Genomic DNA, 69,442 nt, shown 5'->3' with positions numbered 1-69,442 from the left:
AGGCCCACGTCCGCGTGTGGGACCCGCGCGGGCTGGCCATCGCGCTGCTGCTGCATGTGGGCTTCTCAGAGCCCGTGTTCTACTGGGCCCACAGGGCCCTGCACCGGGCCCCGATCTTCGGCCAGTACCACGCCGCCCACCACTCCACGCCGGTCACGCACCCACTCACAGGTACGTACGGTACGATACGACGGCAGTGTTGCACCCGCAGAGCTCCAACCAAACAGCGATAGCGAAAAAAGAAGAGACAAAGCATGTGTGTGTCCCGTGATTCATGATAGCGCCCCATCTCTATCTCCGATTCGTGAACCGTGACATGTACCAGACACCCGTAGTCCAGTACAAAACAACAACATTGTGCTTCTTTTAATGTCACATGCATGCCATATTGATCTAAGTAGATGTTTACCATGCATGGTAACTTAGTTTTCAGGTATCAAGATTTACTCTGCATCAACTGACAAGGTTTGTTTCTCTTCTTGTTTGATTGCAGCTGCATTTGGCACTCCGCTGGAGGCCCTGCTGCTGACGCTGACGATGGGGGTCCCGCTGGCAGGGGCCTTCCTCATGGGTGCCGGGTCCGTAGGCCTGGTCTACGTGTACCTCATCGCCTTCGACTACCTCCGCAGCATGGGGTACAGCAACGTGGAGGTCATCTCGCACAGGGTCTTTGAGGCCGTCCCGGCTCTCCGATACCTCCTCTACACCCCGACGTGAGTTCAAATTCTTTTCACATGCCTGTTACACATCCATGCTAGTACACACAATTATTTGGCGGTAAAAACAGTACTTCACGTGTGGTGATTCTTCTTGGCTTCCTCTGCCAGTCTGCCGTATGTGGCACTGTCACTGGCAGAACGGTAAAGCTGATGCAGTCACTCATGTGTTCTTTCTTTGTCTCTGCCTCATCAGGTGGTAGTTTATGTGCTAACTAATTAAGGCTATTATTAGTTGTATAATTTTGTTGATTAATTCCCAATCAGGTACCTGAGCCTGCACCACAGAGAGAAGGACTCCAATTTCTGCCTGTTCATGCCTCTCTTTGATCTCCTGGGTGGCACCCTAAACTCGAAATCATGGGAGCTACAGAAGGAGATCTATCAAGGTACCACATCATCCAACCAGCTCAGCTCAGACAATGCAATTAATCGGCTGAGGACCCCTACTAAAATTTTATTCTCAGACAGTATAGTTCTAGTGTACGAACGAACTGGAGTGGTACATTAATGAGGCATGCTCGCATAGTAGTATGTGTTGCCGTGTTGGTCGATCTTGTTTAGAGCAATTCGTTAACAGTACGAATGATCTTGATGGAAACTAATCGATCGAGGAGCATCAATGCCGTGCAGGTAAGAACGACGTGGTGCCGGAGTTCGTGTTCCTGGCGCACGTGGTGGACATCATGTCGTCGATGCACGTCCCCTTCGTGCTCCGCTCCATCTCGTCCGTGCCGTTCGAGAACCACCTGGTGCTCCTCCCCTTCTGGCCCGTGGCCTTCACGGGGATGCTGCTGATGTGGTGCCTCTCCAAGACCTTCGTCGTCAGCTCCTACTGCCTCCGCGGCCGCCTCCACCAGACCTGGACCGTGCCCCGCTACGGCTTCCAGTACTTCATCCCGGCCGCCAAGAAGGGCATCAACCACCAGATCGAGCTCGCCATCGTCCGCGCCGACAGGATCGGGGTCAAGGTCCTCAGCCTCGCCGCGCTCAACAAGGTACCTACTACTAGTATGTGCTAGCTTTCCTTGTGTTCGCCATTAATTTCTTCCAAGCTACAGCTACAGCTACCCCATGCCGGCCGGCCGCCTCTTTCCTGCTCGTGCTTGTACGTCTAGCTAGTTGGCAAGTATTCGGTATCAATAGCAGTGTAGCACAGTGCCCATCCATGAACCATGATCCATCCATCACTGGCCGGAGGCAGGCATGTGAGCGCATTGAAAGAGCGATCAAGCTAGATCGTGAGGTCGGCGTGCACAGACCTCCACATTGCCGTGTCTTTGGCAAGAAAACCACGAGCTAGCCGCTGGTTCTAGCCTAGTGGTAGTGGTAGCATGCAATTCCGCGAAAATGGCCATCTCCATGTGCCGGTGGCAGACGGCACTGTGGCTGCATGTGGGCCGGACGGTGCCAACCGGTGGCCGGCCGACCTGTGCACTGCCGTGGAGCGCTTTGGCACGGCTTTATCATCGTCTTCCCGTGGCCCAATCGCGGCGCGGCAGCTGGTGCATGCATGCCGTGGAGGAGGATGACTGTAGGCTGAGAGCAGATCGAGCTGCCGATCGGCCCCTTCACAGTGGTCGCGCATGTGTTCCTGCCAAATCTCCCGGCCTGGTCCCGGCGTCCCGCGCAATGTTTTGGGCCGTGCTGGGTGAGCAGGGGTAGCAGAAACCAGTACAGCATATGTCTGAATGACTGTATCTAAACAATTTGAAATAGTTCATATAGCCCAGGAATAATACCAAAACAGTACTCCTAATAAAAGATGTGGACATTGACACACTGGTTTATCAGAAGTATAATTTTTTTACCGTTAGAACTCGAATTTTACATGGTTTCTTTCTTGTTTAATTTCGGCCAGAACGAGGCGCTGAATGGAGGCGGCACCCTGTTCGTGGAGAGGCACCCTGACCTGAGGGTGAGGGTGGTGCACGGCAACACCCTCACGGCCGCCGTCATCCTCAACGAGATCCCCAGCAATACCAAGGACGTCTTCCTCACCGGCGCCACCTCCAAGCTTGGCCGTGCCATCGCCCTTTACCTCTGCCGGAAGAAGATCAAAGTCATGGTACATTCATCTCCCAGAATTCACACAGATGGTTAATTAAGAGCCTAGCCAAAATGTCAAGGTTAAATTGACTCTTTCCGATGACAATTTTTTCTTCTTCAGATGCTAACGATGTCGTCGGAGCGGTTCCTGAAGATCCAGAGGGAGGCGCCGGCTGAGTTCCAGCAGTACCTCGTGCAGGTCACCAAGTACCAGCCTGCGCAGAACTGCAAGGTGAGCAGCCATCGTCATGCAGCCTGAACTTGTGCTTGATCTGCTTCTGCAGTATTCCTGATACGATGTTGTGTGATAACTCGTGTGGATATTGGTGCAGACGTGGCTCGTGGGCAAGTGGCTGTCGCCGAGGGAGCAGCGGTGGGCGGCGCCGGGGACGCACTTCCACCAGTTCGTCGTGCCGCCCATCATCGGGTTCCGCCGCGACTGCACCTACGGCAAGCTCGCCGCCATGAGGCTCCCCAAGGACGTGCAGGGTGTTGGATCCTGCGAGGTAAAAACACGCAGCAACTGCAGTCCCTGACGTATCTACTATCTGAATCTGATCCATACATGTCACCTCATACTGACGGCAATTTACGCCTGCTGTGTTCATTTGGTTTCAGTACACGATGGAGCGAGGGGTGGTGCACGCGTGCCACGCCGGCGGCGTGGTGCACTTCCTGGAGGGCTGGGAGCACCACGAGGTGGGCGCGATCGACGTCGACCGGATCGACGTCGTGTGGAAGGCGGCGCTCAAGCACGGCTTTACGCCGTCGTGATCACTCGTCGACCCACCGAGGCGGCGATGTACGCAGGTGAAGCGCAGGTGCAGAATGCAGCTGAGACAAACGTGAACTAATTAAGATCGCTCCCTCCCTCCCTCCATATATGTCCCATATATCGCTACTCGTGTTCTTGTACTCCATTCTTGTCATCAAATGCAATGAAATCGGAAATGACTTTGTACACACAAGCATGGGTATGGATGCTATCTGTACCGTTGGATGCTTTAAGATCCGGAAAAAGTTGCTTTGACAGAATTGCATTGTCTTCATTTTCTGCATTTTTCGGAGGAGACATAAAGTTGTCAGGCCCGGCTTTGACGCCGAGACACCAACTATTCCGCGTCATGGACATACCTATGGGTCAGGTCCATAGGATTCCCCCAAAACGACAGCCATTCATTGCTCCGCATCTCCCACAGTTCTCTTTTCTTCTTTCTCTCGTTTTTCTCCCTCCTCTGTCTAGTACGTTTGCCCCTCCTCTTCAATGGTGATGTCATGCAGCCACCAGTAGCTCACTGCAATACGGATTCCTGTGCAATATCCTTCGATCTAGGCCATGACTATTGATATTAAGAAGACGACATATATGGATTTGAACTCTTGTGCAATATGTAGCCATTTCGCATACATTAAGAAGACAATATGAATTCAAGCCGAGAACTTGATATTATCAAATGCATACAAGCACTTGGATTATATATTACAAAATGTTAAAGATCACGGCGCTGTGAATTATACAAGTTCTGAAACTGTAGTCATGCTCGTTCCACCAATTCTGACTAACAATCTATGTGGCTATTCTTACATACCAATGTGAGAACTGAAAGAGAAAAGAAAATGGTACAGCTGCGCCGTGTTACTCCAGCATGTCACTGAGCAAGCAACAGAAATCTTGTTGTGTTCTACTCTCTGAAAGAAATCTTGTTGCGTTTGGACTTCTTTGAGGTGTTTCTAAATTCCATTGAACAGATCTGGAGTACCTAAAACATGAAAGGTTAGCACTTACCAACAACTCAATTAAACTCTGTACCAACAACTCAATTAAACTCTCAAACGATTCTCCACACAACCTGCAGAATTACAAGAAAAAAAGGACGCCGAGTCAACGAGCCATCATGAAACATTTCGACTAAAACTGGTCAACAGAAATTCCAGCCCAACTTTGTATCATCAGGGCGGTCCATCCGAGCAAAGTCGCGGGAAAAACCGTGTCTGAATTCCGCAAATGTTCCACACCTAGATGACATTTTTTAGAAGGGAGAGAGAGAGGAGCGTGGCTACGCAGCTATGCAACTATCACGAACATGCATGCAAAAGAAACAGGTCTGCGCTGAATAACGGGGGGTCAACCGGTCAAGAAGGCAAACAAAACCGTACTTTTTAAAACTGAACTAACAAAATCACTTGAACAAGATTGAAAAGGAGTGAACTCCAAGTATGCATTTTTACTGTAAATTTTCACAATTATTTTTCCAACGAGGATTTTGGGCCAAGAACAACATATCTATGTTCATTTCAGAACAAGAAACAAGAAATAATGAAGAGATTATGAACAAAATTTCACAATACTCAACGTTTTGCATAAAACAACTAAGCTAAGGTTCAGAAAATCTATAGCTGTGAACCAAAAACATGTTATTGTACAAAAATATCAAATAAGCAAGAACAACCACTTATCATGAAAAAAAATCTTGAAAACTTGAGATCACGAACGAAATTGCAAGAAGTTCAGAAAGCACATGCACACACGCGATGAGGGAGAGAGATGGACGAGAGTCCAAAAAGAGTTAGACGAGAGAGAGGAAGCGAGGGACGCGGCGCTTGGTACTTTGCGAAAGGGTCCCAATGACGGTGTCGGTCGTCTTGCCGGATGCGCTCGCGGACTCCCTCATCGCCAACCTGTTCGTCAAGGCGGCCTACGGGGAGCGCGCAGCTCGTGCGGTTCCCCTACGACGGCGAGGCGATTCGGTCCGCGAACGCCGCCGTGGTCGCGGAGCTCACAAGGCTCTTTGACACCAAGCGGAGGTTGCGAAGGACCTCTCCAGCGCGGCCAGGGACGCGGCGGCCGCGGAAACACCGCCCTCTCCGCGCACACGGAGACGCAGCGGCATCTGCTCAAGATGTACCTGATCATGGTGTGGAAGCTGGTTGCGGAGCCGCGGAGGACGCTGAGCTCGACCGCGCCAAGTGCTCCCTGGCTGCGGAGCTCCGGTACGAGCGGGGCATGGAGGCGCGCCTCCACCCTGGCCGCACCCGAAGAGCGGCTCTTCTCAAGAGCCCCATGTATCCGGCCTCAACCCGATCCACTTCCTCATCGCCCCGCGACACGCGTGAGGTCGATCTGCTCCTTCTCCAAGTCAACGGTCGGGCCGATGCTGGAATCGGGGTGGGATCTCGCCGCGGAAGAACTTGGAGAGAAAAACTTGTTTCTCGCCATCAACGAGAGCGAAGATTTGGTCGGAGTAATCAAGGTCGAGAGGGGCAATGGCGACCGGGACGGTCTCTCTCTTTTTCTGGGTACGGCAGAATCTCTCCCTGCAGAGAGTAGGCGTGCGATCGGTGTTCCCGTGTCGGGCGGCGTAAAAAAGGGAAAAGCAAAGATTGAAGTGACAGATAAATTCGAGCGATAACAGAATAGAAAACAAGTTGCTACCGGTGGCGTCGATCTCAAGACTAGCACGGACGGTACAGATTGCATCCACACCCATACTTGTGTGTACAAAATCCACACTCGCAATGAAATACCAAGTTCACACGAGATTAACTTCCCTGGACAGCATGTTTGTTCATCTTATCTCTCTCGTGACTCATGACATCCACAATTTCTTCTTTTGAGCAAGGGATAAACCCTGATTCCTATTATCAGAAACAAAAGGTTGACTAAACGGAAAATTGGCATGGGTAGATCATGCCGGCATTGCTAAATCTAAGTGGCCAGAGACTTCCTTGCGTCGAACTCAACACTTTGAGCCTATCGATGTTTCTTACTAGTTGAGATTTGTGCAGTGGTGGATGCAAGGTTATCTGATGGCTTGCCACTTTTTCGATAAAGGAAATATATTAATATCAATAAGATACCAATTGCACCTAGCCTCTGCAACAACGCACCACCCTAATGGCACTACGGATGCACACAGTCAAAAAAAGGAAAAGAAAACTAAGAAACAAAAGTCCCGCTACAGTATCTCGGGCCTAACAACAGCAATACATCCACCGCCAAGACAACACCTGAATTACAGACTCTCCAAAAAACGACGCCTCCAAGAAGGAAACAGTGCTCAAACACCGTCGTCGCCCGATCAAAGATCTTAGGTTTTCACCACGAAGATAGTCCCCGCTCTCAAAACAATGCCTCCACCAAGACCATTGCCGAGGCACAACCGGTTAAGACCGGACCTTTGGTTTTCACCACGAAAGGGAGGACTCGCACTTAACACTGTGTTGTCGCCCCCACTTTCATACTCGCTGCTTGTGAAGCCCGGAACACCAAGCAAGTCTCTCAACAGCGCGGAGACTTGAACCTCCCTTAGCTAGTCCTCCCCTCCGGCCTTCATGAAATTCTCTTCTTCCGACTTTCATCATGGATCCATAGTCACTTGATGTCAACACAGAAAAAGAGCTTCGCGCCGCTCCCTCCAGAACCAATCAGTCGGAATAAAAGCATAGGTGCGCACGACCGAATACCTCCGATCCAGCAAACTCCAGGCAAAGCACTGTTACATTCGCCGGCGGAGCCTTCCGAAACTCAACCCACCGGCCAGATCACGAGTCCAAGCCTCCGGTAGGTCCTCCTCTTCACGCAAGAGAGGCCCTAGGACCGCCGCCTTTATACAGGTAGGACCCCCACGTCGGCGACCATCCCGGGCTGGCCAATCCAACCCTCCACTGGCGACACCATCGCCGGCTTCCATGCCCATCCATCTCGCCGCCGGATCACGGTGATAGATCAAAAGATCCACCACCACCAACCGCAGGCCGACCCTCTTCGGCGTAGAAGAGAGCGACCTCCTCCGTCGAACCCAAGGCTGCTGCCCCAGGCGCCCTCGTGACGCGGAAGAAGCCCGAGATCGCCTCCACGCACCGACGAGAGGCGGGGGGGGGGGAGGGCATGGCGCTGACCGAGGGCCTGGCCGCCGCCCACCACCAGCCCCTGCCGGTGTGTTGCGGGTGGAAGCCTACTGGAGGGGAGGGGTGACCTCAGCGCAAGAGCCGCCGCCACCCATCACCATCCGCGCCGGCCGTCGCCGCGTGCGTCGAGGAGGGGAGAGCCCGTTCGCCGTCCCCCACGTCGGCGAGGAAAGGACCCCGCCGCCGCCACGCCCCGAGGGTCTTTGCCCCGGCGGCGGCGGTTAGGGTTGGGGAGGGGGTCGGGAGAGGAAGGGGTCGGGAGAGGAGGGGGTTTAGATACATCTCCCTCGAAGACCATCAATGGCTTGCCACTTAGACATAGAAAATTAAAATTTATTTGGGTGCATACCTACCAAGGTTTCGGTTACCGGGCAAAAAAACGGTATCGAGCACCACGATAAATGATCATACCGAACACAAAGTTCCCAAATTTTTCTTTTAACAATATCCCCCCCGGATGTTTTTTCTACCGGCAAAAAAAACTTTGAGTACATGAGGTTCACAGAAAAATAGCAAAATAAACTCATATTTAAAACAAGCTTTGAGAAGGCTTATGACAATGTTATATTATGTTGTGATCCAACTTCTTATAAAAGGGGATACTAACTTCTGACGAGCGCGCTAAGGTCAATCGCCAAGTCCCATGAGTGTGTTATTGTTCGTTCTTCGTTATTTGCTTATCGTGTTTGTAACAGGTTCGATGTGCCTTTTATAACAGGTTTTCCAATGAAATGTTTCACACCCTTATTGCAAATGTTTCACACCCTTATTGCTACTGCCTCCATCTCCCCCCCCCCTCCCGTGCGGTGTAACTTATGTTTCCCTTGTCCGAGTGGTGCTTCCTCGTCTTGCAAACTACTACCGGCCACCATCATGGCCCTGATTTGCTCGCCCCTAGATCGCCTCAGCCGCACCTGCCTCGTTCTGCCTGGATCTGGCCACTACCGATGCCAATCCGCCATGGACCCGCCCCTGGCACCTGCTAGCTCGCAGCTGTGTGTGGTCGCTCGGGGCTGAGCAAGATTGCTCAGGCTTGTTTCATGTTTGTTGGGCTGAGATTTGAGAGTTGACAAAAAAGTAAACATGGGTGAGATGTCTTCCTCTTCATCCTCAGGCTATGTGACTATTTCTCGCTGCCTGGTGATGTTCGATAGCACCAATTATGGTGAGTTCGTTTCCTTCATGCACATATATATGTGTGGTATTCGACTCATGTCCGCCCTGTTGCTCTTGTGGCTCCTATCCCGTCCATGTCACCGGTCCTTGCTGCTAATGCTTTCCAGGCTCCTAAGGATGCAGCTTGACACAGCTATTTCCTCAACTAGTAAAGAACTTGTAGGATTTCACCTACAGAACAAACTAGATGCCGATACAATGTTAGAGCTCAAGACAAAGCCCCCAAGTAGGCGACTGATGCCCTACGGCGCCATCACCTCTGAACCTCTAAGCATGGTTTTCACCCAAGCACAAGACCACCTCTACAGTTCTATTATACCACTCCCATGTCGTCGCCAAGCCAAGGAAGAACTACCAACCTCACTAGGACCCTACCTGTGTAGTTCATTTGTTCCGTTTCATAGATGACTGCTAGTTTGTTGAGGGAAAAGTCCCAGACAACAATCCAGGATACTCGTGGAGGTGGTAGTGGAAGTGTTCTATAGATATCAGGGACAGGCTCCATTGGGACAGAGGATCACACGGTAGGAGCTGGAGGGAATCCTGCTGCTGAAAATGAAGCCTAGAACTCTGCTCCCAGTTTTGAAATGCTTAAACATTAAAGACTTCAATATCCAATTTTGTATTATATCAGTAATTTCTGTTTACATGAAATCCCAACCCTGGGAACTTTTCCTGTATCCAAATCCTTGCATGCAGTCAATGTGAACTAGGGAGCATTCTTCTTTTGTGGACAATTTAACAAAGGAGGATTATGGCTGAAGAGCTGCAGGAAAATACTGGGTGAATTCTCGGTTTGCTTGGACTAACAAATGGTCGCGGTCGCCACGATCCCACATGTCCCTGTGGTTCCCATGATGATCCACATTGTCCTGCATGGACACGGCGAACATCTCTCTCCTCCAGTCCTCAATGCACTCCCGCCGGCATTGCCCCGCGAGCCAGTTCTCGTACTCGAACTGCAGAAACATTAGAACAAACTTATCATAAATCTCAAGCAGCAACCAGGTCGAGATCGCTAGGCGCGCACCTCGAGGTCTCCCAGGACATGGGTGTATCTTCGGGGCCATCCGCGAGCGTCCAGGCCTGAGTAGAAGGCCATCACGTCTCGCATCATCTCCTCCTCAGAAGGGAGCTCGATTCTTCCTGACAAAACTCCGGCCACCCAGTTGCTCTGGAGCTCGAAGAGCGTAAAAGGGATCACCTGGACGCACGATGACGGAGATGGCGATAATCATTACAGGCTTGGTAACCGTAATTTATAAATAGAATAATAATACTACTTAATAAAAGTTCTCAAGCTAAAAAGCTACTGAATATGCTAAGTAGCTAATGACACAAGGGTGTGTAATTTCGACGATCGGTCTGAACGAACCTTGAGAGGCAATCCGATGAAGGAGAGTTGAGGAGCCACCTGTGGTGGGAACACATGCTTGTAGAGTGGGCCGACACGGTTGTCGTCCACGGAGATAGTTGCATCGTCACCGAGAAACGGGAAGCTGTACTCGTACCTATCTCAAGATAAGATAGACAGGGAGAGGCATCATACATTTTTGAGCTGGTTTTCTTGACGAAATTCGACACACAATGACGGTATGCATATTATATACTAGGAGATAATGAGCAACCGTACCCGGTGCAGTGTAGGATGACATCTGCTTTGATACGACTGCCGTCTGGAAAGACCACACTACCGTCTTCCTCAGCACGGTCGACCTGCCTGATGCCATACATTATCATTGGATCTGTGAAAATAAGAAGAATGATTGTATTGTGCGTGACAGAGAAAACATACCATGGAATGAAGCCATATGTTAGTATGATGGCCAGGCAGCCTCTCGCAAGTGGCATCAGGTGCCGATCGACTGGCAACATGGACCTCTTTGGCAACACCGGCGATGTCCCTCGAAATATCCATTCCACTCACTGAACACCCTATCACCACCACGACCTGCCAACAGATATATATTGTTGAAAGTTGAGAAAATCATATTTGATCCAAACATGCATCAAAACAGTTAATAGACGTACAAAAAACACAGTTACTGACGCACTTGACCCTGAAAAGGTTCGGGCACACGGTAAGTGTTGCTGTGCAGCTGCTTCCCAGGCCAAGCATCCATGCCTGCAAATTAACAGTATGTCACGAACTCACGACATATTCAGACATCCGCACTTGTTGACCAATACAAATGCAATTAGTTACGAATTAATTGACCTCGGTTGACCAGTGATGGAAGCGTTACCGGCGATATCGGCGACGTGCGGCTGGTAGTAGTGGCCGTTGCAGACGACGACGGCGTCGAACACCTCCTCCTCCTCCTCTTCGCGCTTCTCGCTGCCGGCCAACTTCCTCGAGTACCTGACGCGCCAGCTCGAGTTCGCGTTCGCGTGCCTGCTCACCCTGACGACCTCAGTCTCGAGCCGGACAAGCCCGTGGAGGTCGAACCGCCGCGCGAACTCCCGGAGGTACCGGAGCACCTCCGCGTGGCCGGGGAACGTGCGGGGGTCGCCGTCGGGGCCAGCAGCGAAGGGGAAGTCCAGGAAGCCCATGCTCTGGCGGGGGAGATTGGTGCGGAGGGAAGCGTACAGATTCGACCGCCGGGCGGCGAGCGGGTCCCGCGAGGCGGTGGCGTCGGCGTCGTCGTAGACCCAGGTGCCCCCCACGTCGTCGGTGCGCTCGAACACGACGGGGGTGTGGCCCTCGCGCCGGAGCTCGCGCGCCGCCACCAGGCCGGCGGCCCCGGCGCCGATGACGGCGACGCGGAGCGAGCGCGACGGCATCAGATCGATCGGGAGGGAGCGACCGATACAGAGGAAAGTTTCCTCCCTATATCGTGTTTTTTTTTATATCGAAAATTTGTATCTTGTGGCGGTGGTAAACTGCTAGACTGCTGCTAGTCAAGCCACTTTAAAAAATTAATACCACTGCTTGATGATTGTTAAATTCCCGTATTTTGTACTATTTGATGTTTCTTTTATCTGAAGATATTTTCACGAAAAAATTCAAAATTCTCATTCGCTTAAAGATTGTAGCTTTTATTTAATTTGACAACAATATTATGTATCAGTACCAATAATAATAATATACTAAAATATAACCAACAATAATTAACGAAATATGTCAACACTTTTTTATTAATATGACCCTGTCAAAAAAAAGAAAATTACAATATTTTTTTTAAAGTGTCATTCACGTTCTTAACAATCGGAAATAACTTTGTACACGCAGGTATGGGTAAGGAAGCTATCGTCACCGTTCAAAATAACTAGTTGCTTTGAGATCCGAAGAAGGTAACATGCGGAAGAATCCCTACGTGTACCTTTCTTGCATTTCTCTCGGCAGTGCAGAAAAGTGGGAAACGACATAAAGGCAGGCAGATAGGCACAGAGATTCCTGGACAACAGGCAGGAACACGAGATTCCTGGGACATGCTTTTCTCCCGTGTCTTCTCCTTCCTCCATCCCCTTCTATGTCAGCTCTTGCCTAGTTGCCTTCTCTCCCATAATTTCTCTCCCCCGTTTTCCGACGATGTTGAGCGAAGCGTCCATGCATAGCAGCGGCGGTACTGCCCATCGCCGCAGCAGCGGTGGTTCCGGCTGCGCATGGTCCTAGACCCGCGGTATGGAGGAAGAACTCTCCGATCCGATCTCCCCACCCCAGCTACATTGCGCCTGCAAAATCCCTATATGCCAAAAAAGATCCAATACCACCACGAACGCTAACCGAGATTACTACTCCTGTAGTAGAATAGGAACAAACGTAAGGATTTCCCCCCCCCCCCCCCTTCGATTTTTGTGTTTCGATCAGCGTCTTTTTCGGTTACATTTTTTGTAGATTGGTGTTTTCGATCTGGTTTTTGGGGTTGAATTCCTTTTAATCCCCCTCATTTTCTTATCTATCTTGCCCCAGGAGCCATACCCATGAAAAACATGGATATGGGTTGATCTCGTGCGTGACTACGTTGAGCAGTTGGTCAATTTCTAGAAAAAAATATTTGGAGATTCTGGGAGAGGGAGTGAATAGCATAAAACCACCACTTTGATGGTGAAATTTACCACACTTTACGTTTGCGGGACAAAAAGGCACCAGATTTTGCTCAGTTTTTTGCGGAATGCGCTAAACGCGAATTGAACACAAATTGACACGAAATCTGACCAGTTGGGCCTACTAGTCAGGGCTGAGGTGGCATAATTTGGTGATGTGGACTGGGTCCCACATGTCAGCTCAATTAAAAAAATCTTGAAATCCTAAAAAAACAAATGTGAGAATAAAGTAAAAGAAACTGGGTAGGCCATGCCGCCCAACTCCGGCGAGGCTCCGGCGGCGCGCGGCTGCGGAGCAGGGCACGCGGCGGCGCTGCTCGGGCATGGCAGCGTGGCTCGGGCATGGCGGCGCTGCTCGGGCATGGCGGCGCGGCTGCGGAGCAGGGGCCGGCGGCACGCGAGCGGAGCAGGCGGCGGCGTGGCTCGGGCATGGTGGCACGCAAGCGGAGCGAGGGCCGGCGGCACGCGAGCGGAGCGGGCGGCGGCGGCCGCTCGGGCATGGCGGCACGCGGCGCGCGGAGCGGGGCCGGCGGCACGCGAGCGGAGCGGGCGGCGGCGCTGCTCGGGCATGGCGGCGTGGCTCGGGCATGGCGGCACGCGGCCGCGGAGCGAGGGCCGGCGGCGCGAGCGAGCGGGCCGGCGGCGCGTGGCGTCGGAGCAGGGGCCGGAGGCGCGCGAGCGGAGCAGGCGGCGGTGCTGCTCGGGCTTGGCGGCGTGGCCGCTGCGGGGCAACGGCGGGCGGTACAGGGGACTGCGGCGCGGCCGATGCAGCGGTGGTCAAGCACGGCGGAGGCGCGGGCGATGCAGGGGCAGGCAGCCGACGGCCGCGAGCGGGTGGGCGGGCGAGCCCGACGGCGACGGCGGCGCGAGCGGGTGGCCGGCGTGGAGCACACAGTGGCGGAGCTGATGTACAATGATTGGGTTCAGAGCATCTCCAGTCGCGTCCCCCAAACCGTCCCCCAAAGGGATTTGGGGCGCGCCGGGACACAAGCGTTCCCGGCCGCGCGCCCCAAAGCCCTTTTTTGTCCCGGCGCGCCCCGATACGGTGTCCGGCGCCCGAGGCCCGTCCCCGTCCCACGGGGACGCTCCGGGGACGCCGGACACACGCAGCGAGGCCAACCGACGCGGGCCCGACGCGTCGGCGGCACGGAAGGCTAAAACCCCGTCGCCTACCTTTGGTCAAGCGACGTTAATGGCGTCCCTGTTTTCCCGGGCGACGCGAGGGACGCGTCTCGTCGTGCATGGCCGCTCGGCCGTCCGCGCCGGAGTTATTGCGTGCAACCACCCGCTGCCGCCGCTGTTTTAAGACGCCCTCCAGTTATCGCCGCTCATCATAATCCTTCTCGTCGCCGCCGCCTCCCCCTTCCCAGATCCTCTCCTCGCCGCTCAAAAAATGTCGAGCTCAGTGGCGAAGGACGAAATTGTTTTTAGGTCGGGCGAACTCGAAAGAAAAAACAGTAAGACGAAAAAAAAATCTAAATTGTCTAGACACATTAATAATTTATATCACATTAAGCATAATTATATAGTAGTAGTATAATGGTAACAACAACTTATATTCCAGCAGAAGCAGAACAAACAAATGTACCTATAATAATGCTTTAATTCGTCTAGAAGGCAATAGCAAGGTTCTACCTTCTTTTGAATAATCTCTATGCCTGCAAGCTTGGTTTAGGGTTGCTACCACTTGAAAAATGGCACAAAATACCTTATCAAATCTACTAATTTGTCAAATAAGACGCTAGTATCCTACTGATTTTTTTTTTTAAAAAGACATAAACATTGTTACCTTTTCCATTCCCCCCACTTTGCTGGCCTGTCCCTTTCCTGCTCATCTCCTAGAATTCAACTTCAAATGTTCAATCTACCTCAGCCTGTCGTCGGCTCGCCACTGTGCTGTGCCGCTGCCTGCTGACCGCTGCCCAGACGTTCGCCAGTCCCATATCTGGCTCGTCTTCGGATCTATTCGATCGGGAGCAGTTGGCTGATCGGGAGGACATGAGCCTGAATCCTAAAGCCCTAGAGGTCAGCCGTCGGCACCAGCGGTTTCCTGTAACCTTTCGTTCGGTTGGACGATGCGAACAAGTGAACGACGAGGAGATGCGCTTGAAGTTGGAATGACCACGTCGTTCGGTCATTCGGAAGGAGGCCCAGCAAGGGACTCACGGCCCAAACGGGCCAGCAAATCGCAGAATCGATCTATTCCCTCACGATGCAGACGGCGCAGATGCCATGCGTAAGAGCATCTCCACTCGTCCCCCCGAACAGGCCCCCGGCGAGCGTTTTTTCCATCCGGACGGCGTAATTCGGCCCAGTCGCGCCCCCGGTTCCTCGTTTTCGTCCGGATTTGGGCCTAAATCCATCCGGCGATCCCACGACATCCCCGGCCCCCGGGGAGCGCTCGGGGACTCGGACGAGTGAAAGCGGGCGTGGACCCAACTTGTCGGCGACAATGGCCTCCGATCTACGGCAAAACCCTCGTCTTCCCGGATCTACGGCAAAACCCTCGTCTTCCCGATCTACGGCAATACCCTCGTCGAACGAAAGCTTTGAACTCTCAAGTGGTGCAACATAGATAGATTATATATATATTTCGAATATAATTCGAATAAACATAGAAATTACATATAAAAACTTTAAAACTAAACTACTTCTTCTTCTTCTTAGAAGGCCCCGCCTCATCGTCGTCGCGGCGACGCTTCCGGCTCGTCACCTCCTCGTCGGAGGAAGTTGAGTCCTCCTCGTCGTCGTCCTCATCGGCCTCTTCGTCCTCCTCCTCCTGCTCCTCCTCCCGCTCCTGCTCCTCCTCCTCTTCCTCGGCCTCTTCCTCGGCTCTGCTCCACGGCCTCTTCGTCCTCCTCCTCGTCGTCAAACTCGTCCTCGCCGGCCGGCGGGGGGAATCGTCGCTGCTCGGGACGATGCGGCTGGATCCCACCAATGGCGCCATCCGGGCGGCTTCCCTCGCCTGTCGGTGTCCGATGGCCAAGAGATATCGCTCATGGTTGACGGAGGATGGTGACGAGAGAACAGATGAATGGCTCGGCCCGTCGAAAACCGTTTATGTAGGTCTCTCGACGAAAGAGAGCGCCGGTTGCTCTTCCGCGGAGTTCGTGCTCCATTACGGCGGTTCTCGCATCGAGGCCACTTCGACCGTTCCCGACGAGTCGTTTCGGCTCTCCGGTCCACTTCGCGACGGTTCAATGCGGCGAGGGAACTCCGACGATTGCCCTTCCCGGTGACCGCACCGTCGCTATGCACGCGGTGGGTGCGCGTCCATGGGCTCGCGGCTGGAAAAATGGGCCTCCCCAGGCCAAAAACTACATCCATCCGGCGCTAAATTTCGCCGGATTTGGGCGTGGGGAGCCCAAACGAGTGGGGATGCTCTAACCATCGATCGTTACTTTACGTACGTTACATATACGCTGCGTAGCTTAGCCTAGGTATAGAAAAGTTTTCGTCGCCAGCTAAGGTAGGGCGGCCGCCAGGCCTTGCCCTACCGAGAGCCTCGCCACTGGTCGAGCTCGTCCTCCCGCAAGATCGCCGCGGCGAACGGCTTCGGCCGCGGCAGCCTCACCGTGGCGGAGGCGTGGGCGTTGTACCACGCCCGGTATCCAGTCCCGCCGGACGTGCGGCTGCGCCAGCGGCGGCGGGCTGGAAGATGGCCGTGAACGGCATTGGCATCCCGCCGCCGCCGAAGCCGGACACGCGGCAATGGCGGGACGCCATCAAGGCCCGTCGGGCTCAACTCACCGCCGAGGAGCGGGCGGATCCGACATGGGCGGCCAAGGACAACGACGGCGGTGGACGACGTACTTCAAGGCCAAGTACGACGTCGAGATGCACAGCACCGACGGGCTCATCGGCGGGCCCAGCAGGCTGGAACGAGGAAGGCCGCGCCACGTTGCGGGGCGTTCGGGCGCACCCTCGAGAACGTCATCCGCGGCCTCCGCAGCGGCGCTCCGCGGCTGGAGATGCGCGTCGTCGCCGCCGCCGTCTCCTCAATGGCAGCCGAGGAGGACGACGTACTCGTCCTCCTCGCACTCTTCTTCCTCGGGGCCGGCGCGATCGGCCGCCGTCGTCGTCGTACCGGTCGGCGCCGTATACCGTTCCCAAACGGGAGGTCAAGGAGGAGCCGGCGACGCCCGTCAGCACGAGGCGTGGCGGTAGCGGCGGCGGGCGGCAGCAAGGGAGGCGCGGCGGCGCCCTCCTCATCCCGAAGCCGGAGGTGAAGGAGGAGCCGGAGGAAGCGTCGCGAGCGGCGGCTGCGCCGGCGGAGTACGAGCGGCGGCGGCGGCTCATCGCCGGCGGCGACGACCCCGAGGGCCGCCCGGGGCTGCGGGCGGCGTTCTCGGCGTCCATGGACGACAAGGACGCCTGGAGGGGCAACCTGGACGCGGCGATCGCCATGTCCATCCGCGACTCCGGCAAGCCGGCTGGTGGACCTCACCGACGACGGCGAGGCGAGGACCAAGCGGCTTGGTGAAGGACGAGCCCGTGGACGAGCCCGTCGACGAGCGCGTCAAGCGGGAGGTCGTCACCGACGAGATGTACAACTTCCGGCGGTACTACGACGCCTCCGGCCGCCGCAAGTGGTTCTAGATTAGGTTTAGTTTTAAAGTTAGTCAAATTTCGTTCGAATCTATGTAAGTTTGGACGAATCTAATCGAATCTAGTCAAGTTTAAAATTTGCGAAATTTTGTTTGGGGGACGCGGCTGGGGAGCGACGTCCCCCAAACGCGGCACGAACGAAACACGTCCCCCAAACGCTCAATCCGGCGCGGTTTGGGGGACGGTTTGGGGGACGCGGCTGGAGATGCTCTCAGATGAACCCAATGAATTTTCTGAATTCTTCATTAGTCTAGTCTCTACCACGGTCTATTAGTGAAAGATTACAGGTAAGTAAGCAAGCTGGACCCAATGCCCCAACCCTCTAGCTTCGCCTTTGGCAGCAGCCCGACGGCCCGCAGGTAGAAGTAGAGGACCTCTCCCTTTTTTTAGATTTTTCATGTTTTTTTAATGTTGCCTCACAGGCGGGACCTAGGTCCACGTTGCAGGTTCAGTAATTGCGATTCCACCTCAGCCCTGACAATGGGCCCAACTGGTCAAATTTCGTGTCAATTTGTGTTCAATTCGCGTTTAGCGCATTCCGCAATAGACTGAGCAAAATCTGATGGTTTTTGGTCCCGCAAACGTAAAGTGGTGGTAGATGGTAAATTTTACCGTCAAAGTGATGATTTTATGCTATTCACTCTGGGAGAGGAGCTTGCAGCCGCACGGATGGAGCTGGAGTTGAAGAGTGAAGCACTCATCTGTAGGGAGGTAGAGATGGTGGAGCAGGTAGCATCCACCATCTTTCTGATGTCATCATCTTTCTGATCAAATGCTATCTGTTGGTAGATTGTGTGCAGTGATTTCTTCGTAAAGGGGAGTATGTCACCTGACTTATGCATGTTGCGGTATCAATTCTTGTCCCTTTTGTCAAACCCCTGGAGAGAACAAACCATGAGCCTTCATTTTGAATGAAAAAGGGAAATCAAGTTTGGATTTCTTTACTGTGTGGACAAATAACACCTGCTACTCTCCGGTGAATGCAAACATGTAATACTAATGGAGCAGCAAAAATGTTTACCTCCAACTGACAGATCAGTTCTTGCGATGACCGGTAGTTTTTACCGTTTGTGTAGTTTTTCCCATATCTAATACCAAAACCGACCTCCCATGAGTACATGTTGTAGAACTCATGGGCTTCCGCCAGAGAGTCGAAAGTGTAAGGGCATTTTACCCTTATCCATTATTTTGGTAATAATGACGTAGCTAGAGTAATCAGACCAATATATGCCTACAAGATTATTCTCAGGTATTAGTCTAACAAGCATAATAGTGTATCAATGGAACAAGAAGGTGAAGGGAGACCCCCCACTTCGAAGGAAAAAGGGGAACCTCAGGCCGACATATGGTCCGGCGGCACCGGGTGCCACACCGGCATGTCCGGCGCACAAAAGGGAAATCTTGAGGGGACAGAAAAAATTGAGGAGCGACGAGGGCAGTCGCTCTTGTCTGGTCCGACCGTCCGGGACAGAATCTCCGTGTCGAGCGGAGCGAACGACGGGCCACGACGGGGGGAAGCAGCAAACGACGCAACACATGAATGAAATCCTCCTCCTTCTCTTTTTTCGGATCTCAGAGCAACCAACATTCTGGACGGTACAGATTACTTCCATACCCATACCTGCGTGTACAAAATCCACATTCCTATAAAATATCATATTTGTTCATAGATTTTTCTAAAAATTTGATCAAACTTTACTTTATTTGACTTTTCAAAAAAATATAAGCCTTAAACCTTAGGATGGAGGTAGTATAATGAAACCACCTGTAGAGATTTTACTCTGAGCTACTTTAGTTTTTCTTGCAAGTTGTAACAAGAAGAAAACTAGTTCAACGATGAAGCAGTACCCAGTAGAAATTAGAAATAGAACGAGATAGTCGTCATGGTGCTTGGGTGGCGACTTGGTGATCTGTGTGAATAACGAGTTTATCGACTTGGCTGGTTCACCTTCGGGCAATGCAGAGCTCGTTCTGGCTGGTACGTGGGGGCAGCGACCCTAGACCTGGTGGTATATTTCATGCTTTGGTGGCTGCGTTGTGTGGATGACGGGTCTTCTCACTTGTGTGGTTTTCATCTCGGTTTTGCTTATAAATCAAGCATGTATGTTTTTTGAATCCGGTTTTTCTTATAAATTGTGTTATTCTGTGCATAGCACTCTTTCTATCTAATCGGATGGTAGATACGACTGCCTTTTTCCTCAAAAAAAATAGACGAAGCAGTGATCTTTATTTTAATCCGTAGGCGTTCGCTCCCTGATTTAATTTACCTCTGTGATCAGCCAATGCAAATACTACCTCCATCCCAAGGCTTAAGGCTTATTTTTTTGTTCAGAAAGTCAAACGAAGTAAAGTTTGACCAAACTTTTAGAAGAATTTATGAACAAATATGATATTTTGTAGGTACCATATGAAAATATATTTTATTATCTATCTAATGATATTGATTTTGTACTTTTCATGTTAATGATTTTTGATAAAAACTTAGTCAAACTTAACATAGTTTGACTTTCTGGAAAAAAATAGGCCTTAAGCCTTGGGATGGAGGTAGTAGTATTTTGATCCAAACCAACCAATCAAGCCAACCAATCAATCTGTATTTCTCGGACCTACAGTACTTGTATTTTGGAAACAAGAAAGGTGGATCGTTTATCTGGGCTGGGCCTGCTGGCGAACGTAGGCCTTCGGGAACTCTTTAGAAGCTGCGCGACGGTTCCGTTACGGAATACAACGCTTCAGGGAGGCGAAGCGAGAGAGGAACCCTAAGTACGCTGGCCAATAAATCTCCTTGTTTGATCAGCAATCTACTTCGTGTTGGGAGACGGGGACGAAGGAGGTGGTCGTCGCGGGCAAAGTCTGGGCGTGGATCTGTACAGCTAGAATCGACATGGCGGCGGCGATGAGGCTCTGTGGCCGGGCGCTCTGGCGAACGCGGCAGCCGGCGATAGTCTCGGAGCAGCATCGACAGCTATTCCCAAGGCGATTCGCCAGAACTAGGGTGCGTAAATTACTTCTTTTTTTGCGGGTCTCTGTTTTTCTTTTACTGTAGTAACTCAATCTTTTACTACTTGTGGATAAAAACTCAATTATGTACTTGCGCAAACCCTGTCGCAACAGGCCACTACTACTGAAGAGCAAAAAGACGTTGCGGTTCGCTTAGAACAGATCGACGAGAAGAAAGAGGAGCTTTACAACATGATTTTTGACATTGTGTGTAAATACAAGGTTCCTGGGAAGATAGGCCGAGAGAACAATTTGCTGCTCGAGCGACTCTCCGTGCAAGTAAAGCCCAGACCAAACGATGTCTACTGGTAAATGTCGATCGATCTCAAACATTTGCAGCTTCTACACATGCGATTCTCTTTCTTGTTCTCATTATAATCTGCCCTGTATTCAGGCGCTCGTGTCGGAGAACAGAAAAAACCAACCGTATCTTGACCAATGTGGGGGCTTATTCTGTGGGTTTGGTGTCCCCGTTTGGTTTGCATTGGCTGATCACAGAGGTTTGCCCGAGAAGAAAAACTTGGTATGAGGAGTGGTGGGACGCCGTGATATTGGGAAAGTAGAGTTAATTGGGTCGGAGGTCAAGGATCCAAGCATGTTAGCGGAGAAAAAATTTCTGGGACCGGCTCTGCCTCCTGACGCCCGGTAGTTAACCAAATTGGACGGGCAGTTCCGAGTTTGGACAGCGTCACTCGAGTCCTGCACGTCATGTTTTGCCAAACCCGCGTGCATGTTATGTTCCGGCAAAATCAACCGTGTATGTCCTGAAAAGCAAAAAAAAAAAAGGGACTAAAGTGCTGATATTATCAGCATTAAATATGAATTTTTGAAAATTTAAAATCTTTTGTAGGACAAACCGCTTATCTGATTTACGAACCGTTTTTATTGTTGGACTGTCGCGACGACATCTTCCAAACTAGATTCCATTTAATAAGTTTCGACAACATTATTTTGGAGCCAAAAGTTACCCACCTCTAACACATGAGTAATCTGGGCTATACCACCTAAGTTACCCACCGTGTAACACATAAGTTAGCCATCATATAAACGGGCATACATGTAGAAAAACTGTTGATGTTAGCTGCGTTGAATGCAAAATTCAAAAATTGAAAAGGTTTTGCGCTCAAACCGTTTAGGATATGTTTTGAGGGCGACGAGATCTTCAAAACTAGATCATTGTTGCTATGTTTTGATGACCTTTTTCCGGGTATAAAAATTACCCACATGTAACAAGTGAGTTACTCGGATGTCGTATATAGTTCGGTTTGATTAGATCTCACTTTCGGAGTTTTTTTCGTTTTTTTTATTTTAGAAGCTATGACCTAGTTTCATAACAGTGTTACCAATTTAGGATGATAAATTCATTGGAGACAAGTAACTATAGGCTGGAAACCCATAAATACTAGCACGATAACTATATCAATTTTATGGTGATAAACTACATCCAAAAAAACATAGTTAACTCAACAAGTAATACGTGTATAATAGATGGCAAGGGTAACTAAATCTATCTTGGTGATGCTTGAATGCACTAGTTACCGGCTAGTTAACATCGTAGTTAACCACCGATTATATTATAGTTACCCATCATACCATGTATTGTTTTCTCGCTAGTTAATATTAGTGTTACCCCACCAAAAAATATTGTTGAAGTTAACCATGCTTTAATGTACTAGTTACCCACTAGCTAAAATTGTAGTTACTCACCAGTTAGCACTAAAGTTACTCATACTTGTTCAGTTAAGTTACCCACTAGTTAACACTGAAGTTACCCATGCGTGTTCGCTTAAGTTAACCACTAGTTAGCACTAAAGTTATTATTTTCTTTCTTTTGCCTCTAATTCCTTCCAACACATATGCACATCACACACACATTAGATTAACCATGTTATAATATATCAAAACAACACATAAACCTATTACAACTCTTCAGACCTACCACCTTAGCACACCACAAAAAAGATATGCGTGAGCAGAACGTTAATGGGAGGACTGAATGTGGATCACAGATTTATATCAGTAAATCCAACAACAGATCAACCAAACTACATCTAGACAAGAGAGGAATGCCCGAAGCTGAAATTTCGCTAGAGTCCAACCTTAGGCAATACATTCACACTATGCTATAATCTTGACGATATTTAGATTAGGCACCTTGGAATACATTTAGCCATTAGCACTAATCAATCATCATCCTATCCTTAGTTGATATCAGTGCAAGTGAGATCCCATTTTCTTCCTATGGAAAATCAGATCCCGATCTCCTCCTGGACCGTACACAGGAACCCCTTCTCTCCCGGGTCGCTCTCGCGCGACCGGCTCCAGAGAGCCTCGAACCCTAACAGGAAAAGCCCCACCCAGATCTCCTCCTCCCGGCCGTTGCCGCCACCGGCGCCGGTGGTATGCTGGAGCTTCGCGCGTCCTCTCCCGCATTGCATTTCAGTGGTTTTTTTTAGCGCGCGCAGTTTACAAGGCATGTTGGAAATGCTCTTAGAAGCTGAGCTATATTCTCACAAAACATGCATTGCTAATAGCAATCTGACAATCTCCATGAACAACAAATGCCCATGTAGCTACTTTTATTTCTCATGCCTCTATTGCCATGAATTCAAAATAGGTTAATTACAAAAAAAAAAGCAAATATGCATCCATCTATCAAAATAACCTGTAGCTTTTAAATAGACTAAATCGAATCCCTCGGCCAAGCTGCTCGGCCCGGTCCGGCGAGCTCGTTGGAGCCGCGAGCATGTATGCACGCGAATGCCAGTGAGCAAGCTGGCCGCGTCGCTCTGGCCTGTGCTGCACATGCTCTCTCATGGGACGCTCGGGCGACGGCGGTAGATCTGACGTGGGAGTGGCGGCTGAGAGGAAGTGGGGGAGGAGGGTAGCATGGCTGGGGCTGAGGGAGACGGGAGGTCATCGGAGGGAACGCGCCGACAAAGGGAAACCGGGGGAGCGTCGCCGTCGAGGGGTCGCGTTGGTGAGGGAAGAGGAGATGAGATGAGAAATGGCTGGGTAGGGCTCGGTCGTCCTAGTTCGGTGTGGGATCGAGATTGTGAATTGGAACGAGGAAAGAAGGATGGTCCAAGCTGATCCCGTTTGTGCACTTAAAATCCGACGACCATGCACGAGCCCGCCGTGTTTGGCTACTCTTAGGGGCCCTGAGAATAGATTTGCCGTTTTTCTAACGATTTTGGGGGCTTTGAGATTGGTGATTAAAGCTGATGTGTCAAGATCTTAGATTCTTAGGAGGGGAGCGTGCGGCCCGGCCCCAGAATTTATTTTGGAATAATATAAGAGATAAATAAACAATTGAATTTGAAAAAAAAAACTTATTTCTATTTTGGATTATTTCTTTTTCAATAGGACCATCTTTTTGGAGTGAAGGGTCAAATATTCCCCTATTCCTTCTTATTTTAACTGTCTTATTTTAACTGGGTTGTATTTCATATGGAGGAGAAAAAAAACATTCCACAACCTCCCCCTGGGGGACCCTTAAAAAAAAGAAAGCTCTTCCTTGAATTTACTTTATTTTTATTCCTTTTTCCAACTCCAACCAAAGTGGATTAAAAAAAAATCTCCGTCGCATCGCCCCTCCGCGTGCTACTCGTCTGCGCCGCTGATGGCGAGCGCCGCCGCGCCGCCCCTCAACAGTGCCCTCGCAGTTTTTAGGCCTCCTCTTGCTGCCACTCGTCCTCGTGCGCGCGTTTGCCTCGCCTCCTCGCGCGATACTCCTTGCTGCTCAACGACGGTGCCGTATTCTCCGTCGGCTGCGGAGGTATCCGGCGAACCAGCGTCTGCAACCAACCCGGCACCGGACCACGCCTTCGCCCACGACACCGTACTCCCTACGCCGCCTTTGGAGGTGCGGAAGCGGAAGCTTGCCCTTCCTCTACAGTCTACACCCAATCTTTCCCAGTTCGCCGGAAGCAGGAGGACCTGTCGAGCCCCAGTGGTACAATAATCTCTCCACTCTGCCCCCCTTCTCCTGCCATTCCCGTCTCGCTCTTCCCCATCCAGTTTATGCCTCCCAAGTTTCTTTGGTCGGCTGTGCTATGTTTACTTTTGATTTAGTAGGATTTTGCAGCTAAGAGGGCGGTGGAATGTTGATTGTGACTGACATCCAAAGATTCGTGATGCTTGAATTACAATGTCTGCTAGTGTAGTAGTAGTAGTCGTCGTGAAGAAAACTATTGCCACGTCCAGTACGGGCCTTGACCAGACTCGTCTGAACGCACGAACCAGATGCGCCTCACCTCCATTCTTTTCAGCGACAGCTCGAATCCGGCTTAATTATTCATTGATGATAGCTCGCCGTCCGTCCACCTACGCTAACTGGTCAGCTAGTTCACCCGACAGCCGGCCCCTGAGGCCCTGATGCCGCGATTCCCTCATCACTCTGCAGTAACCAACATACATACTCCCATTGTTTTCTCCAGGTGCGATTTTCTTGCGGCAAAAAGGCTCACCACAAACAAGCCAAAGTCAGCTTAAGCTGGTCAATCTCTACTCTCGAGTAGACTACTAGAGGGGACTTCTCTACTAGTCCATGCATATGGCGCAGGTCCAACTCCACTAGATTCGATCCACACCCTGCACATCGTCACTCCATGCGTCCCTCGTCGTCAGATAAGAGATGCTATGGCTTTATCTCCATCGCCTTGACATCTGACTACACGTGCATAAGAGCATCCCCACTCGTTGGCGCTCCCCACGCCCAAATCCGGCGAAATTTTCGTCCGGATTGGAGGAAGATTTGGCGTGGGAAGTAGTAGTTTCCCAGCCGCGTGCCCAGGCGAAGTCGACGATGCGAATTTAAAAAAGGGAAACTTGACAAACTACGGCTAAAAACGGGTGAATATAGACTAAATTTAATGATATTTATTATATAACGGGCGGAGTTCATACATAGAGGCCGAATTCGACTATATTTCGAATTCGGCTAGGGAATTCAAATGCTAAATTTAAAACACGGCGCTCTACATGCCGAAATGGCGGTAGAACACCGTGTAGTTGCCGCCGTCGTCGTCGGAGCCGTCGTCGTTGACCTTCGGCTGCGCGGCCCGGCTGCCTGCTGCCCGGCCGGCGTCTCCCCACCCGGGGATGGCTTGTACCATTCGTCGTCGGAGGACTCGAGGTCGACGACGGGGACAGCGACGCCGGATGGAGGTGTCGCAGGACGGCGGTAGCGCGCGACATCGTCGTTGGCGGTTGGAGCGGCGCGGGCGGCGAGTTGGCGTGCGGCGGCCAGGTCCAGCAGGCCCGCCGCTGCCGCTCCGCCTCCGGCGCTCCCGGCCGCGCGCTGGCCCGGTCCGATGCGGCGTCGTCCGCGCGCTTCTCCTCCTCCATGTCCTTCGGGCGACCCGGCGATCGCCTCCGCCATCGCGGCGTCCTCCGCGCGCTTCGCCTCCTCCTCGGCGAGCTGGTTTGCGGCGGCCTCTTTCTTCGTCTTCTTCCGGCCGCTCGCGGCGCGGAAGGCTGGTCGCGGATGACGAGGGCGCCGGCTGCTGCGCCCTTCGGTCGGCGGCGGAGACGCCGGCTCCTTCTTGACGCGCACCGGCGTCGAAGGTGACGTCGCCTCCTCCTCTTCACCGGCGCCAAGGATGACCTCGGCGCCGATCCGGAAGACGACGAGCTGGCAGCCATGCGCCGTGGCTGCCAGACGTTTCCCCGGCGGCGGCTCGCCGATGCCCTCGATGGAGGGGGCATCATGAGCACCGGGAAGTTGCCGCCCTCGATGTGTTCGAGGACGGCCTCGAGTGTCCGGCCCGGCGCGCTCCACCAACGTCGGCGGCCCGCGGCGTTGTTGCGCGGAGGCGGAGGCGGCGGGCCGTCGTAGGAGGCGAGCTCCCGCTCCCACCGCCGCAGGAAGTACGAGTTCCACGCCGTGTAGTTGTCGGGGTGGTGGCGTGGCTCGGCGCGCTCCTCATCCGTCAAGGTCATCCGCGCCTCCTCGATGGCGACGTCGAGGGCGTGGCCATGAGGCGGCGGCGTGATTGGTACGCCGCCAGCACTAAGCCGCCACCCGCCGCCGGGAGGCCTCGTGTCCGGCGGGCAGGGGTACCCCGCCTGGTGGAGGAGGTGCCACTCCCACGCGTGGAGCGACCGGCGGGGGAAGCCGTTGTTGGCTGCGCCGTCGTCGTCGTAGAACGCCATCGGGAGAGTAGAGGGAGAGTGGAGGGAGAGTGGAGCACGGGGTACGCCTCGCGGCGAGCGGAGCGGCGTATATAGGCGCGGCTGGCGCGGGGGGATTAATGCCGCGTGGAATGCGACGCGTCCGCGGCGAGCTGACCGGCGGCAGCCTTTAGTGCGCGCGGAAGACGATGCGTGCGCGGAAGACGACGACATTAACTCGCCGCGTGGCCGGCGAATGCAGACCGGCGGCAGGCTTTTACGGCGCGCGGAAGACGATGCGATGAGGACGACGATCGGTTTCTCTCGCCGACAAGTTGGGGCCACCGGACGCGCGGGAAGTTTCCTCGGTATTTCCCGCTGCTTTCGTTCGTCCGGAGTCCCCGAGCGCTCCCCGGGGCGGGGATGGCGTGGGATCGCCGGATGAATTTAGGCCCAAATCCGGACGAAAACGAGGAACCGGGGGCGCGACTGGGCCGAATTACGCCATCCGGATGGAAAAAAGGCTCGCCGGGGGCCTCGTCGGGGGGACGAGTGGAGATGCTCTAAGCTATTCTTGGTGTTGTTCTTATCGCCTTGACCTCTGTGGCAACAGGAACATGCATTTCGTGGCCGTGACTTTCCTGCCGGTCGATCGAACATTTTTTTTTGACACTATGTCGTCATTGCACTAATTAAGAAGGCATTTGATTAGGCGGCGGTGCCGGTGTGTAAATCTACAGACAAATGTTTCAGAGAAAAATGTCTACAGTGACCTACCAATCATTAACCTTTTTTAAGAAAACTGTCTGCGATGGGTATTATTTATAAAAAACATCTATTATTAGTCTTAATGCAAATCCGATGGTTGTTTCCATGACGGTCGGCCCATGTTAAACCTCTTGCATAACCATCTCCATAGTACAGTTGGTGTGAAAAATATATAGCTGGGTCTGAAGTCTGAACAGAAACGGAATCTTGCAGACTACTTTGTACACACACATGCACACTTCAATATAATTTAGATCTAATTTGCTCCATATATACAAGGAGTAACCTGGCTAAGTGGCTATAGTAGCAACCATGTTCCTAGTATTCCATGGCTAACAGCAACGTTAACCAATAGCTATTGGTCTATATATACGCAGAGCCCATCGCAACTTAGCTATAGCTAATCGAGCTAGCAAGAGCTTCCCAGAAAAGGTAGGAAGGAAAAGATAACAAGAAAGAAGATTGCAAGCGAGAGAGGGCAACCACGCAAGCATGGGCATGGAGTTTGCCACCGGAGCGATGGGCGCCCTCCTACCCAAGCTGGGCATGCTGCTCCAGGAGGAGTATCACCTGAAGAAGCGTGTGAAGCAGGGGATCGAGGACCTCAAGGCCGAGCTTGAAAGCATGCAGACTGTCCTTGTGAAGGTGTCCAGCGTGCCATTGGACCAGCTTGATCCGTTGGTGAAGATTTGGGCCAACGAGGTCAGAGAGCTATCTTATGCCATCGAAGATAGCCTAGACTCCTTCATGGTGTGGTTCGAGGGTCTTGAGCCAACTAAACCCCGCGTCAGCTTCGTGGGCTTCATCAAGTGTACACGCAACAAGATCACTGAGTTCAAGATTCGCCACAAAATAGCCAATGACATAAGAGACATCGAGAGCAATGTTAGGAAGGTGAAGGAAAGGTACGATCGGTACAAGTTCCATGATATTGCTTCTGATCATGCCACAACCACGGTCGTCGACCCCCGTCTCTCGGCTATGTACAACAAGGCATCTGATCTTGTTGGCATTGACAAGCCAATTGATGAGCTAATGAAGAGGTTGTTTGAGGGAAGTGATGTGCCTGAGAGAAAGCTCAAGACTGTCTCCATTGTTGGATTCGGTGGGTTGGGCAAGACAACTCTCGCCAAAGCTCTGTATGACAAGCTTAACAAAAAATTCGACTGTGGAGTTTTTGTTCCAGTGGGACAGAATCCTGACATGAAAAAAGTTTTGGGGGACATCCTTCATGAACTTGGCCTGCAAACTTACAATGTTTCATCGGCGATGGATGTAAGGCAGCTCATCAACCAGGTGCAAAAATTCCTTGCAGATAAGAGGTATGCACTACGTCATTATACACTAGTCAAATACTATCTTTGTGTCACCTAGGTCAAACGATAGGTATGGAACGTCAGTTCTCTAGGTCCATGAGTTACATTCACAGTGTTACCTTCCTCCATGCTGTCATCTATTAATTATGTCGATTTTCTATATAATTTGTCTGGCTCATAGTTGGGTATCTAACCTCTCCATTGTAATGCTAATATAGATTAATTGTATATCTATACCTGCCATCTAAAGAGAATAGCGTGTAACTTATACTTCTAGAGTTTGATGTCGATAATATTTTCCTTGGAAACAAACCATAGGAGCATACCTTAAAGTGCCCATGTGTGTTGATAAATCTTTCATTTCTGCCACCCCCTTCCTCTGTTCGAGTATATCCTTTCTTTATTATTGGTACTATTGGCACCTTTTCGTCTTAAGGTTGGCATGCTCTTCTTGTTTTAGTGGGTACTACTCTAGGAAGTTTTACTAACTCCATGATCTTGTTCCCTCATGCAAATAGGTACTTGATAGTCATTGATGACATATGGGATGTACAAACATGGGGAACAATTAAATATGCTTTGGTGGACAGTAACCTTGAAAGTAGAGTAATCACAACTACTCGGATTTATGAAGTTGCCAAGAAGGCTGGTGCTGTTTACAACATGAAACCGTTGTCTGATGATGACTCCAAAAAGTTATTCTCTTTCAGAATATTTGGTGATCAAGGTACAAGTCACAACAATCAGTTTACTCACGTATCTGATAAAATTTTAAGAAAATGTGGCGGTGTGCCGTTAGCTGTCATCACAATAGCTAGCTTGCTTGTTGGTAAACGCAGGGAGGACTGGTCTAAGGTTTATGAGTCTATTGGTTTTGGGAGTGAAGAAAATGAAGTTATACAGAATACAAGAAAGATATTATCTTTTAGCTATTATGATTTGCCTTCTCGTTTAAAGACTTGTTTATCGTATCTAAGTATGCTTCCAGAAGATATCTGGATCAACAAAAATACTTTGATATGGAGGTGGGTGGCCGAAGGTTTTGTCCCAGATAAACAAGAGATAGGGTTGTTTGAGCAGGGAGAGAGATATTTCAACGATCTTATAAATAGGAGCATGATCCGTTGGATAGAGCCATGCCATAGAGTAAATGTAGTCCGTTGTCGTGTTCATGATATGGTCCTTGATCTCATCCGCACCTTGTCGAGTGAAGTAAACTTTATCACAATACATGATGCGGAGCATCACAAGACATGTTTGTCAAGCAATAGTGTCCGGAGATTAGCTCTCCACAAAGGAGTTATCGGGCACATCCCAAAGATGGAAATGGGACATATGCGGTCATTTAATGCTAGCATGTGTCGTGACAGTAGGATGCCCCCGCTCTCGAGGTTTAAAGTATTGCGTGTACTCATTCTAACAGAATGTGATTTTTCTGGAGGAGTTTCTCGTCTTGAGCATGTCGGGAAGTTGGTTCAGCTGAGGTACTTAGGGTTGTTTGGCACACCTATTGCTGAGCTCCCGGGAGAAATAGGACATAATCTAAAGTTCTTGCAGGCATTGGATGTCAGGGAAACTGGGCTAGAAGAACTGCCACCGTCAGTTAGTGAGCTCAGGAATTTGTTGTCTTTGCGTGCTTCTGAAGGAACACGAATGTTGGGGGAGGTTGGCAAGCTAACCTCCCTAGAAGAGCTCCGGCTATTCTCAGTGGACAAGTCCCCAAACTTCTTCATAGAGATGGGGAAGCTAACAGAGTTGAGAGTGCTGGAGATCCACTTCGATGAAATGAACCAGAGCATGCACAAGGCTCTTGTTTGCGCCCTGAGTAACCTCCATAAAATTCAGACTCTAGAGATGTACTGTGACTCAATGGACATAGAGAAGTGGCCTCGCCATGGCGGCTGGGAAGACTGGACGCCAGAACCTTACAAGCTCCGTGAGCTCACCTTGTCTGGCATGCTATTACCGAGGCGGCTGTCGTGGTTGGACTCATCATGTGTCTCCCACCTCTCGTACCTCTTGTTCGCAGCTCAGGCTGTGGAGGAACGGGATCTGCGAATTCTCGGGAGTCTGCCATCGCTTCGCTTCCTCTGCATCTCGAGTGTGGACAACTGCACACCATACACTGTTCTTACAAGCGATGAGTTCCAGAGCTTGAGATACTTGATCACCAATATAGAGATCAAGTGTGTGGAGGGTGCACTGCCGATGCTTCATCAATTGGTATGCAGTGCCAGCATTGGAACGGAAGATGTCGGCTTGGTTCCAGGGAGCATGCCATTGCTGGAGAAAGCCACCTATTGGCTAAACTGTAAGAATCACAATGGTGAGAAGGTGGAGGAAATGGAGGCAGCTATGAGGCACGCCGCCGGCGTCCACCCCAACAGTCCCTCGCTAGCAATTCGAAGATACAATGACCAGGAGGCTTCAAGCAAAACAAACCAAGAACAAGTGTGCCGAAGGATGATTATTCAATCATTCAAGCGCGTGTTACATGATGGCAAAGATGTTTTGGGCAACGACGAAGAGGTATTGATCATATGCTACAACTGATATGTTATTGATTATATGATCTAATCAATATCTTTATCGAAAAAATGATCTAATCAATATATTCATGTGCCTACTTCAGCCGGATGACGGTGGCGCTCAAAAGATAATGCACACCAGAGAGGAGACAACAGCGAACAAAGCTTAAATAATGTTGTGCCATTACGGAGGTACTTTCCTCACTCTATCCGTTCCGTTTTGATACATATCTGCTGGTTCTTCTTCTTACTGCATATGTCTCCCTCCTCTGGATAAGCAAATAATCTGCATTTCGCCCATCATGGTAGTATGTGTAATCTAGTAATCTACTTATGTTGTGTGATCTATATTTTATCATTTCTTGTATATTTCCCCTTTGAATTGTATACTATTGTAGGATCTTATATTTATGATTTTTTTCTTCTATAAAGTCATTTACGATCATATGGTTGTTGTTATCAAATTTAGGTGGATTGCCTAGGTATGTGCCAAATTTGTGAGAACCTCACCATCTAGTTATACCTCCTTCGCTGGTTTCTCTTATTTTATTTAGACAACTCATCCATACTCTTTCTTGTATGTGCATTTCGAAGGGCCATCGGCCGAATTTTATTAAGAGAAAGAGAGTTGTACAAGGTGTACAAGAAATACATCTGTGTTTACATCACAGAAGACAAGCCCACAGAGAGGGCTCGAGGAAAACGAAAACCACTGTCACTCATCAGGCAGGCCACACTAAAGCAGGGTTACGCAGCCGGCTGCTCGCCATGCGCGGATTTCCTCGACAATCCGCTCAAACACTATGTCTACCGTGTTGAACTCCCGCTGAAAGATCCGGGAATTTCGCTCTTTCCATATCAACCAGTGCACCAAAATCGCCATGGTATCGAAGTCACGTCGCAACGTCTTAGGTGCCAATTTCCTCGCTGTCAACCACCATGTCTCCGTGTTCTGGAAGGCATCGCCCGGGATTGGGAATTCTGCCTTAGTCCAAGAACGGAACTTGTATGTGCATTTCAGTCAAATTTATGTACATTTTGTGTTTTTTATATTTTTGGTCCTTACAAACTAAATGACCTCTGCTACTGTTGTAATTCGTGTACACCGTACTGATGGTGTTCCTTTACTTTGGGCAAGCATATGCAGCTCCGGGAGACAAGACCACAACTTGACTACGGTGATCGCCTCCACCTCTGCCATGTGGTGGAGGGGTTTCAGCTACACGTCTGTGTCCTCGTGGTCGCCTTGGCCTGGTCGGGGTCGGTGACAATGCGGAGATCGTCATTTTGGAACAGTGGAGCGGAGAAGGGTTTTCTGGACGCAGAAAACAAAACAATCTGGCAGAGCAAAGCTAATCCATGCCCAGTAGATTTTTATTAATGTAAAGAGTAGACGATAAAGATGATGTCGTTTTTTTTGCTTTGCACATACTGTATTAGTGCAGCCCAATCTGTGACAAGATGTAGAAAGATGAAGTCTTCATTTCAATCATTTCAATCTGCGACAAGATGAAGTCTAGTCGTGTACCTGGACAGAAGCAACATGTAGAACATTTTCATTTTAACAGCTGCATCTTTTCGTTCAGTTGATGTATTTCCCAGACATTCAGTTTTTTCCCTCCTCATGTTTCTCGGGGCGGAGAGAACCAAATGGTCATGCTGCCGATATTTTAGTGAAGACTCTTGTTGGTCAATTCTGTCCTAACCTCTATGCTTGCTCATGCTATGAATACGGGGCTCCTGTCTGCTGGTGTGATCGAGGTAATCGAGGACGGGCGAAGAAAGTTGCAATGGCAGTGTAAGGTAGCTTGGACTGACTTCTGCGTGCCTAAGAAATATGGGGGTTATCTCTCTTCCGGCCCAAAACTCTTGCCAAATTCTTTACTAAGTTGCATTCTGCCTCCATTGCTCCTTGGGTTGATTGGTTTCTTTTACGGGTTGTCTGATTGCCATGACATGGTGACCACCACTTCCTTACACCCCTGTTTGGAAGAACATTCTCGCCGGTCTCTTCCCCTTTCGCCTCATCTCCAAAGTCACCCTTGGGGATGGAAGCTCCACTGCTTTCTGGTTTGACCTTTGGCTATGATCGGCTCCTCTACACGAGCGCTTCCCTGCCCTTTTCTCCCATTCTATCCGGCCCAATGCCTCGGTTTCCCGTGCCCTCTGCTCGGGACTCCACAACAACATCGGCCCTCGCCTCTCCAATGTCGCGATTGCTGACCTCTTTGCCCTGACCTCTGAGCTTGGCTCTGTTGTGATTCGCACGGACACCCCGGACATTCGTGTGTGCCGCCTCACTAACAAAGAGCTGACAAACAAGAGTTTCTACACCAATTCTTTCAGGCATCTGCAGGTAGATGATCAAGCGACTAAGGTTTCGAGAACTGCTGCTCCTCTGAAGTGCAAGATTTTCTGCTGGCTCGCCCGACGACGACGCCTACCCACCAACGAGCGATGCTTCCGGCACAACGTGTCCACCTCTGCAACCTGTCTCTCATGCTCCGCCGACGAAGACATCGATCACCTTCTGATCCGCTGCCCTAGAGCCCGGGATGTGTGGAGTCTCTTCCACCAAGACATCGCCGGCCTTAGCACAGCCTCCATGGCTGACCTGGTGCAGCTTCTTTTCAGCAGTTTTGAAGAAGCAACTATCAGCACCGCGCCGTAGTGAAATCTCTAGGTCAATTGTACATTCGCTAGTCCTCTCAAAAGTTATAATGGTCCCTCTATAACTGGTGTGTTATGTATGAAAGTGTTCAGGCCCGTCTAGTCGATTAAAAAGAAATAATATTTCAGCGAAGAGGCTACTAAAACAAGCAGGCATGCAGTGCAGCATCAGAAAAGCAGCGTCGGATTTAGAAGAAGTACAGAGTAGATGTGCAGACACCTCCGTTCAGTCATTTGCAGACAGACCCTCGAAATGTCCAAATTGATGCAAGAAGTGCCCTCCTTCTCCCCCCAAATCCTCAAGGGACGGGCTCCTCTCCACCGCGCTAGGGTTTTGAACCAGGCTAGATTCAGCCATTCAGGCGGCCGCGGGATGGGCGGCGGCGCTGAGGATGAGCGCCAGATACTCGTCCACCGACGCCATGAGCTGACCTCCCTGCCCATCCCCGACGAGCTCACGCTGGACATCTTCCTCCGCCTGCCCATCCCAGCCGACCTCGTCCGCGCCTCCGCCGCCTGCGTCTCCTTCCGCCGCCTCATCGCCGACCGCTCCTTCCTCCGCCGCTTCCGCAACCTCCACGCCCCGCCCCTTCTCGGCTTCCTCGAGCAGGACACCAAAGTCTTCCACCCCGTGGCCTCGCCTCACCCCTCCGCGCCGGAAGCCCGCGCCGCCGCCCTCGCCGCCGACTTCTCATTTTCCTTCCTCCCTGGCCCCGCCAGGGACTGGCTCGTCAAGGACATGCGCGACGGCCGCGTCCTCCTCGACAGACCCCCTGAGCACGACATCGATAATAGATACAAAGTCGTCTTCTCAGAGCTGGTGGTGTGCGACCCCTTGCACCGACGGTATATCCTTCTTCCTCTAATCCCTGCCCACCTAGCCACTACGGTGGAGCACCCAATCAGGTCAGCAGCACACAATCACCGTTGCTGCGAGACCTTTCTCGCCCCCCCTGTAGACTGCGAGGACGAGGCATCAGCTGCGGAAGAAACGGCATTCAGCGTGATATGGATGGCGCAGTGCAGAACTAAGCTGGTCGCCTTTGTCTTCTCTTCCAGCACCGGGCAATGGTGTGCCATTTCGTCACAAAGTTGGAGTGATTTGTTTGCTGGCTTGCCATCGTCAATAAGGTGGCCTCTCTTCTTTGGGCGCCATTGTGCATATGGGTGCTTCTATTGGGTGAACTCATCGATGGAGAAGTTACTGGTGCTTGACACCCGAAGGATGGAGTTCTCCATAAGTGAACCCCCACACGAAATCAAAGGTTTGCTTAATGAGGATATAGCCATTGTGGAGGCAGGGGAAGGCAGGCCCGGGATGTTTGTGGGTCCTGAAAACACAAATCACCTCAACTATTATGTTAGGCGGAACAATGGTGGGAGTTCTAGCCACTGGCGATTTGTGAAGACTGTCCCACTGGATTTTGAGTGTTTGTTGATGGATTCGAGGGGGAGGCACTTGTTCCTATTTAAGTGCGAAAGCTCATCGCTCGATGTAGGCCTTTTATCGCTGGATGCCGACATTCCATCTTGAAAGGGTGTTGTTCCGAGCTTCTGCATGCCCTATGGGCACACAATCGGCACATATAACAACTTCCCACCATCGTTATTGTCGACACCAACAATATAAAAAATATCAAGTGGTAAACTTCCTGTTCAGTCCTAGTTATTTCCATTGCTTCACATTTATTATTTTCACACAACTTGTCTGATCTGAAGCTTAATAGTTCATGATTGTGATTGGTGAGTTTAATGGTTGATGATTGTGATTGGTAAGTCTTGTTGACACAATTCACTGGTTGCTACTTTGTTTGTGCTTGTAAAAATCTAAATCATGATGAGGAACATAACAGTGATTTGTTAGACATCTATCTTCCATTTCATGGTCATCGGATAAGTAAAACAAAGGATCTAACACACTATGAATAGCATTCTTGAGACCTCTTTTTTTAAAAAAAATACTAGATCACATTATCTTTAATTGGCCAAGTTAAGGAGAAGTATTACTCTTTTAAATCAGGATATTGCTACCAGTTCACCTTTTGATTGTCTCACCCTAGAGATATTTACATTTGGTCAACATGACAAATCTTGTCTAATTATTTTGTGAACTCGTAGTTGGTCACATTTACACCTATAAATTTAGGGTTATTTGGATAAATGCCACTCCAGTTCATGCGATTTTTGAAAAATGCCACTTCAACTTCCAAACTTCAAAAAATGCCACTCCAATTCTTTCGTAGTTCTATAGATGCCACTCGGGCCATTTGAGCTTGTTTCTAATAAAAAACGTGTCATGTATTCCTCCCGTATTTTGTCCACGACAAAATTACCCCTGGCCCCACATCATCCAGCCCGCAGAAGCCCTTCTTCCTCTTCCCATTCTTCTCGCCACAGCAGACAAGGAGTCGTCGGATGGACGCCGGCCGCTGTAGCTCTTCCCTCCGGTGCCCCCAGCTCCGCCGCCGCTGATTTGTAGACCTACCGCCCACTTCTCTCCCCCTTCCACCCTGAAGCAGCACCACTCACAGTCGATGGGCCCTGCAGCTGCCGCCCCTTCTCTCCCCTGTTCCTCCCAACAGCAGTGGCGCTCGCATTCTCTGGCTCCCCAGCAGCACCACTGTAACAGCATGGCTCGGAGAGACGTAGCTGGATGGAGCTCCTCGTCACTTACTTCTGCAAGGGTGGCATCAGTGGCTTTTGTGGTCTTCTGATGTTTGAAATTCAGCAAAGTGTTTGTGTGAAATTGATGTGCTGTAAACTCTTTGAGTTGATGTGTCAAATTCCGCAAAGAAAAGCTGAGATTTTGTGTGTCAATGTGTAAAATTCAGCAAAGAAATGGAGGAGATTTTGTTGTAAACAGCTACGGTAGGCAGACTGAAAACATTGTAGCTTTAGGTGTACATGTGCGTTGGTAGTAACTAGTATGTGTGTGAAGTAGAACATGTACTAATCCATCGTGGTGTGTATGTATGGGTTAGTAGTGAAGAATCAATCAAGCTGCCTGCTATGAGTCTAGCTTGTTCCTGTGACGCCCCAAAACCGGTACCGTGAGGATCCCAGCGAATCCGCCGAAATCCGCACGATATCGATTTTAGGAGACGCACCACCAAGCGCCTCGTACACGCCGAAGCATGCACGCGATGCGGGTGGAATCAATCACGAGCGGTAACATTACAACAGGATTACAATAGAGCCCACAAGAAACAGATATATTACAACAACAACTCCAACGAGTCAAGATACAAATAGATACATACAAAGATCCAAATCATACAGAAGATCAAAAACGTCCGAGTACGGACAAGATACAAATTGGACTAAGAGTCCTGAAGATAAACGATGGCGTCCATAACCCTGCCCAGGCCAAGCCGGAAGGGTAACCTTGCTAGCGTTGTCTCCATCGAACATATCTTCATACCTGCCCGGTTATATCCCGTAGAAGCAGCAATAAGTACGGGTTCGTACTTAACAAGACTTCAAGACGTATAAGCATTCGTCAACCAGTCGTCCTTTGTACTTAAGGCACGCAGGGGACTTAGAGGACGCAAGAGGAACGTCATAGGCAATATGGTGGGGTTAAGCGGCAGCGCGCAAGCACTAAAAACCTATAGAGACACTCTACAACATTCGTCTAAACAAAGAAGGGAAGAGTGCGCATAAACTAACGAGTTCTATACTCTGCAAACATAACACAACCGATGCGTTCCCCCCTCGCAAGGAAGTACTTACAAGGGCACTCACACGGTTGACAAGTTTTAACCATTTATTATTAGAGTTGTGCTAACTTACTACACAAGTTATTATGATTGAAACAACATGTGTAAGTTGCCTATGGTCGAGTCATACAGCTCCAAGTCGTCCATAACCGCGGACGCGGCTTATCGATAAGATTTTACCCTGCAGGGGTGCCCAAATGTGCCCACACGCACGATCAACCCACTTGCGACAGGTGGATATTACGACTCGCACTCTCCTTCACGACAACAATGTCCAGGAAGCCACCTAACCAAGTTGAACCCGTATCGAAGTCCGGCCGTATCTCCGAAGCGGACTTAGCTATGTGTGTCAACGTGCTAGGTGGTTTAAACACACACCGGGGCGATAAACCACTTCGGCAGAGGCTCCACGACCTATACGTGCATACCGTAAACAAGGGATACAAGGCACCCGGAGGCTTCCCAAAGTAAATAAGTAACATGCTGGCATGCACGCAACAACAAATGGTAAAACATTGCAAACTAGTTGTGGCCCACTGGACAAAGCTGTAGATTCCGGCGAGTGGTCGAGGGAGACCCGAAGCATACCCACGTGTGGTTAGAGCGCTCAGTCTCGGAACAGATAACAGGAACTCGGGTCCTAAGCTTTAAAGAAACACAAGTGAGCCGCCATAAAACGAGCAACTGACCCACCGGTGTCTCCGCTAACAACTATTAACAAGTAACCATGATACCCTCAACAGATATATCCATAAACCGTGTGTCATGTTTCCCAACAGATAACCGATAAGATAGCGGTAACGGTAACGAGATATAACAGCACTAGCATGCACTACGACTCGCAAGGCAGACCCGATAACCAAACAATAGCTGTAGGTGGTTGGTGGAGGCAATATAGGCTGCTTGAGGTAACAAGTGGAAGGGACACGTGACAAGAACGCAACTTACGGATAGCATGAGGGAGAAGGCAAAATAAAATAGGTGAGCGACTTCTGCAGGGGCAGGAGTATAAGGGAAATGCTTGCCTGTTAAAGCTTGCCGAAGAACATCCGGAGAACTTGTCGTATCTCACAACACCACTTCGCGATCCTATCCGGGAAGAAGCAAATGCTGGAACACACAAAGTATGCAAGTTTTACTACTACGGATAAAGAAGATCCAAGCATGATCGACATGATATGCATGTCATGGCAAACATGATACGATGCTACTTATCCAAATTAAGCGGAACCGAAATCCCGACACACAATAGTTAGGTTCGAGTTGTTTTTCTACCGGCAATATTAAATGTTGCTTAGCATGGCATATATATGGCATGGGTGAGCTACTCAATTTAAACGGAGCGGGGAAAACCAAATCGGTGTTCCGAAATACTCCGCATATATGTTAGGTGAACATGCACGACTATCAACGCGCGACATGATGCGAGATGCAAATAGATGAATGGATGGCATATTAATGTTCCTCATATTTTTCCGAACAATTTAGATATATAATTTGCTGTATTTAGATTTATAAAATAAAAGCTTTAAAATAAACAAGATTCACAAGATAAAATAAAAGCTTGCAGGGCCGAGGACCATCCGGCTCCGGAGAACAAATGACAGCGAGTAGTGGATAATTGGACGCAGCGTGGAGTGAACTCCGATTTGGTTCGGATGCTGCGATATTGAATGGTTTGTACTATTGACAGGGATACGTGTGGTTAATTAAACAAAAGATGCCTTGTTTGCTAATTTTTCCGAAACTGAAACAAAAGACAGGTACGAAGCTACAAACAGAGACAGAGAACATGGCCTTTTGCCTTGGAATTGATCGATGGATCAGTTGAAAAAAACAACACGAGGGACCCACTTGGGATAAGCTTCAGATTTTGGCTTGGGATAGTTGCAAAACGCTGTGAATAAACTAGCCAGTCAAACTAGGTAGCTAGCAAGTGGATTGATTCAAGCCTGGAGCAAGCTAGCTCACGGACAGGTGGATGGATGAATAGAAGCCGTGCAAAGTAGTTAAACTAGCTAGCAGGCTGCTCACAAGAATGGTAGGGATGCAGTGTATTCACCGCACTGCTGGCCGTTGTGATGAGGCCTGCAGGTGTTCTAAAAACTGAAACAGGAGACCGTATGCTGAAAATTTGAGAAAGACAGAAAAGAAAAGGATGGGCGTTTGTTTCTCCTGGGAATTCATACTGGGTTATGCTGGCAGGATCGATGGCTAGCAAGTGGAGCTTTTCAGTGATTTTTGTGAGTAATAGAGAGAGAACGAGACAAGGTAAAGTGGCAGCCCGAGTTATCAGAATTTTTAACCGACAAAAACAACATGTGTTAACCGAACCCGATACAACGAAAATAGAAGATGTGCGCCTCCACCGGGGGTTTGATCCTTGAACCGTAGGAATTGGACCAATAGCAGGATCATCCGGTGATATAAAACAAGAACATGCCCAACGTAAACATCTCCAGGCGTGAGGACGGAGAAGATACAGAACGCGCAGCTCGTGTTCCCGGCAGACATGACATCGGCCACGAGCATGACGCCAAATACTGGATGCAAATGAGCGAGATAGCAAGGGAAAAGGTTGTGGCGCTCACCCTGGTTGTTGCTCCAAGACAGAACGACACGGCGACGGCGGAGTCGAGGAAGAGGGCGGACTCGAGAAAGAGGTAGTAGAGGCGAGTGGTGACCATCGGTGTAGAAGAGGACGGTGACGGCGAGGTCCGTGATGTCGTCCGAGGAGCAGCCTCCGCTCCCGACCTTCGGCGTACGGAACAAGAATACCATGGTGGCTCCATCCACGTGCTCGGCGCGGCGAACGGCGGCTCCGAGCGACGACGAGCTTGAGGATTTCCCGGCAATGGTTAACTGAATTTTTGACTGAATTTTCTCTGTATCCTTCCGTGGGAGAGGGAAAACTTAGTGGCGGCACGAGGAGGGGAAGATGGAAGAGGCTAGGGTTTGTGCTGAATTTGGTGGGGAAGGAGGAGGGGAAAGCACAGGAGCAGGTGGGATAAGGCGAAGCACGCTCCTCTCGTGCTCCTGTACAGCGAAGAAAACGAACAGGGGGAGCAGGCTCTCGGTGTCGAACAAATAAGTGGCCGCCGGGCTAGGAAAAGGGTTAGGCTAGGTGGGCTTGGGTGGAGATTAAACGAAGAAACAAGGCAAGATATTGTGGCCCAATTCAGATTAAGAGGAGGCCAAAAGAAGGACGCAGTCTAGCTTAGAAAAGGAATTGCCCATCTAGTTTTTCTTCATCGAATCCGATTCTTGCAAAGGAAGATCAATAGGAGAGTGAAGAAGGAAAAGAGACATAGACGGAATGGGTCGAGCCCTTTTGCAAACATTTTCCAAACTTGAATTTGATTTGAAACCATTTCGCAAACATGTACAAAAAACTTGTATATGGTTTTCCTTGAAAAATAAGAAGAAAGATGGGATGGTTTTACTAAACCATATGAGAGGGAAAATAAAGAAAAATATGCATATAATTTTAGATTGATAAAACATGTGGATGGTATGATGCATGCATGATGATGCAAAAAAAAGAAAAACTACAAGCAATTCTATTAGGGGTACTACCCTGGACCGTTACAATCGACACCACTAACAAGGGATCGCGCCCCGAGATCCCACGTCAACCTATGGGGGAGTTGGTTAAACTATCGGATCTTCAGGCGACGTGTCGATCTCCTCGACGCTACTAACAAGAATTGTTGCTCCATGTAGAACGTTCGACACCACCAACAAGAAGTCGTGGTTCCGCTGTTGATGATACGCTTCCGTCGGGATCCTCCGAAGATCAGACCTAATAGGTGAGGGGCAAAGATCGTCCAACCCACGTCAAACCTAAGACTCAGAGAAACTCGGACAAGAGAGAAGACTCAAAACTCGCATAGATAAGAGGAGAAAGAATATAGGTAAGGAGAAAAATCAGAGCTAATCAGAACTATCCAACGAGTTTTAGAAACTAGTTTGGACTCTCTAAACTCAACGCCCGTTGGCAAGGTTATCCTAAAGGCTGGACTAGTGGGGTACCGTCAACCTGAGGCTCTGATACCAACTTGGTTATATCCCGTAGAAGCAGCAATAAGTACGGGTTCGTACTTAACAAGACTTCAAGACGTATAAGCATTCGTCAACCAGTCGTCCTTTGTACTTGAGGCACGCAGGGGACTTAGAGGACGCAAGAGGAACGTCATAGGCAATATGGTGGGGTTAAGCGGCAGCGCGCAAGCACTAAAAACCTATAGAGACACTCTACAACATTCGTCTAAACAAAGAAGGGAAGAGTGCGCATAAACTAACAGTTCTATACTCTGCAAACATAACACAACCGATGCGTTCCCCCCTCGCAAGGAAGTACTTACAAGGGCACTCACACGGTTGACAAGTTTTAACCATTTATTATTAGAGTTGTGCTAACTTACTACACAAGTTATTATGATTGAAACAACATGTGTAAGTTGCCTATGGTCGAGTCATACAGCTCCAAGTCGTCCATAACCGCGGACGCGGCTTATCGATAAGATTTTACCTCCGCGGGGTGCCCAAATGTGCCCACACGCACGATCAACCCACTTGCGACGAGTGGATATTACGACTCGCACTCTCCTTCACGACAACAATGTCCAGGAAGCCACCTAACCAAGTTGAACCCGTATCGAAGTCCGGCCGTATCTCCGAAGCGGACTTAGCTATGTGTGTCAACGTGCTAGGTGGTTTAAACACACACTGGGGCGATAAACCACTTCGCAGAGGCTCCACGACCTATACGTGCATACCAGAAACAAGGGATACAAGGCACCCAGAGGCTTCCCAAAGTAAATAAGTAACATGCTGGCATGCACGCAACAACAAATGGTAAAACATTGCAAACTAGTTGTGGCCACTGGACAAAGCTGTAGATTCCGGCAGTGGTCGAGGGGAGACCCAGAAGCATACCCACGTGTGGTTAGAGCGCTCAGTCTCGGAACAGATAACAGGAACTCGGGTCCTAAGCTTTAAAGAAACACAAGTGAGCCGCCATAAAACGAGCAACTGACCCACCGGTATCTCCGCTAACAACTATTAACAAGTAACCATGATACCCTCAACAGATATATCCATAAACCATGTGTCATGTTTCCCAACAGATAACCGATAAGATAGCGGTAACGGTAACGAGATATAACAGCACTAGCATGCACTACGACTCGCAAGGCAGACCCGATAACCAAACAATAGCCTGTAGGTGGTTGGTGGAGGCAATATAGGCTGCTTGAGGTAACAAGTGGAAGGGACACGTGACAAGAACGCAACTTACGGATAGCATGAGGGAGAAGGCAAAATAAAATAGGTGAGCGACTTCGCAGGGGCGGGAGTATAAGGGAAATGCTTGCCTCGTTAAAGCTTGTCGAAGAACATCCGGAGAACTTGTCGTATCTCACAACACCACTTCGCGATCCTATCCGGGAAGAAGCAAATGCTCGGAACACACAAAGTATGCAAGTTTTACTACTACGGATAAAGAAGATCCAGCATGATCGACATGATATGCATGACATGGCAACGATGGTCCCATGCACTTATCCAATTTAAGCGGAATCGGAATCCCGACATACAATAGTTAGGTTCGAGTTGTTTTTCTACCGGCAATATTAAATGTTACTTAGCATGGCATAACATGGCAGGGGTGAGCTACTTCAATATTAAACGGAGCGGGGAAAACCAAATCGGTGTTCCGAAATACTCCGCATATATGTTAGGTGAACATGCACGACTATCAACGCGCGACATGATGCGAGATGCAAATAGATGAATGGATGGCATATTAATGTTCCTCATATTTTTCTGAACAATTTAGATATATAATTTGCTGTATTTAGATTTATAAAATAAAAGCTTTAAAATAAACAAGATTCACAAGATAAAATAAAAGCTTGCAGTGGCCGAGGACCATCTGGCTCCGGAGAACAAATGACAAGCAGTAGTGGATAATTGGACGCAGCGTGGAGTGAACTCCGATTTGGTTCAGATGCTGCGATATTGAATGGTTTGTACTATTGACAGGGATACGTGTGGTTAATTAAACAAAAGATGCCTTGTTTGCTAATTTTTCCGAAACCGAAACAAAAGACAGTACGAAGCTACAAACGAGACGAGAGAACATGGCCTTTTGCCTTGGAATTGATCGATGGATCAGTTGAAAAAAACAACACGAGGGACCCACTTGGGATAAGCTTCAGATTTTGGCTTGGGATAGTTGCAAAACGCTGTGAATAAACTAGCCGACCAAACTAGGTAGCTAGCAAGTGGATTGATTCAAGCCCGGAGCAAGCTAGCTCACGAGACAGGTGGATGGATGAATAGAAGCCGTGCAAAGTAGTTAAACTAGCTAGCAGGCTGCTCACAAGAATGGTAGGGATGCAGTGTATTCACCGCACCGCTGGCCGTTGTGATGAGGCCTGCAGGTGTTCTAAAACCGAAACAGGAGACCGTATGCTGAAAATTTGAGAAAGACGAGAAAAGAAAAGGATGGGCGTTTGTTTCTCCCGGGAATTCATACTCGGGTTATGCTTGGCAGGATCGATGGCTAGCAAGTGGAGCTTTTCGAGTGATTTTTGTGAGTAATAGAGAGAGAACGGACAAGGTAAAGTGGCAGCCCGAGTTATCGAATTTTTAACCGACAAAAACAACATGTGTTAACTGAACTCGATACAACGAAAATAGAAGATGTGCGCCTCCATCGGGGGTTTGATCCTTGAACTGTAGGAATTGGACCAATAGCAGGATCATCTCGGTGATATAAAACAAGAACATGCCCAACAGAAACATCTCCAGGGCGTGAGGACGGAGAAGATACGAACGCGCAGCTCGTGTTCCCGGCGGACATGACATCGGCCACGAGCATGACGCCAAATACTGGATGCAAATGAGCGAGATAGCAAGGGAAAAGGTTGTGGCGCTCACCCTGGTTGTTGCTCCAAGACGAACGACACGGCGACGGCGGAGTCGAGGAAGAGGGCGGACTCGAGGAAGAGGTAGTAGAGGCGAGTGGTGACCATCGGTGTAGAAGAGGACGGTGACGGCGAGGTCCGTGATGTCGTCCAGGAGCAGCCTCCGCTCCCGACCTTCAGCGTACGGAACAAGAATACCATGGTGGCTCCATCCACGTGCTCGGCGCGGCGAACGGCGGCTCCGGGCGACGACGAGCTTGAGGATTTCCCGGCAATGGTTAACTGAATTTTTGACTGAATTTTCTCTCGTATCCTTCCGTGGGAGAGGGAAAACTTAGTGGCGGCACGAGGAGGGGAAGATGGAAGAGGCTAGGGTTTGTGCTGAATTTGGTGGGGAAGGAGGAGGGGAAAGCACAGGAGCGAGGTGGGATAAGGCGAAGCACGCTCCTCTCGTGCTCCCGTACGGCGAAGAAAACGAACAGGGAGCGAGCTCTCGGTGTCGAACAAATAAGTGGCCGCTGGGCTAGGAAAAGGGTTAGGCTAGGTGGGCTTGGGTGGAGATTAAACGAAGAAACAAGGCAAGATATTGTGGCCCAATTCAGATTAAGAGGAGGCCAAAAGAAGGACGCAGTCTAGCTTAGAAAAGGAATTGCCCATCTAGTTTTTCTTCATCGAATCTGATTCTTGCAAAGGAAGATCAATAGGAGAGTGAAGAAGGAAAAGAGACATAGACGGAATGGGTCAGGCCCTTTTGCAAACATTTTCCAAACTTGAATTTGATTTGAAACCATTTCGCAAACATGTACAAAAAACTTGTATATGGTTTTCCTTGAAAAATAAGAAGAAAGATGGGATGGTTTTACTAAACCATATGAGAGGGAAAATAAAGAAAAATATGCATATAATTTTAGATTGATAAAACATGTGGATGGTATGATGCATGCATGATGATGCAAAAAAAAGAAAAACTACAAGCAATTCTATTAGGGGTACTACCCTGGACCGTTACAATCGACACCACTAACAAGGGATCGCGCCCCGAGATCCCACGTCAACCTATGGGGGAGTTGGTTAAACTATCGGATCTTCAGGCGACGTGTCGATCTCCTCGACGCCACTAACAAGAATTGTTGCTCCATGTAGAACGTTCGACACCACCAACAAGAAGTCGTGGTTCCGCTGTTGATGATACGCTTCCGTCGGGATCCTCCGAAGATCAGACCTAATAGGTGAGGGGCAAAGATCGTCCAACCCACGTCAAACCTAAGACTCAGAGAAACTCGGACAAGAGAGAAGACTCAAAACTCGCATAGATAAGAGGAGAAAGAATATAGGTAAGGAGAAAAATCAGAGCTAATCAGAACTATCCAACGAGTTTTAGAAACTAGTTTGGACTCTCTAAACTCAACGCCCGTTGGCAAGGTTATCCTAAAGGCTGGACTAGTGGGGTACCGTCAACCTGGAGGCTCGATACCAACTTGGTTATATCCCGTAGAAGCGAGCAATAAGTACGGGTTCGTACTTAACAAGACTTCAAGACGTATAAGCATTCGTCAACCAGTCGTCCTTTGTACTTGAGGCACGCAGGGGACTTAGAGGACGCAAGAGGAACGTCATAGGCAATATGGTGGGGTTAAGCGGCAGCGCGCAAGCACTAAAAACCTATAGAGACACTCTACAACATTCGTCTAAACAAAGAAGGGAAGAGTGCGCATAAACTAACAAGTTCTATACTCTGCAAACATAACACAACCGATGCGTTCCCCCCTCGCAAGGAAGTACTTACAAGGGCACTCACACGGTTGACAAGTTTTAACCATTTATTATTAGAGTTGTGCTAACTTACTACACAAGTTATTATGATTGAAACAACATGTGTAAGTTGCCTATGGTCGAGTCATACAGCTCCAAGTCGTCCATAACCGCGGACGCGGCTTATCGATAAGATTTTACCCGGGTGCCCAAATGTGCCCACACGCACGATCAACCCACTTGCGACAGGTGGATATTACGACTCGCACTCTCCTTCACGACAACAATGTCCAGGAAGCCACCTAACCAAGTTGAACCCGTATCGAAGTCCGGCCGTATCTCCGAAGCGGACTTAGCTATGTGTGTCAACGTGCTAGGTGGTTTAAACACACATCAGGGCGATAAACCACTTCGCAGAGGCTCCACGACCTATACGTGCATACCAGAAACAAGGGATACAAGGCACCCGGAGGCTTCCCAAAGTAAATAAGTAACATGTCGGCATGCACGCAACAACAAATGGTAAAACATTGCAAACTAGTTGTGGCCACTCGGACAAAGCTGTAGATTCCGAGACGGTGGTCGAGGGGAGACCCAGAAGCATACCCACGTGTGGTTAGAGCGCTCAGTCTCGGAACAGATAATAGGAACTCGGGTCCTAAGCTTTAAAGAAACACAAGTGAGCCGCCATAAAACGAGCAACTGACCCACCGGTGTCTCCGCTAACAACTATTAACAAGTAACCATGATACCCTCAACAGATATATCCATAAACCATGTGTCATGTTTCCCAACAGATAACCGATAAGATAGCGGTAACGGTAACGAGATATAACAGCACTAGCATGCACTACGACTCGCAAGGCAGACCCGATAACCAAACAATAGCTGTAGGTGGTTGGTGGAGGCAATATAGGCTGCTTGAGGTAACAAGTGGAAGGGACACGTGACAAGAACGCAACTTACGGATAGCATGAGGGAGAAGGCAAAATAAAATAGGTGAGCGACTTCGCGAGGGCAGGAGTATAAGGGAAATGCTTGCCTGTTAAAGCTTGCCGAAGAACATCCGGAGAACTTGTCGTATCTCACAACACCACTTCGCGATCCTATCCGGGAAGAAGCAAATGCTGGAACACACAAAGTATGCAAGTTTTACTACTACGGATAAAGAAGATCCAGCATGATCGACATGATATGCATGACATGGCAACGATGGTCCGATGCACTTATCCAATTTAAGCGGAATCGGAATCCCGACATACAATAGTTAGGTTCGAGTTGTTTTTCTACCGGCAATATTAAATGTTGCTTAGCATGGCATAACATGGCAGGGGTGAGCTACTTCAATATTAAACGGAGCGGGGAAAACCAAATCGGTGTTCCGAAATACTCCGCATATATGTTAGGTGAACATGCACGACTATCAACGCGCGACATGATGCGAGATGCAAATAGATGAATGGATGGCATATTAATGTTCCTCATATTTTTCTGAACAATTTAGATATATAATTTGCTGTATTTAGATTTATAAAATAAAAGCTTTAAAATAAACAAGATTCACAAGATAAAATAAAAGCTTGCAGGGCCGAGGACCATCTGGCTCCGGAGAACAAATGACAGCAGTAGTGGATAATTGGACGCAGCGTGGAGTGAACTCCGATTTGGTTCAGATGCTGCGATATTGAATGGTTTGTACTATTGACAGGGATACGTGTGGTTAATTAAACAAAAGATGCCTTGTTTGCTAATTTTTCTGAAACTGAAACAAAAGACAGGTACGAAGCTACAAACAGAGACAGAGAACATGGCCTTTTGCCTTGGAATTGATCGATGGATCAGTTGAAAAAAACAACACGAGGGACCCACTTGGGATAAGCTTCAGATTTTGGCTTGGGATAGTTGCAAAACGCTGTGAATAAACTAGCCAGTCAAACTAGGTAGCTAGCAAGTGGATTGATTCAAGCCTGGAGCAAGCTAGCTCACAGACAGGTGGATGGATGAATAGAAGCCGTGCAAAGTAGTTAAACTAGCTAGCAGGCTGCTCACAAGAATGGTAGGGATGCAGTGTATTCACCGCACTGCTGGCCGTTGTGATGAGGCCTGCAGGTGTTCTAAAAACTGAAACAGGAGACCGTATGCTGAAAATTTGAGAAAGACAGAAAAGAAAAGGATGGGCGTTTGTTTCTCCTGGGAATTCATACTGGGTTATGCTGGCAGGATCGATGGCTAGCAAGTGGAGCTTTTCAGTGATTTTTGTGAGTAATAGAGAGAGAACAGACAAGGTAAAGTGGCAGCCCAGTTATCAGAATTTTTAACTGACAAAAACAACATGTGTTAACTGAACCTGATACAACGAAAATAGAAGATGTGCGCCTCCACTGGGGGTTTGATCCTTGAACTGTAGGAATTGGACCAATAGCAGGATCATCTGGTGATATAAAACAAGAACATGCCCAACAGAAACATCTCCGGGCGTGAGGACGGAGAAGATACGAACGCGCAGCTCGTGTTCCCGGCAGACATGACATCGGCCACGAGCATGACGCCAAATACTGGATGCAAATGAGCGAGATAGCAAGGGAAAAGGTTGTGGCGCTCACCCTGGTTGTTGCTCCAAGACAGAACGACACGGCGACGGCGGAGTCGAGGAAGAGGGCGGACTCGAGGAAGAGGTAGTAGAGGCGAGTGGTGACCATCGGTGTAGAAGAGGACGGTGACGGCGAGGTCCGTGATGTCGTCCGGGAGCAGCCTCCGCTCCCGACCTTCAGCGTACGGAACAAGAATACCATGGTGGCTCCATCCACGTGCTCGGCGCGGCGAACGGCGGCTCCGGGCGACGACGAGCTTGAGGATTTCCCGGCAATGGTTAACTGAATTTTTGACTGAATTTTCTCTGTATCCTTCCGTGGGAGAGGGAAAACTTAGTGGCGGCACGAGGAGGGGAAGATGGAAGAGGCTAGGGTTTGTGCTGAATTTGGTGGGGAAGGAGGAGGGAAAGCACGGGAGCAGGTGGGATAAGGCGAAGCACGCTCCTCTCGTGCTCTGTACAGCAAGAAGAAAACGAACGAGGGAGCGAGGCTCTCGGTGTCGAACAAATAAGTGGCCGCTGGGCTAGGAAAAGGGTTAGGCTAGGTGGGCTTGGGTGGAGATTAAACGAAGAAACAAGGCAAGATATTGTGGCCCAATTCAGATTAAGAGGAGGCCAAAAGAAGGACGCAGTCTAGCTTAGAAAAGGAATTGCCCATCTAGTTTTTCTTCATCGAATCTGATTCTTGCAAAGGAAGATCAATAGGAGAGTGAAAAAGGAAAAGAGACATAGACGGAATGGGTCAGGCCCTTTTGCAAACATTTTCCAAACTTGAATTTGATTTGAAACCATTTCGCAAACATGTACAAAAAACTTGTATATGGTTTTCCTTGAAAAATAAGAAGAAAGATGGGATGGTTTTACTAAACCATATGAGAGGGAAAATAAAGATAAATATGCATATAATTTTAGATTGATAAAACATGTGGATGGTATGATGCATGCATGATGATGCAAAAAAAAGAAAAACTACAAGCAATTCTATTAGGGGTACTACCCTGGACCGTTACAGTTCCTACGTGTGTGGTTAGGCCAAAAGTAGCGGCCATCAGCACGCGGCCTCTGGGCCAACACCTTCGGCACCATCAGTGGTCGTCGCTAGCATGGTCACGGGCCCCAACATGAGCACGCGTCGAGGAGTTCGAATTTCAGATGGCTGGGCAAGTTGCAGGGTTGTGGCAGCTGGAGCTGGAGGGCGCCGGAGGGAAGGTTTGCTGCCGTGTCGCCCTTCCTAGGTTCTTGGCGGCTGTGGCGAGAAAACGGGATGAGGAAAGAAGAGGCCGGCCTGGACAATTGTGGGGATAAGGTCATGGATTGTGGGGTTATTTCGTCCCGGACAAAAATATATGGACATGTGACAAAAAAAAATTGACTAAAATCAAACTTTAATGGCTGGAGTGGTATCTATAGACGTAAGCGAGAATTGGAGTGGCATTTTTCAAAGTTTGGAAATTGTAGTGGTATTTTTCGAAATCGCATGAATTGAAGTTGCATTTATCTAATTAACCCATAAATATATCCCATGATATTGGTCTGGAATAAATCTGCATAACTGGCATGGTTGCACTATTGCATCTCCTATATCTGATATGAGCAAAATTGAAGTGGTGAGTTTGATTTTTTTCAAGGGACTATTCCAAAACAAATTCGCTCATTGGACTTGCCATTCATGTAGCAAGAATAGTTTTTGAGCTTGTGCCCAGAAACTGTTTGATTTAGAATCAACTTCTCAAGATCAATTAGAGGCAGTACACCCATGTTTTTAGACAGTTTGTACTTTTCATCTGCCTCCATCTTAGATTTTCAGTGTTTCAAGGCATGCCGCATGCGCCAGATGCAACCAATCATTTTATACTGATGACAGTGGATCGACTGTTCTATTATGAGCCCTAAGGCCCTGAGTTCCCTTCCTCTTCAATGTTAAAAAATATTATACTAGGTAATTTGTGAAGTGCTAGAACAGGAAGTAACCAATTTTCTTTACAACTTTATGTTTTCTTAAGGTTTCATTTATCTATTTTTGCATGCATCCGTCAATGTTTTATGTGTTGTTTTATTTCATCTCAGATTTTCTTACCTTGCTTTTCCTGTAAGCAATGTGAGTGTTAACAAATACCAAGACCTACCTTTTATTGCTGTTTGCTCACAAGCTCTTTATATTTGCATTGTGAAGACGTTTAATTATGAGACATTGTGCAGGTGTTGAAAAGGGGTTGAGGAGTTGCTGGAGCAAGGCCGTGTTGCAATCTCAAGCCCACATTCATCACGGTCAGAATAGTGCTGAGGAAAATGCGGGAGGTCTGGCAGTGTTGAGGATTAGAGATGTTGGTCATGCGTGGTGATGCAACTCTTAACCACTAAGTTGCTGTGTAGTAGGGTGATTGTTGAACTGTTTGGATGTAATATGGCCACCTAGAATATAACCCAGACTTCATATTGTCTGCCTTGATCTGACAATGGTTAATGCTTCTGCCAGATAAGGTAGCGAGAGTATGCACAATCAGCAAGTTGACTAAGACTATTGTCTTTAGATATTGTGGCCGTGCTCTTGTTGTATGCCCGACAATCTCTGTACCTGCTATTGTTAGAGCATCCCTAGCTGGGTTCCCCAAATGGGCCGGCAAGTTAGTTTGGGGAGCGCCGGACAAAAATCACCTTCCAGCCGTGTCCTCCAAACCTCTTGATGTGGGTATTACCCTTCGGGTACCCAACGTTGGTCTATCTCTGGCTCAACAGGTGACTCAAGGTGGGCCACATGTCGGTTGTAGCGGAGAATACATAGGAAGAAGATTGATTTTTGACGAACAAGGTAAGGAGACGTCGATAAAGGAAATGATAGATTAGGTCATGATGTAATCTAGACGAGTTCGGACAGGACTCTCCGGACCCGGCCTCCTATATAAAGGACAGTAGGGGGCTTGCCAAACGACACGTTTACGCAACCAATACATCCTAGTATACATCAACCCTAGAAACCTTGCCTTTCGGTGAGTTCACCACAGCGCAGTCTATCGGCAGCCCCATTGTAACCCTTTTCATCAATAAATCAAGATTATACAAGCATGAGTAAGGGTTTTACCTCATCGAGGGTGAAAGATCGAGATGTCGCCTAGAGGGGGGGTGAATAGGCAATTACAAACTCTTGCGGATTTGTCTTGTATGAATGCGGAATTAAACTATCGTTTAGTTTACAAGCACAAACCCTAAATATGCTAAGCTCAACTAAGTGTAACAATAGCAACTAGAGCTAAGCAAGATAGGCACAAGATATATGTAGCACAAGTGATAGCAAGATATATGTACTTCAAGCACGATGGCTATCACAAGGAAAGAGAGCTCGGGTATAGAAATAACCGAGGCACGCGGAGACGAGGATGTATTCCCGTGTTCCCTTGCTTTGCAACAAGGTACGTCACGTTTGGAGGAGTGGAGGTCCCACGAAGGATTCCCCGCGCCACGAAGGCTCACCCTATTCTCCGAACCACACCCACGAAGGATAATGGCCCCTTCCTTATGGTTAGCTTTTCCTCCGCTCCGGAGATGGCAAGCTCCACAACCACTTCACAAGCTCCACGAAGGAGAAGCCCGGGCCTCTTCACAATCTTCTTGAAGAGATCACCGGAGCACCAATCACCAAGCCAACTAGGAGGTCACCCTCCAAGAGTAACAAGCTCACGGTCTCTCACTCGAACAAATCGTGGTGGAGAGCTCAACACTATGCAATGATGCAAAGCAAGAACACCGGAGGTGTTCAAGTCCTTCACACTCAAATCCCACCAAAGCAACGAATGCTAGGATGAGATTGGAGAGGAAGAACAAGGGGGAAAGTCAACCAAAGACTCCAAGATCTAGATCCCAAGAGATTCCCTCACTTAGAGAAGAAATGGTTTGGTGGAAGTGTAGATCTAGATCTCCTCTCTCAAATCCTCAAATATGAGCAAGAATGGTTGGAGGAATCAAGGGGGAGAGCAAGTTCTTCAAATAGCAACAATGGAGGTGAGAGAATAGGAAGAACTGCTTGCTCAAGGTGGAAGAAAGGGCTATATATAGCTAGGGAGCAAATATAACTGTTGGGGGAAAAACCAGAGAAAGTGACAAGAAAAACGGGCAGAAAAATCGGCCCGGCCCGGCCGCGGCCGGCTGACCGGATCTGTGGCCGGACTAGCCGGTCTGGGATCCGGCCCAGCCGGACCAGCAGCCGGGCGGGAGCAGCCCGCGCAGCAGGCGACGGATAGGCGAGGAGCGCGCGCGGGCACGTGGGCCACGCGGGGCGGAGGCGGCCCAGCTGGGCGCCCGGTCGGGCCGGAGGAGGCGCCGGGCAGGCCGGAGCCGGACCGGGCCCAAGGCCGGTCACAGGCCGGCGGGGGAGCGGCAGGCCGAGGCGGCCCGGTGCGGGATCCGGTCAGGCCGGGGAGGTGGCCGGGCCAGGCCGGCGCGTGGGCCGGTGGCCGCCCGGTCGACCGGGTGGGCCGGCGTGAGGGCCGGCAGGCCGGGCGGCAACCGGGGCCTTCCCCTTTTTTTCTTTTCTTTTTCTTTTTCTTCTTTTATCCTTTCTTTAATAACTATTGCTCCGGAACTCCGATTGACATGAAACCAATTTTGTTGGAAAGATAACGACGAATAGAACCCCAACTCCGGAAATATGGAGACTCCTCTCAGAACATTTTAGATGATTTTAGAGAGGGAGTCTCCCACCGTCAAGAAACGGTGAAGACGTCCAAACTCGAAAACGCAATAGAAGATGCATGCGGATTCCGTTTTCGATGAACTTGGGCTTGTTGTAAAGCTAGCAACAAGCTCAAAAACCTCACACGAGATAAACACCAAGAAGCAATAAGGATATGCAAAGTATGCAAAGGATTGAGCTCCCTAAGACGATGTGATCAAGTTACCCAACCGAAAGCCCCTCTTAATAGTGCGGCTATGTATCCTATAATCCGGTCTCCCATCAACCACCTTGAGACCGGTAAAAGGAAAAACCTAGCAAAGCCATACCTTTGCCTTGCGCATCCCGCTTGATCTTGATGATAGCTCTTCAAGCTCCATACAAGCCGGTATGCCTCAACTTGATCATCGTTGCTTCGTGAAGACTCACAAATGCTCTCCCATACACCATGATGGGAAAGCTCCATAGATGTACATCTTCACATGTCCATTATCACCAATGGACGGCAAGCTTCAAGCATGTTATCCACTTGAGATGCTCATCTTGAACTTGCCCAAATCAACCTTGTATCTTCTCATACTCACTTAAGATAGAGCATGGCGATGATCTTGATGCCAATACACAAGATATACCTTTATCTTCATGGCATCCATACTTGAATCCAACACATGGAGAGCAAGTAGAACCTATGGAATATTCCTTCATATAAACTCAATGAGAACATTAGTCCATAGGGGTTGTCATTAATTACCAAAACCACACATAGGGGCAATGTACCCTTACAGAGGGTCCCGAACCAGGGTAAATCTCGTCTTCTGCTCGTTTGAAATCCGATGTCTCGTGTTAACCTACAGATTCCGTCAACCCTAAGCCCCTCTGGGAATCCTGCTGGTACAAGGCACTTCATCGGTTGTTCCGATCGTGTCGGATGCACCTTCGTCGGCATCACCACCACCATCGACTCCACCATCGCCGATCTCGGGGAACTCGATTCATTTCGGGTCCTTCGAGTTCACTCCTCACGCCGACGTGTCGCGTTCAGCCTTCTCGGGCCTGTGCGGCGGGATGGACATGAGCTGACCTCGTTGCCCATTTGGCCAGCTCCTCGCGGGACCTCGCGGGACGCCGCCAGCGTGGCCTGCAGCTCGGGGTCGTCGTCCTCCTCGGGCTGGGCCTGTGGCGCTTGCGCTGGCGCGGCCCGCGGTGGAGTAGCCGTGGGGGAGGTGCACATCGCCCCACGGCATTGGGACGCCGGCCTCCCAGAACATCTGCGCCACTGCTACAGTGAAGTAGATCTGGTCGCGGATGGGAGCCGGCGGCCCCATGGCGAAATTCGCCGGCGCGGCTCGCCGGCGGCCCCATGGCGAAATTCGCCGGCGCGGCTCGCCGGCTCCTACCGGCCTCGTGGTCGTTGGCGGACGGCTCGAACTCACGCTTCGGAGCCATCGCGGCGCGGAAGGTCGAGGTCGTGCGGCCGGAGTGGAGTGGTGGAGTGGGGACTGGATAGGGACAGTCCCCCTCCCCAGTCCACATTTAATAGGACTGGGGCACCGAAAGTTGGGCCAGACGCGCGGATCAGGTGGACACACGAGGACGTCGCGTGCCATCTACGGCCACACAAACCAGGCCCAGATTCAGGTCGGGTTTGGATTGTTCCGGACACTGCGGCCATCCGCATTTGCGATACGTGGCCGCACATCAGGTCGTGGTTTTGTTCGTTTCAACCTATCCGAAACGCGCTAGCGCGGAATGGGTCGCCGCGTTGGAGATGCGCTGGAAGAGAGGAGTATAGAGTAGATGTGCAGTCCTCCGTTCAGTCATTTGCAGACAGACCCTGGAAATGTCCAAATTGATGCAAGAAGTGCCCTCCTTCTTCCCCCAAATCCTCACACAGTCAGGCTCCTCTCCACCGCGCTAGGGTTTTTGAACCAGGCTAGATTCAGCCATTCAGGCGGCGGCGGGATGGGCGGCGGCGCGGAGGATGAGCGCCAGATACTCGTCCACCGCCGCCATGAGCTGACCTCGCTGCCCATCCCCGACGAGCTCACGCTGGACATCTTGCTCCGCCTGCCCAACCCAGCCGATCTCGTCCGCGCCTCCGCCGCCTGCGTCTCCTTCCGCCGCCTCATCGCCGACCGCTCCTTCCTCCGCCGCTTCCGCAAGCTCCACGCCCCGCCCCTTCTCGGCTTCCTCGAGCAGGACACCAAAGTCTTCCACCCCGTTGCCTCGCCTCACCCCTCCGCGCCGGAAGCCCGCGCCGCCGCCCTCGCCGCCGACTTCTCGTTCTCCTTCCTCCCGGCCCCCTTCGCCGCCGACTTCTCATTCTCCCTCCTCCCCGCCCCCGCCAGGGACTGGCTCGTCCAGGACACCCGCGACGGCCGCGTCCTCCTCGACAGGCCCCGTGAGCACGGCCACGGCATCCTAAACAGATACAAAGTCGTCTTCCCGGAGCTGGTGGTGTGCGACCCCTTGCACCGACGGTACATCCTGCTCCCTCCCATCCCTGCCCACCTAGCCACCACGGTGGAGCGCCCACTCCAGGCAACAAAGCACCGTTACTGCGAGACCTTCCTCGCTCCCCCATCGGCATCGGCTGCGGAAGAAACGACGTCATTCAGCGTGGTCTGGATGGCGCATTGCGCAACTAAGCCGGTCGCCTTTGTCTTCTCTTCCAGCACCGGTCAATGGCGACCCGTTTCGTCACCAAGTTGGGGTGGTTCCATTGCTGACTTGCTATTGTTGACACAGTTGCCTCCCTTCTCCGGGCGCCAGTATGCGTATGGGTGCTTCTATTGGCTCAAACTTTGGGGGGGACAGCTGCTGGAGCTTGACACTCGGAGGATGGAGGTCTCCATTAGTCAACTCCCACGCGAAATCGGATGTTCGCGTGGTGAGGATATAGATATAGCCATTTTGGAGGCAGGGGAAGGCAGGCCCGGGATGTTTGTGCGTTCAGAATTCGCAAATCACCTCGACTATTTTGTTAGGGGGGACAATGGTGGTTGGCAATTTGAGAAGACTGTCTCACTGGATTTTGACTACTTGTTCATCGGTTCAACGGGGAGGCACTTGTTCCTATCTAAGCGCGGAAGCTCATCACTCGATGCAGGCCTTTTATCTCTGGACGTCAAGACATTCCATCTTGAGAGGCTGTTTGTTTCAAACTCTTTCAGCACCTCAGGGCGCAAAATCCGCACATATAGCAACTTCCCACCATCGTTATTGTCAACACCAACAATATAAAAAACTATCAAGCGGTAAACTTTCTGTTCAGTCCTAGTTATTTCCTTTGCTTCACACTTATCATTTTCACAATACTTGCCTGATCTGAAGCTTTATAGTTCATTACTGTGATTGGTAAGTCTTGTTGACATAGTTTACTTCTTGCTAGTACTCTTTATGTGCTTGTAAAAAGCTAAATCGTGCTCAGGAACATAACAATGATTTATTATTTTGTCTGTTCTAGAGTCTGGACATCTAGTTTCCATTTCATGGTCATCAAATAAGTAAAAGAATAGATCTAACACACTATGAGTAGCATTCTTCAGACCTCATTTAATTTTAAAAACACTAGATCAAATTATCTTTAATGGCCCAAGTTAAGGAGAAGAATTACACTTTTAAATCAGGACATTGCTACCACTGCATCTTTCAATTGTCTCACCCTAGAAATATTTACATTTGGTCAACGGAACAAACCTTGTCTACTTATTATTTAAACTAGTAGTTGGCCACATTTACACCTATAAATTTATCCCACGATATTGGTCTGGAATAATTCTGCATAACTGGCATAGTCGCACTATTGCATCTCATATATCTGATATGAGCTAAATTGAAGTGGTGAGCTTGATTTTTTTTTTCAAGGGACTATTCCAAAACAGATTTGTTCATCGGACTTGTGCTCAGAAACTGTTAGATTTGCAATAAACTTTTCAAGATCAATTATAGGCAGTGCACACATTTTCTTTTACAGTGGTTGTACTTTTCATCTGCCTCCATCTTAGATTTTCAGTCTTTCAAGGCATGTGCCAGATGCAACCAATCATTTTATACGGATGACAGTGGATTGATTGTTGCTATTATGACCCCCTGAGTTTCCTTCCTCTTCAATGTTGAAAAATATTATACTAGGTAATTTGTGTAGTGCTAGAACAGGAAGGTACCAATTGTTTTAGAACTTTAAGTTTTCTTAAGGTTCCATTTATCTATGTTTACACGTCTCCGTCCATGTTTTATGTGTGGTTTGATTTAAACCCTAATATTTCATCTCAGATCTTCTTACCGTGCTTTTACTGTAAGCAATGTGAGTGCTTTCAGATATCTGCAATGTGAAGACGTTTAATTATGAGACATCGGGCAGGTGTTGAAAAGGGGGTTGAGGAGTTGCTGGAACAAGGCTGTGCTGCAATGTCAAGACCACATTCACCACGGTCAGAATAGTGCCGAGAATGCTGGAGGTCAGGCAGTGTTGAGGATTAGAGATGTTTGTCATGTGTGGTGATGCAACTCTTAAAAACTAAGTTGGTCCAGTATGGTGATTATTGAATTATTTGGCTGTAATACGGCCACCTAGAAGCTAGATTTTGTCTGCCTTGATCTGACAATGGTTAATGCGTTTGCCAGATAAGGTAGAGAGAGAAAGAGTATTAAGTTTCTGCACAATCATTAGATTAACTAAGACTACTGTCTTTTATATAATGTGGCCGTGGTTTTGCTGTATGCCTGCCAATCTCTACCTGCTGTTTGTGCCATGGAACTTTCCATGCATCTGAATTTCAGAAGAAAGGGCCAAGATGATCTGATAAAAATGACTCGCAGCACTCGTGTGCTCTCTTTGTTTATCAGTACCTATTATCCGGCTTTTGCCTAGCAGGCACATAAAGCAAAGTATATGCTCTTGGCACAGTGAAGTGAATCAGATGGTATGCTGTCAGTGAGCTGAATCACATGGTTACATAGTTACATATTCGAGCTGGGCCACATTAGCCAAAATTTCTACAGCAGGAAGGCACGATTGTGCTCGCAGGTGACGAGCGTTGGGCTGCCGGAAGGCACGTCGGTGCTCATGTGGAAGCGTGCGGGGCTGCCGGGAGGCCCGGCGGCGCTCGTCTGACCTGCCAGTGAGGATGAAGGGGGCGGTGAGGTGACGGTTCAGTGGGGCATCTAGTAGTCATGCGAGGGCGCGCTACCGATGACAAAATAGTGCTGCTTAATCGCCAGGGACAAGATCTGAATTTTGTTCGCTGATAATCTCATGTACATACCCAGAAACACTGAAAAAGGTATCAACCACGAAAGAGAAAAGGAAAACATGCAGTGATCAAACTAACAAAACACACCGGAGCGCAATAGTCTAAATCAAATTCCCGCCGGCATGAAAAGAATATAACCAGAATTTCATATCCACTCCATAAAGCAAGATCCGGGAATTGCCAGCGCGTGGCGCCAGCATCTCTTGGTTGACCACAAATCAGTTGCAAGTCATTGCACCCAAAAACTCTGAGGCGCCTCTCTGAACACCACTACACACTACGACGATCTCTCTTTCTGACGACTCACCATATCCTCGATCTCATGCCTCTCTGAACAATACAGGATCCTGACAGTTCTTCACACCCTAATCAGGGACATTCTCTTGATCTTTTTTTACATGCCTCCGAGATCTCCGTAGAGCATTCGCTCCTCTGACTACTGCTACGATCTTGCTATCCTTGGTTTCCATCCGAGAGGTGAGCCGTCTCCACCTTCAACTGCACAGGTGGTGCAACAGCTCCTGCGCGAGTCGTGATAAATCAAGGTCAGTCAGATAAGAAGTTGCTGCATGCACGCAGAACACAAGCATAGGAAATCGATGGAAACTGAGACGGACCTGCCATGTGGTGCATGGCGTTGGAGACGCGCCGGAGCACGGCGACCTGCGCGCGCAGGTGGACGACGTAGTCCATGGCCTCGCGGAGCAGCGAGACGCCGTCCAGGAGCTCGCCGCCGGGCACCATCCCCCTCAAGATCTTGGTCCGTTTCCTCACCAGCCTCCTCGCGATCATCTCGCTGCTACTCCTCTTCGGTCGACAGCACCTCCTCGCCGTGCTCTTGCACCTCGTGGTCTTCACCTTGGCTGATGCAGGCAACATCCTAGGCCACGACGACGACGTAGGCGGCGATGATGATGATGATGCTAGGAGGGCCTGTGGCCACATGGCTCCGCCGCCGCGGGCGGTAGCCATTGCAGCGTCGGCCGACGACCTGACGGCGCGCTTCCTCTCTTGTAGGCTCATGTCGCCATTTCTGCAAGATTTGAGGCTGACGAGGAAGCTCCTGAGGAAGCCTTGCTTGAAGGACTTGGCCGTAGGTCCTCTCATTGCTCTATTCGTTGGTGTTCGACCAATTCACTCGAGATACTGCTTGGTGTGTGTTTGTGAATTGTGAGTGCATATATATCTGCGAGGAGTGAAGAACACAGGATGGACGGCATGCACATGTGGTGTGAGCTAGCATGCATATTGCAACCATCTGGCCTGTCCTGGCCTGTGGTCCTCTAACTAATACTACTAGCAGGCGTCCTTCACATTGCCCCTTTTTCGTTGCCATGCCAGCCTACTCTGCCGATTTGCTTAGGGTTGCAAAATGGAGTTGTAGTAAAAGATAGTATCAGGGATTTGCAGGACACGTGAACAGCTCACCTGTTTTAAATTGAACATGGATGCATGTGGTTGTTGCTTGAATCGGAGAGTACAAGGTATTCTTGCATCTGATTTCTTCGCATTTTCTTAACACATCGATCCCATGATCGTCTTAAACGAAATGCATGTTATGTGTGCAACATGGCCAGGGTACAGTTATGTGCACTGCAAGTTCTGAATGTCCAAATCCATGTAAACGATTTGGGTGATCAGAGGCTCGATCCTGAGGGGTGGGCCAACAAGAGCCCAAGACCAAGAGAGGCAGGCAAAGGCAAAGACGAACACAGAGCACATGGCGGCACATGCAGCGTCGCCCCCCGAGTTGGCAACCTCGCGATCGAGTTATGAAGCGTAGGTGCGTTGGCATGGCATGCGCATGTCGCCGGCCGGCCTGTCATGGCTTAGCAACCGGTTCAGCGCATGCATGGCCATGTTCTGGGAACATGTAGGCACCAAAAGCGCAGACGGGGCACGCAGGAAACTCACACCGACACCGGAGCAAATCGGGTGATGATACTCGTAACGACATTGGTGAAAATCGGGCAATTCTCTGGTCTTAGCATGCATCGATCGTAACAGAGCTAGGTGGCTTGGCTGGCTAGAGTCTTGAGGCAGAGTGTGCTTTGAGAAAAAGCAAGGGAGGGCCGCCATGGCCAGGCTCACATGGCGGCCACATGGGTTTCCTCCCCAAACTCGGCTGCCGGCACATGACTGACGCGCGCGCGCTCGCTCTCGGTGCCTGATCTCGCGAGCGCTAGCTAGCTGTACATCCTTGGACCTCCACCGTTTCAGGTGTCGCTTCCTTTCTCTCTTCGTCGAGTGACATGCATGATGCATGCATGATCGATCATGGAGCACGCGCGCGCGTACCGCCGTCCCATGTGAGCTTTAAATTTCCCTCCTCTGGTTTCCGTGGGATGGAGATACGGGACGATAGGAGGATGGGGGAGATGCGTGCATCGGTGTCGCATGCGTGATGCATACAGGCAGGCAGATCCTAACAAGAAAGATCTTGGCCAGATCTTTGCGGTAAGTTGCGGCGGGCAATGCATATGCGAGAGCTGAGAGAATTGAGGAACCAGCCTATGTATAATGGGTTGACGTCATATATAATTTCCTTAGGATTGTGTTATGTAGGATTCTTTTAGTTGGAGAAAATATAATGGTTTCATGTCAGTTACAGTTGTTTCGTGAGAAAATTGCACAAACCATCAACTCTTGGGGTCATGGTTGCACAAACCAGTGACTTAATTTTTTTTGTTGCACAAACTAGTGACTTCAGAGACATTTCGTTACAAGAAGCTCTAATTAACAGATCAAGCAATTAAACAACATGCCTTAGAGCACGCAACTCCCAAACGCGTCCGGCTAAAGCATCGGATCGTTCGTTTGGGGGACGCCGCACCTTGGTGCCGCGTTTGAGACACTGGAAAACTCTATAATTTATTCAAATTTGTTACATGCTACAAGGCTTTGAATGAAATTCGACAAAATTTAAATTAAAGCAAACTAATGGCGCCCACGGCTGCTGGAGCGATTGTAATTTTGGAAGACGTTTTAGTCCTAGTCGGCAGGCGGCTTGCTGCGAGGGTCGGCGGGCGCGTCCTTCACCGCGCCATTGGGGCCAGCTTCGCCGTTGTCACGCGTGAGGTCGACGAGCGGCCTGCCGCTCTCGCGGATGGAGAGGGCTATCAGCCTATCACGTCCTCGATGTGCCTGCCCATGCGGTGTGGTTGTTCAGCGACGACATGAACGCCGTGTTGAATCCCGGCGTGCCGTCAGGGTCGTCGCTGCTTGCAATGAGGCGCTGCTGGCGGAGGAGCACCACCAACTCATCATCTTCCTCTTTCACCTCTGGCTTGGGGACAAGGAGAGCGGCACAACCATGGGTAGCCGGCTCGTGGATCGAGATGCCGCCACTCCGATGAGGCCGTCGATGCTGTGCAACTCTTCGTTGCGAGCGTGGCGAAGAAGTCCACCCACCAGCCGTCGTTGTCATTGGTGGCCCAGGTTGGATCCGCACGCTCCTCTGGGCTCAGGCGACGCCGCTGAACCCTTATCTCGTCGAACCACCGGTCAGTCCCCAGCATGGGCGTAGGCGGGATGCCGATCCCGTTGACGGCCATCTTCCTCATGGGCTTCATCACCGATGCACATGACCACACGACTCCAACGAGGACGAGAGTGAGCCTGCCACCTGCGTCGCCTCCGCATCCATGGGCTCCGATGAGGTATCCCGGACCCACATTTTGGTAGAATTAGGACTGCGGCTCGTGGATTGTTAGGTTTTGCGATGTAAAAAAATGTATGGACTATGTATGTTATCTGAATGTTGCTTTGTTTCTGTTATCTGAATGTCATCAATCTCCCGTGAATTTTTGTTTTCAAATTTTAAAAGTACGTATACGGGTGTCCGGTGTCCGATATGCATGATAATATTTTATGACCGTAAATGTGATATAAGATAAATTTTAAACTCAATTTTACAATTCCTATATTTTAAGGGGTCTCTAAGTCGCATTGGCAGCCACCGTTGCCCTTGTGCCAGCAGCATACAAGCCATTGCCTCATTATTTTTCTTTCAGCCACGAAATAGTCACACCAAGTCACCTAATAATGTGGGCCGTTTTACCAGAACGCTGTTCACCATACAAGCTGCTCATTACAACTACTTGCAACGAATTAGGACTAGAATTGCTGGACTGTGCAAAAATAAACTTGAGTCGCTGGTTTGCGCAAAGGCTGCCCCGAGAGTTGCTAGTATACGCAATTTTCTCTTGTTAGGTTGGAATTTTTTTTTGGACAGAAGGTTAGATTTTTTCTTAGTTTACCGATAGAGAATGAACGAACAAAATGTTATTTTCTCTTAGGCTAAGAGGTGATCTCTTAAAAAAGTAAGAGGTGATACTATTTTTTCCATTGTATCATGCATCTTTTCCTTAACAACATAATTCTATACTAAATTTAATTAATTCTCTTTCATTTCTAAGATTTTTTATTAAAATTTAATTAATTATCATTCATTGCTATGATGATATAGCATTCTAGCAGTGAATGAAAATTAAATTTTATTACTCCGTAAGAAATTATGTTGGTAAGGGAATACAACTAGCACAGTAAGAATTTTGTTTTAGGAATTATGGTATGTATTAGGATTTTTGTTTAGTTCGAGAAGATATAATGGTTTGACGTTAGCATTTCCTTAGGGTTACAGTTGTTAGGTTGGATTTTTTTTCTTTGAACAAATACCATGTCACTAATATGAAAACCCTATAGGGCAGACCCACGAGCAACGGGCGCTACTTTTGGCACGCGACTGTTATTACTGGTCGCGTGTGTAAAACACGTACACAACCAGTGTGGTCCTACTAGTAGCGCATACCACTGGCGCGCACGTGAATACTATGTGAGTGATGGAGCTAAACAACACTAGCAAAAACTTTTGAAACGTTGGGACTCCAAGTGCAGAGTGTGTAGTTTAGGAAGTAATTTTTCTCACAAGAGTGACTCGAGGGTTAATATCGAACTCTCGAGAACTGAGCAAAGAGTTATCTCTTCCTCTTTTCTTCTAGCAATCCCGCAAAGTAAAGTAAAGACTTGTGTCCCCAACTCCACCGTGTGGTTGTCAAGCACAAGGTTTCGCGTAAGTAAATAAAACACAAATAGTAATAAAACAAATAAACTAGATAAAATAAAGTAACTAAGCAAAATTAGTAAAGATTGTTTTGGGTGTTTTGGATGGGAATAGGAAAAGTAAATATTTTTGTATTTTTTGGATTAAAATATTGCAGCAAATAGAAAACAAGATAAAAGCAGTATAAAGGTATTTCTTATGATAAAAAAGTGGACCGGGGTTCATGGATTCACTTGACTATTCTCTCTTTTAAGTTATAGTGGACAATAACAATTCATCAATGAGATATGAAGATGCAAAATAATAACATGTGAAAGATACGCATTCATATGGGTATCACGTCCTAATATAGAGATGATGCAACACATTTCTCTTATACTCCACAAGAAAGGGAAAATTCCGTGCAATCTTGTATTAAAAATTAAGAGAGCATAGTGATGACCCACAAGTATAGGGGATCGCAATGATCTTCGAGGGAAGTAAAACCCAATTTATTGATTCGACACAGGGGGAGCCAAAGAATATTTGTAAGCCTTAACAGCGGAGTTGTCAATTCAGCCGCACACGGAAACGAGACTTGCTCGCAAAAGTTTATCGGTAGTAACAGTTTTATAGCGAGTAGCAGTAGTGAAATATCGGCAGCGAGTGTGACAAAGACAGCAGTAGTGATTATAGTAAACGAGCAGGATTAAAATATCGTAGGCACAGGGGATGGATGAACGGGCGTTGCATGGATGAGAGAAACTCATGTAACAATCAAGGTAGGGCATTTGCAGATAATAATAAAACGGTATCCAAGTACTAATCAATCAATAGACATGTGTTCCATATTTAGTCGTACGTGCTCGCAATGAGAAACTTGCACAACATCTTTTGTCCTACCAGCCGATGGCAGCCGGGCCTCTAGGAAATCTACTGGAAATTAAGGTACTCCTTTTAATAGAGCACCGGAGCAAAGCATTAACACTCCGTGAACACATGTGATCCTCATATCACCGCCTTCCCCTTCGGTTGTCCCAATTTCTGTCACTTTGGGGCCTCGGGTTCCGGACAACAATACGTGTATACAACTTGCAGGTAAGATCATAAAACAATGCATATCATCATGAAACAATAACATGTTCAGATCTGAAATCATGGCACTCGGGCCCTAGTGACAAGCATTAAGCATAACAAGTTGCAACAATATCATAGAAGTACCAATTACGGACACTAGGCACTATGCCCTAACAATCTTATGCTATTACATGACCAATATCATCCAATCCCTACCATCCCCTTCAGCCTACAGCGGGGGAATTACTCACACATGGATGGGGGAAACATGGCTGGTCGATGGAGAGGCGTCGGTGGTGATGATGGCGATGATCTCCTCCAATTCCCCGTCCCGCGGAGTGCCGCAACGGAGTTTCGGGTCCCGAGACGGAGTTTCGCGATGGCGGCGGTGTTACGGATGTCTTCTCGCGATTTCGTCCTAACCCCCGTGCGTTTTTAGGTCGAAACCTTTAAGTAGTCGGAAGAGAGGTCACCTGGGACTGCCCGAGGCGCCGCCACCATAGGCTGGCGCGGCCCAGGGGCCTGCCGCGCCGCCTGGTGGGGTGGCTGCCTCGTGGCCCCCCTCCTTCTGGTCTTCTGGCTCCGTCCCTCTTCTATGAAAATAGGCCCACTGGAATAAACTCCGGGGATTTTCCTGAAAGTTGACTTTCTGTACAAAAACGAGACACCAGGGCAATTCTGCTGAAAACAGCGTTAGTCCGTGTTAGTTGTATCCAAAATACACAAATTAGAGGCAAAACAATAGCAAAATTGTTCGGGAAAGTAGATACGTTTTGGACGTATCACATAGCTATAAGTACTTTGACATGATGTTTGAATATCAAATATGCTACCTTGAACAAACATGATCATCACTTTTGTCAGGTGATGAACATAGCACATGCATTCACTTTATGCCTAGTGAGGTAGCAAAAGAAAAGGCATAACCATAATAGATCACGAATTTGTTGTCACTATTCAATCACTAAAACAATGCTACTCCATCTAATACACACACATCACCCCACACACGCTCTTGCATATAAGTTGGATCAAAACAAATACTTAAGAACGGGGTACATAATATGCATCTATCAGTACATTTTGCACATAATATGATCAGATCTCATATCACAATATCATAGAATAAGGATCCACCACATATGTATTACAAATATGGCCATAATCATCTAGGGCAGCTCATATGGCACTAAGAACTACGAAGAACATGAGAGAAATAGATCAAGCTACTGCCAAAAACCCGTAGGCCAGAGGTGGACAACTCCCCCTTGATCATGGTGATGATGAAGATGTTGGAGAAGGTGGAGATCCCTCCGGCGGTGATCCCAGCGGAGTTCCCCCCTCCAATATATCTTCGCTGCAGCAACCTTTGTTTTCGTGTTTCTATCTTCTACGGAGCTCTCCTCCCGAGAACTCTTCGGAGCCATATATATAGTGATTTTTAGGTCAAAATACGTTGGTGGGCGAAAAGATCAAGTGAATTGGACGATCGACGACCGAAAGACATCGGGTGGCGCGCCCTACATGTTTGGGCGCGCCACCGGTGTCTTTGGGCTCAGGCCCATCCAGGTGTGCTTCCAGGTTCCAGGGTGCTTCTGCCGATGAAAAAATGACGCTCCGAATATCCCAGGTCAATTTGACTCCGTATAGTTCTCTAAAAGTAAAAAAGTACACAGAACAAGGAATTTCTGTCCTGCATAGTTATAAACCAAATAAAGAGGATCATTGGTAAATCCCCATAAATCAATGTAAACATGGTATTATCATCATATATGTTGCAAATATGTGGGAATTCAATATGATAAAGGACAAAGTTCATGTATGCATTTCACATGCATCAACATCCCCAAACTTAACCTATGCTCGTCCCGAGCATAAAGATGATAAAACTAACATGAACTTTGGAGTTTATTATATATAGCTTCTAAATAATCATGCAAACTATCACAAGGTTCAGTCAATAAAAAATGACAATAAATATCATGGAGCATACTGATTCCTTGGTGGTGATGGGTTCCGGTACTTGTCTTTGCCAAAGTACATCACATCCTTCCCCTTGGCTTTATCCTTAGGAGTATCTGAAGATATGGGGATCGGATTTGGATGCTATTGGGTCTTTTTCTGGCGCTCCGTTGATCAGATGCGTGATTGATCGTCACGGTGCTCTCTTGGCTTTCCGGCATGGCGGTTACACGTTGTGGGCACACATGCATCCGAGTTGGATTCCAACCTCGCACGGAGTATCCGCCTTACTCTGTTGCTCATGGCCATGGCAATGATTGTTCTCATATGCTCAATGTTAATCTGGTCATTGTACTTAGCCAGGAGCTCCGCCTCTTTTTTCATGTTGTCCTTTGGAGTTCCTAGAGACTTGTGGCGAGTTGCACTGTCAAAGTTGATGTTGGGAGGGCGGATAATATCTCTCCTCATCTGCCTCGCTTCCTCATGGGTTTCTTTAACTCGTGTTTTTCCACTCCTCTACGAGCTCTGCGGCTTTCATGTATTCTTCCTCCACCAGTCGCTCGTTCTCTACGGCTTGCTCGTACAACTTGTCGGTTTCCATCTTGTTCTGTAGGACTGATGCTGTGACCTTGACTATGTTTTGAGCTTCCGCCAGGAGTTATTTATGTCGAGCTTCAAAAGCTTCTGGATCCACGGCCACCTTAGGGGTGATTGGAGTTGTCAACCTCTGTTTTTTGCTGGATGTGTTCTCCGCGTTGGCTTGCCATCCCTTCATAAAACTTCAAGCTCCGGCCCTGCGGTGGTTTTCCGACATCCGACAGGCACAAACCCGGGGCGAGGCCTCCAGCTGGGCTGGATCCGGGATTGTTGCTTGACGCGAGTCTTCTCGAGTCGTCATCCTCGTTGTCATCAATGCCGGCCAAGGTCGCGAAGACCTGCTTTGGCGGAGATGATTCGCCATCAAATTTATTTGCGTCATCCAGCTCCTTGTAGTACCTCTCGTACTCTTCCGAAGCCATGAGCGAAACGTCTTCTGAGAGCGGGCTGAGGCTGTCGAGTATTGAGTCATCATTTTCTCCGGCACCTTCTTGGTGCTCAGATTGGTTGCTGTCTCCAGCATTCTCTGTCTGCACGGGTCCAGCGCCTTCATGTGGAGGGGCAGATCCTGTCTGCACGCGAGGAAGTGCACGAAGTGGCACCTCTGCTTCTCTAAAACTCGGGAAACCCGGGCGGATGTGCGTTGGTCTTCCACCACTATTTCTGCTCGGGGGCGGATTGGTGGGAGTTGAAAATTCCAGATCTAAGGCATAATTTTCCGAAGAAGGTTCCGGCATCTAAGATCGGATCTTTGCGGTTGTGTCCCGCTCGGCGGCGGTCGTAGGCTGCGAGATTACCCGATGTGTTTCCATCGGAATCGACGGTCTCATCGATGAAGATGTGTATCCCGCCGATCGGGATGATGGAGAGCTTGACGGGGTCTATCCTAGCCAGAATCCAGCACTCGTCCAGAGGAACGATCAGAAAGTTGCCAACGTACAAGACACGGCCCACGACGATGGTGTCGCTGATGCCTCCTAAGGTAGAACCCTCCCGGTTCTGGCCTCCAGACGCCGTTGGTCCCACGGTGGGCGTCAACTGTCGTTGCCTATTCGACGGTACCCCGGAGGAGGGATACTCACAGAGGGGAGAAAAAGTAGGGACCATAGGGCGGAGAGCCATTGGGACGGCGATACGCGGTTTACCCAGCTTTAGAACACGTTGCTCGGAGGCAGAACCTACTGCTGCTTGTCTGGAATTATCTGGGCGCTTTCGCGTTGTTACAATGAGTTGTGGTTGTGCCTCTAGGGCTCTGATTGCGTGTAGACACACGTCCGTTGGGAACCCCAAGAGGAAGGTGTGATGCGTACGACGACAAGTTTTCCCTCGAAAAGAAACCAAGGTTTATCGAACCAGGAGGAGCCAAGAAGCACGTTGAAGGTTGATGGCAACGGGATGTAGTGCGGCGCAACACCGGGGATTCCGGCGCCAACGTGGAACCTGCACAACACAACCAAAGTACTTTGCCCCAACGAAACGAGTGAGGTTGTCAATCTCACCGGCTTGCCGTAACAAAGGATTAGATGTATAGTGTGGATGATGATTGTTTGCGAGAAAACAAGTAAAACAAGTATTGCGATGAGATTGTATTCGATGTAAAGAATAAGACCGGGGTCCACAGTTCACTAGAGGTGTCTCTCCCATAAGATAAATAGCATATTGGGTGAACAAATTACAGTCGGGCAATTGACAAATAGAGAGGGCATGACCATGCACATACATGATATGATGAGTATTGTGAGATTTAATTGGGCATTACGACAAATTACATAGACCACTATCCAGCATGCATCTATGCCTAAAAATTCCACCTTCAAAGTTATCATCCGAACCCCTTCCGGTATTAAGTTGTAAACAACAGACAATTGCATTAAGTATAGTGCGTAATGTAATCAATAACTACATCCTTAAAAATAGCATCAATGTTTTATCCCTAGTGGCAACAAGACAT

General features: G+C 49.2%; 7 protein-coding genes and 1 long non-coding RNA gene across 8 annotated transcripts in view; 6 read left to right on the top strand and 2 right to left on the bottom strand.

Moving 5' to 3' along the window:
* The window catches only part of LOC124691800 (very-long-chain aldehyde decarbonylase GL1-2-like), a 4,684-nt gene extending 984 nt beyond the window's left edge, over window positions 1-3,700 (top strand). Inside the window, exons 2-9 of the mRNA XM_047225071.1 lie at window positions 1-171; window positions 494-713; window positions 984-1,105; window positions 1,350-1,714; window positions 2,578-2,784; window positions 2,887-2,997; window positions 3,098-3,271; window positions 3,384-3,700. The exon at window positions 1-171 is cut by the window's left edge and continues 68 nt beyond it. Of these exons, the coding sequence (XP_047081027.1) occupies window positions 1-171; window positions 494-713; window positions 984-1,105; window positions 1,350-1,714; window positions 2,578-2,784; window positions 2,887-2,997; window positions 3,098-3,271; window positions 3,384-3,539 (1,526 nt within the window). The 3' untranslated portion in view covers window positions 3,540-3,700. The remainder of the gene's footprint in view (window positions 172-493; window positions 714-983; window positions 1,106-1,349; window positions 1,715-2,577; window positions 2,785-2,886; window positions 2,998-3,097; window positions 3,272-3,383) is intronic.
* Window positions 3,701-9,451: 5,751 nt separating this feature from the next.
* On the bottom strand, window positions 9,452-11,637 carry LOC124686549 (flavin-containing monooxygenase FMO GS-OX-like 2). The gene is made up of 7 exons (XM_047220479.1): window positions 11,096-11,637; window positions 10,904-10,974; window positions 10,645-10,800; window positions 10,483-10,565; window positions 10,225-10,360; window positions 9,880-10,053; window positions 9,452-9,808 (listed from the first exon to the last, which is right to left on the bottom strand). Exons 1-7 carry the CDS (start codon window positions 11,631-11,633, stop codon window positions 9,602-9,604), a joined length of 1,365 nt encoding a protein of 454 aa, XP_047076435.1. The 5' UTR covers window positions 11,634-11,637; the 3' UTR covers window positions 9,452-9,601.
* An 8,649-nt stretch (window positions 11,638-20,286) lies between these two features.
* On the top strand, window positions 20,287-21,124 carry LOC124686548. Its single transcript, XM_047220478.1, has 3 exons — window positions 20,287-20,499; window positions 20,619-20,812; window positions 20,899-21,124. Exons 1-3 carry the CDS (start codon window positions 20,389-20,391, stop codon window positions 21,065-21,067), a joined length of 474 nt encoding a protein of 157 aa, XP_047076434.1. The 5' UTR covers window positions 20,287-20,388; the 3' UTR covers window positions 21,068-21,124.
* Window positions 21,125-27,854: 6,730 nt separating this feature from the next.
* On the top strand, window positions 27,855-32,711 carry LOC124686547 (disease resistance protein RGA5-like). The gene is made up of 4 exons (XM_047220477.1): window positions 27,855-28,708; window positions 29,221-31,231; window positions 31,335-31,422; window positions 32,378-32,711. The coding sequence occupies exons 1-3, from the start codon at window positions 27,879-27,881 to the stop codon at window positions 31,398-31,400; spliced, it is 2,907 nt and encodes a 968-aa protein (XP_047076433.1). The 5' UTR covers window positions 27,855-27,878; the 3' UTR covers window positions 31,401-31,422; window positions 32,378-32,711.
* A 1,552-nt stretch (window positions 32,712-34,263) lies between these two features.
* Window positions 34,264-35,434, top strand: LOC124689790. The gene is made up of 2 exons (XM_047223261.1): window positions 34,264-34,844; window positions 34,899-35,434. Exons 1-2 carry the CDS (start codon window positions 34,274-34,276, stop codon window positions 35,432-35,434), a joined length of 1,107 nt encoding a protein of 368 aa, XP_047079217.1. The 5' UTR covers window positions 34,264-34,273.
* Window positions 35,435-35,447: 13 nt separating this feature from the next.
* Window positions 35,448-36,715, top strand: LOC124691799. The gene is made up of 2 exons (XR_006999158.1): window positions 35,448-35,543; window positions 36,483-36,715. It is a non-coding gene; the product is annotated as an uncharacterized LOC124691799 (long non-coding RNA).
* Window positions 36,716-55,426: 18,711 nt separating this feature from the next.
* On the top strand, window positions 55,427-58,281 carry LOC124691798. The gene is made up of 2 exons (XM_047225070.1): window positions 55,427-56,816; window positions 57,923-58,281. Exon 1 carries the CDS (start codon window positions 55,522-55,524, stop codon window positions 56,800-56,802), a length of 1,281 nt encoding a protein of 426 aa, XP_047081026.1. The 5' UTR covers window positions 55,427-55,521; the 3' UTR covers window positions 56,803-56,816; window positions 57,923-58,281.
* Window positions 58,282-59,267: 986 nt separating this feature from the next.
* Window positions 59,268-59,921, bottom strand: LOC124689789 (transcription factor IBH1-like 1). Its single transcript, XM_047223260.1, has 2 exons — window positions 59,432-59,921; window positions 59,268-59,335 (listed from the first exon to the last, which is right to left on the bottom strand). The coding sequence occupies exons 1-2, from the start codon at window positions 59,919-59,921 to the stop codon at window positions 59,268-59,270; spliced, it is 558 nt and encodes a 185-aa protein (XP_047079216.1).
* Between the last annotated feature and the right edge of the window lie 9,521 nt (window positions 59,922-69,442).

The sequence above is a fragment of the Lolium rigidum genome, chromosome 2, assembly GCF_022539505.1.
Source record: "Lolium rigidum isolate FL_2022 chromosome 2, APGP_CSIRO_Lrig_0.1, whole genome shotgun sequence".
NCBI classification, from domain to species: Eukaryota; Viridiplantae; Streptophyta; class Magnoliopsida; order Poales; family Poaceae; genus Lolium; species Lolium rigidum.
This window is presented reverse-complemented; position numbering and strand designations above follow the sequence as displayed.

Coding starts and splice junctions, on each gene's coding strand:
- LOC124689789 (XM_047223260.1), bottom strand. CDS start 59,921: ATGAGAGGACCTACGGCCAAGTCCTTCAAGCAAGGCTTCCTCAGGAGC. Junction 59,336..59,431: donor CGCCATGCACCACATGGCAG/GTCCGTCTCAGT, acceptor CGACTCGCGCAG/GAGCTGTTGCACCACCTGTG.
- LOC124689790 (XM_047223261.1), top strand. CDS start 34,274: ATGGGCGGCGGCGCTGAGGATGAGCGCCAGATACTCGTCCACCGACGC. Junction 34,845..34,898: donor CCGTTGCTGCGAGACCTTTC/TCGCCCCCCCTG, acceptor AAGAAACGGCAT/TCAGCGTGATATGGATGGCG.
- LOC124686547 (XM_047220477.1), top strand. CDS start 27,879: ATGGGCATGGAGTTTGCCACCGGAGCGATGGGCGCCCTCCTACCCAAG. Junction 28,709..29,220: donor AAATTCCTTGCAGATAAGAG/GTATGCACTACG, acceptor TCATGCAAATAG/GTACTTGATAGTCATTGATG. Junction 31,232..31,334: donor TTTTGGGCAACGACGAAGAG/GTATTGATCATA, acceptor TGCCTACTTCAG/CCGGATGACGGTGGCGCTCA.
- LOC124686548 (XM_047220478.1), top strand. CDS start 20,389: ATGGCGGCGGCGATGAGGCTCTGTGGCCGGGCGCTCTGGCGAACGCGG. Junction 20,500..20,618: donor GGCGATTCGCCAGAACTAGG/GTGCGTAAATTA, acceptor CTGTCGCAACAG/GCCACTACTACTGAAGAGCA. Junction 20,813..20,898: donor AGACCAAACGATGTCTACTG/GTAAATGTCGAT, acceptor CCCTGTATTCAG/GCGCTCGTGTCGGAGAACAG.
- LOC124691798 (XM_047225070.1), top strand. CDS start 55,522: ATGGGCGGCGGCGCGGAGGATGAGCGCCAGATACTCGTCCACCGCCGC.
- LOC124686549 (XM_047220479.1), bottom strand. CDS start 11,633: ATGCCGTCGCGCTCGCTCCGCGTCGCCGTCATCGGCGCCGGGGCCGCC. Junction 10,801..10,903: donor CCGAACCTTTTCAGGGTCAA/GTGCGTCAGTAA, acceptor ATCTGTTGGCAG/GTCGTGGTGGTGATAGGGTG. Junction 10,054..10,224: donor TCATCGGATTGCCTCTCAAG/GTTCGTTCAGAC, acceptor TCGTGCGTCCAG/GTGATCCCTTTTACGCTCTT.